This window comes from Chelmon rostratus, chromosome 13 (assembly GCF_017976325.1).
Source record: "Chelmon rostratus isolate fCheRos1 chromosome 13, fCheRos1.pri, whole genome shotgun sequence".
NCBI classification, from domain to species: domain Eukaryota; kingdom Metazoa; phylum Chordata; class Actinopteri; order Chaetodontiformes; family Chaetodontidae; genus Chelmon; species Chelmon rostratus.
This window is the reverse complement of record NC_055670.1, coordinates 1,826,569-1,896,541: the sequence shown is the minus strand read 5'-3', so window position 1 is coordinate 1,896,541 and position 69,973 is coordinate 1,826,569. Positions and strand designations below refer to the sequence as shown.

Here is a 69,973-nt window from a genome sequence, read left to right as displayed (position 1 = left end):
AATAGGAGCTGCAACAGGGACAGCAAATAACTAGATACTGACAACTTAATGTGACTCATCATGTACATGGTGTATTGTGGATAGTTATGCAGCGTACAGAAGACTGTTGGTGAGAAGACAGTGACACGGCTAATCTTATCTACTGATAAAAATGAGACTGTTTGAAGTTTCAGATTGCAACATAGAGGATGGAATGAATGCTTTGCTGTCCAGCAAACAAGCTCAATCACTGTCACCGACCACACAATTACATATGTGCATGTTCTAAGACATTAGTGATGGCTGGGTAAGGTCTGACAGTTAAACAGAAGTTCAGTGAAGTTTATGCTGTCTGCCAACAAGCGTGGCCACATCAAACACACAGAGTTTGACATGCTGAAAAAAGAGGACATCACAACAGGCTGAATGACTTCATGCAGAGGAATTTCTAACACAACCATGACTAAATTGTTGAGCGAGACACAAAAATGGGGCCAACAATGAGTCATCTTACAGAAGAAGTGATACTTTCGCATTTGCACGGATGCACGAAAGTGAATGTAATCACACGTAAAACTTTTCCTGTCGATGTCTTCTTCTGGGATCAAAACAGCACACTGAAATAATCCATTGTAGCTTCTAAAGTCACTTTCTGTCCCCTAAAGCTCTTCTTTTGTCGTCATGTAGGAAGCCTCATCAGCGCAACAACAGTCCACAACTCCAAGAGGCCAATGCAATGGGGTAAGGTGTTTTTTGGCCTTCAGTATGTCAGAAATTATTTAAGGGTGTAATTGAATTTATCATGTATTGGAGTTGAGACAAAAGTGTTTGATCTCCTTGTTTCCATGATGTCTGGCTTTTCAGCCTTCATTTTTTTTCCCTACAACTGTCCAATACGCTCAAAGTTTAATGCTGAGTGACGGTAACACATGCTACACTATGTTTATCAAAGATTATATTTTCAAGTATGCCGACGAAATAGTTTAAACTAAATATTTAAGCATTGAATTCCTGCATACTTCTAATTCTAAAGATGCATAATGAATACAGCAGTTAATAACTGCTGAAAACTTAAACTGTGTGTTAAAACGCATTTGAAAAGTTAAAGAAAACATCACAAGCTTGTTTTCCTGTGTTCACTGTTTAAATAGACTTTCTTTGGGAGTCAGTGCGATGTAAAACTCTTTACATCAACTCTTTCACTTATCCTTTTTCTGATGTACATTTATTAATGGTATTTTGAGTCTTTCCTTTATTCATAGTTCTTTATTTACCTGAACTTAGTGTATGAGTAAGTTGGCAGGAAGAGGCTTCGAGTGGTTCACCTGAAAAGGGTTCACTGGCTCCTCCTCTTTAGGTCACAGGCAAAACAAAACAGATATGGGACTTTCGTCAGCTGTGTTGAGGAGGCAGACCTTCTTCCAGGATACAAACTCCATTAAACCAAAATTTCAGACTACAGATGGTTAACGTTAGGCTTCAGGCCAGGTAAAGAGTCATGTCTGCCAGCTCAACTGAAGTAAGTGGCATTTGTACAAGAGGAAGTGCTGTAAACTTTTACTGAAGCTTTCAAATGTCTGCCCACATTCGCACTAAACGGATCATACGTAATAGGTTTATAATAGAGACTCCATTAAGCTGTTTTGGATGCAGGCTCTACAACATAATTCATGAAAGCCCGATGACACGGTGAAGCACAAACTGCTCTTACAGTCACCCACACTTCCTCCTCTGTAGGGGAAGCGGAGACGACAGCGGGCCGGGGAGGCTGAGCCGCAGACTGTCCCGCCTGGGCAGCAGGCATCAGTCCAGGGACCCTCCAAGACCCCCAGCTCAGCCGGAAAGACCCCCTGCTCCGCCCGACAGACCTGTTCCACAAGGTGTGTGCTCACTGGCTCTCTGTGGCTTCAAGTTCCCATCTGATACAAGAAAGACAAGAAATTTGCATCTATTGATGTCCATGCAACCACAGATCAAATGAATATAAACAATTGCAATATGTGAGACACTAAACATGTGAAATTAATTAAGTACATTTAGTCCTGTACTTAAGTACAATTTTGAAATACAGTTTTTTTTTGTTTCATGCAACTTTATATTTCTACTCCAATACATATAATTATAGTACGTTTCATTCCACTACATATATTTGAAATCTATTATTAGTTGTTACTTTTCAAATTCCATTTTTAATATAGTAGATCATAATAATGATGATGAAAGTAATAATATACTTAGCAGATTTTTTTGCAAATACTTCTAATCTTTCTATGACTTGACAAGAACAGAATAGCAGGGCCATAGCTGTATCAACTCGAGGAATAAGCAGCCATAGGTTTCAGTAGCTTAGCAGTTCCATGTACTTTAATATTTCCTCATCTCTAAATATCTATTCTCCATTTGGATTTCATAGATGACAGGCCTTCTCCACCAGCTGCAGCTCCAGCTCCGGCTCCTCTCCCCCCACCCATGGAAATGCCTCCTAAATGCCCAGACAAAGCCATCAAGCCCAAACTCCCTCCTCGGCCGCTGTCTAAGGTGTTCAGTAGCGCTGAACATGGAGCAGCTGTATTGCAGGTATATTTGTGACTTATTAACACTAAACTAAACTGAGGGTCATGAACTCATTTTGGGCTACAAATATAGAAGAAAAGAAAGTTCTTCTAAAAGAGCTGAGAAAGTCATTCTACATTTTTTAAATCAATTTCTGCAATAAGGTGTAATGTAAGGTGCTCCATCACCCTCATCCTCAGTGTTCAGGAGCTGCACACCGGCCCTCTGGCCTGGAGTAAACTGAAGGCACTTCATGTAGGTTTTTACACCTACATTTTCGTACCACAGCTACCTCACTGTGGTTTCTTTTTTTCTGAAATTAAGAATTCCAAAGAGGGAGAGTTGTACAGGGTCTCATGCAGAGCTGATATACTGTATCATAATGTTAGAAATGTTACGGTAATAAATAATATCAGCTGCCTACCTAACTCCGCTATCACGATATAGAAAGTATGTGATGTATGAAATCCTGGCTGTCTGAAGCTGCCATTGGTCCACTTCAGGTCCCAGGTGGAACTGCTCACCAATGGCATCGACTGCTTATTTCACTCCTGATACTTCATGTCTTGTAGCATATAAAAAACATTCCAGCATGTTAACAAGGTTAAAACTTGATTTTTATTGGTATGGGTAACAGAGCGAAGAGGCAGTGAAGAGTCTAGTAGAGGCCTCCAGTCTCCAGCATTATTATGATACTGATTTACTGATGTAAAAATGCAACATACCAAATTATTCTTGACAGACATTGTTTTTTATGCAGGGATTTGATACTTTTCGAGCTGATGAGACTCTCTGTGATGTTGTCTTGGTTCCTGGGGACAGCGAGGAAACTTTCCCAGTCCACAGAGTCATCATGGCTTCATCCAGTGACTATTTCAAGGCAATGTTCACCGGTGAGTTGTTCTGTTTTTGGGGGGCTGAAAGCAGACAATAAAGAAAAATTAAGTTAATAACATGACGAAATACACTCAGTGACAAGTGCATTAGTATGTAAGGCAGCCTTACAGAACAGCAGCACAATATGTAGTTCACAGATATAATTTTAATCATTTTCACCATCTTAGTTAAGTGTGTCAATATGCTAACATTTGCTTATCAGCACCAAACACAAATTACAGCTGAGGGGAGTGTATCTTTGTTCCCAGGGTCCAGTGTTTCCCAGTTCTAACACACATTAATCCTCATATTATGTTTGGGTCAAATAACCATGAATGGCTGTACAACATTTCATGGAATTCCCTCTTGAAGTTATTGAGATATTTTAGTCTGGACTGAAGTAGAGGACCGACTGGCAGACAGACAAAGCCATCCCTAGACCCACGTCATTCAAGTGGTTAATGGAAAAAACACAGCATAAGATCCAATATGGTAACAAGTCCAAAGCCATGCCAGTGGCCCTGTGGGGTTATGAACTTTGGTACTTTTAGATCCTCATTACCAGTGATGCAAAAAGTTTGTCAAGAAGTTGCTACTGTCAAAGTTTTATGTGACCATTTTAGCACTCTCACACTCAGCTTGTCAGAAATAGTCAAAGAAAGAGGAAGGACTTCTTGGCATTCTTTCTCCCTTCTGCTTTAAAGATATTTGCATTGACACCAATATTAACTACAGCACTTTTATTATCTTTGCATTGTATGAGCAGCCATGCTTTGTAGTGTCAGCTATGTCTTTGTATCTTGCTGACTGTGCACTTTGGCATAATGCCTGCACAACACAAATCCACTGAAATGATGCCAGATCACTCACTCACCTTGTCTTTGTCTCTTTGTCCTTGTTCAGGAGGCATGAGGGAGCAGGAGATGAGAGAGATCAAGCTGCATGGGGTCACTAAGTTGGGTTTAAAGAACATTATAGACTTCATTTACACATCCAAAGTCAGGCTCGACATGGGTAATCTCCAGGATACACTGGAGGCTGCAAACTTCTTGCAAGTCATGCCTGTCCTGAGGTTCTGTAATCAGCTGCTGAGCAGTGAGGTGAGAAGCTTTTGTTTCAGCGTAATGTCACACTCTTATCATGCTGCATCAGTTCATTAGTGGAAGGTTTTTATATTCAGCTACACTGGAGGTCTGGCTCATTAAGGTGCCAGATCCCTCTGAGTGCTTCACTGTCCTTTAATGCCCTCTCTCTTGGGCATTTATGAGTGACCTACAGTATGTATGTGATTGCTAATTGCTGCAGCTGCAAAATAGGGAAAAGTAGTGCAGGACGAAACAGATCATTATTTTATTGATCTAATTCATCTGCCTTTCTGTGATTTTCTACGATGCAGATCACCATTGATAACTGTGTGGAGGTGGAGCGCATCGCCACAGACTTGCTTCTGGAGGATGTTCTGCAGAATATAGGTGACTGCAATGAAACTGATCTGAGAGCACAGTAACAGAAGTACAACCTGTCTTCAATCTGTATAAATACATAGATGAGGTGGAAGGTGGGAATAGCATAGAGTTTCAGTATTGCAACTGTTCAACTCTTCAGATCCTCAGCAATCCCTAAAACGAGTCAACCCATTCATCACTGCATTATTTATCTAACTTTAGTCTTATAACAATATACAGTAAGAAGACTAAAAATTTGTGCATCAAACATCATTTTGGTTCAAGAACAGAAATAAAGTGGAAGGTCATAACTATCAATGTGGTCCTCTTTGTTGTAACCTAGGTGAGTTTGTGAGCCAGAACCTCTCAGCGCTGGTAGAGTGTGGCCGCTACCTCCAGCTCTCTGAAACCAGCATGGCCAACGCTCTGGCCAGCAACTCCCTCGAGGGCTTCTCCGAGCTGGAGCTCTACCACATCGCTAGAGGATGGCTGGACCACGACCACCCCAGTCGCCGATCCTCTGTCTATGCCTTGATGCGCCATATTCGCTTCCCATTGATGAGCCCCAGTGAACTCATTCAGATCTCCCAGGATGATGAAGAGGGAGGAGACTCCATGATGCGCTCTGAGACGGCCTGCGTGAACCTGCTGCTGGAGGCCAGCAACTACCAGATGATGCCTTTCATGCAGCCAGCTTTGCAAACTGAGCGGACACAAATCCGCTCAGAAGCCACCCACATCCTGGCACTGGGCGGTGTGATGCGACAGCAACTGGTGGTGAGCCGCGAGCTGCGGCTGTATGACGAAAAGTCTGGCTACTGGAGGGCCCTGAAGCCCATGGATGTGCCACGTTACCAGCATGGTGTGGCTCTTCTAGGCGGCTTCCTCTTTATTGTTGGAGGTCAGAGAACCAAGCTGTCAATTCAAACTGCATCTTTATTAAACATGGGAATTTAATCAGTGACAAGCATATTTACGGCAAACCAAGGACCCTAATGATCAGCCTTGAACCATGGAAACTGCAGGATAGGGGCCTAACAGAAGCAAAATCACAATCTTGAAAATTCTAGTGCACAAAAACAACACATTTTTAATTTATAAGTAAAGTTAAAGTGGAGGTGAAGTCACGATACATTATGCATCAAGTATGACAGAGAAAACTTCTTCAAAAATTAGAAGCATAAATTAATACTCTCCTGAAAATACATATGATTTACTAACAGGTTTTAATATCATTTGCCACTCTAAAACTGCTTCTTGTTGACTTCTCAGGCCAGAGCACTTATGACACCAAGGGTAAGACAGCCATAGACAGCGCCTACCGCTATGACCCGCGCTTTGACAGGTGGCTTCAGATTGCTTCACTCAACGAGAAGAGGACGTTCTTCCACCTGAGCGCTCTCAAGGGGAAACTGTTTGCAGTTGGAGGAAGGAATGCCTCAGGAGAGATAGGTGAGCTGCAACAAACGCTTGTTCTTCTCCTTTACTACTGAGCTGAGCAACTGAGAATTCATTTTCATCATCGTTTAATTTATCAGTGCAGTCCTGTTTCTGGCCACCCGCTGAATGTAATTCCACTATACACTTTCTTATAGCTCTGTGTTTGGTCTCTACCGACTCCTGAGAGAAATGTGTTGCCTCTGTAAAACAGACTTATCCTTAAATAAAATACACCCCAAAACATCTCTCCAAATATCACTTTGACAGACACGGTGGAGTGCTACAACCTGAGGAAAAATGAATGGACATTTGTGACCAGTATGGTGGAGCCTCACTATGGACATGCTGGAACAGTTCATGGGGACCTCGTGTACATTTCAGGTAAAGCAACACCGTTCAACACAAAGTCAATGTTTGTCTTTATTCTCTGCAAGTGTTTTGATAGAGAACATGAAGCAAATTGTTTTGCCTTGCATTAACCATGCAGGTTCATTTGATTGATTTGAATTTGAGGGCATTGTTTTGGGGAGAAAAACATCCACAGGCTACAAGTTGTAGGTGGGTGATTTCCACATCTTGACCCAGGAAACCACACACTGAACTTCTGACCAAGGGAAAAAGTATTGCTAACAACATAAAACCCTTTTATAACATCTCCTTAATGTGTTATATTAAGAGGATATTGAGCTGAGGAACGTAGGACCCAAGGAACCCGAGTCTGTGCAGACTGAATTTACAGCCAGTGTACTGGCAGCACAGACTTAAGCTTCAGCAAGCAAGCAATGTATGCACAGTGTGCATCTGTGTGGCATGTGCTGCTGTCTGTGTGTTTTTGGCGACAGCTCAAACTGAGTCTGATCTCGGTCTCACTCTTCGGTCTCTCCTTTTTCTTCTCATCTTTGTCATGTTTGAAGTTGATTTTCCTAAATGCTCAGGATCAGTGCATGTGTTTCACTAAAGCAGTCACATTTTCAACTCAATCTTTCATCGAGAGTGAATTCACAGCTCTTCCCACCTTCCTGCATCTTTCCATTTACGGTGGTCCATTTACTCTCTAACTGCACTGCACCCATTAGCTTCACGTTAACTCTGAACACACCTTTAAATGTCATTGCTGAGTTTTTCCTGGCACAGTGATGAAGTGGAAATAAACGATGAGATAACAATGAGGTAAGGAGAGGAACTGTGTGAATACTTGAACAAAATAAGCTTATTTGCTGGAGCATTTCGGAACTACCCTTATATCTCAGCTGCAAACCTTTTAAGCTAAGCAAGAACCGCGTGTTTAGGGAAAGGTCATGGTCACGGCTGGAGCTTGCTCGAAACCAACACGGACTGTTTATGGGCCACGAGTTTGACACAGTCTCCAGCGTTGACCACACGTACTTTGCACAACTAAGCACAACTAACCTCACTGAGGTTTTTTTTTTTTAACGGCTGTCTAACAATGTCATGCACCTTCTGTGACAGAGGACAGCCACACACACACACATACACACACACACACACACACTCAATCAAAGGAAGCCTACACACAAGTCATTTTAAATGTCTCAACAAATGGCCCGTTGTTTCTCTTGTGAGGACAGTCTTCAATGACACAAGTGGTCACTCAAGGTAAAAAATAAACTAATTCACAAGAGGACATCACTAGCTTTAAAGGTGCCCAGTGGAGTTGAATTCTGCCTATGGTATCAGTGAGGTACAGTTAAAGGTAGAGATCTTGTTATGTTAGCATTCAGTGCTACTCACCAAAATGCATTGTTTGTCTGCTTGAGGTCCTGATAAAACACCTGCAAAGCCGATTCTGAAGAGAAATCTGAAACCTGCATTGCGCATATTCGTGCTTACAAACATCAGTCTTCTTTCACACCTTTTTCCTGGGATAGTGTGAAACCATTGTTGGGAAAGTATGTAGCGTCACCCGTGTGTACGAGTGTGTGCATGTGCATCCTTGTGTGTGCGCATGAGACAAATAAAACTGAGATCCACTCATGGAAAAACTGCTCAGTAGTGATACTATCTAAAACTGACCCCCAGGGATTTTCTACAGCTGACAAAATGTTCCAGTTTGACAAGATGAATTATTGAAAACGCTCGCACGGCTGACCTATTTGAAACCACATCCTGTTTAGCAGCAGACTCTCATGAGCTGCTCTCAGCCTGATCTCAGGCAGGTTTCTTGGCAACCTTGGACAGGAAGTTGTTTCTCACGTTGAGAGCAGAGACACAAGTTTCACATGTAGGACTGAGATGCAGCAAATGTGAAGACCTGTGGTTGAGGCAACAAATTTAAAACCCACCACTCTCAAAAGCTGTGAGTGTGTTAGTAGTATACTTCATGCCAGAATACAGCACATTCTCTACTTGAACACAACATACTGTATTTACAACACACATTAATTTCACCTGGCAGTGTTGAGTTGAAACTCAGGGTCAGTATATAATAAACAAAAAATGCAAAGTTACGTACTAAATAAAAGGTTTAACGTTACAGGAAACTTAATTCTGCATCTGCATCTCAATTCTGCAATTTTCGGCATGTCTGTGTAGGTACGCATGCAATTTATTGTAAACTGTGGACCTCTACTTACTTAAATGCAAACCAGTGAGCATTGAGCTTATCGAACTGTTATGGCTAACATACTTGCACAGGTGGCCGAGACAGCTCAACACAAGCAATCTAGTCAGTCTAGTATCCTGTGTTTGGTCTGCCTAGCCCTGAGAAATATATCTGACTCTCTGTGGGGGCGCCGCATGTTTGACTGCGGAAGTTCACATGTAATTTGTGTGGGCTACTGGAAACTGCTGCCCACTTTTTACATAAAGCAACACCAGAATAAAAAACAATGAGCTAAAGGTGGGTAAAAACTGCACAGAGCAGTAAAACAGACAGCAATAGAGCTATGAAAGTTGATGAGTACCAGTCTTTTATGTGAAGGAGGCTTCTAAAATTACCATGGTGGAGTGGATAGGTGTTGTGTCCTTGGATGCCAAAACATGAAAGAGCAGGAGCAAATGCGTTGGAAGTGAAATGAACAGGAAAAAATAAATAAAAAGACATGAGATACTGATTCTGCAGACCCTGAAGTCCTGAGAGATTTTTTTTCTCTTTTTTTTTTGTTATCTTGTGCACACAAGTGATTATCTTTTTTACAAGACCCGTATCTTGTGCGCTGGCAGCCTTCTGCATATCTGAGTCACTGAATTCAAAGCTAACATAAAACATGTTGCTTAAGGAATCCTTTGATTTATTTAATGCACTTTGCTTTCACATCCACAGTCGTATACTCAGTCTACATGCTTGTAAAGCAATGCTTGGAGGGGCTTCAAAGTGTGTGATAGATAATAGATGTGACTTCAAATGTAGCAAAGTTATAGTTCAGTCCTCACACTTGGTTAAGAGTTAAGTTCATGATTTAAAATACTTAAAACTGAAGACTGCAAAGAACCTATAAGGCAAAAGCCCTTGGTCCAAAATCTTCCATTTGTACCAAAAGAGACTTTTCAAATTACCTATGTGAAAGAATAAATGAATAAATAAATAGGTGACAACTAGGCCTACGTAGATGGTTGGAAGTCAGTGTGAAAACTTGATCAGCAGTACAAAAGAAACACAATATGACTTGTAGTTATTTGCTGAACACAATAAAAATACTGTCTGGTCCTGTAAGCCCAGGAAGTTCTTCTGGTGTTATGAGCTCTTCTATGTAGGGCTGACTCAAAACTATTTTCCATGACAGCTTCACTTTCTTAGTATTGGGTATTCTCTGTTAAGGCTAGAAATAACACAGTGAGTTATCATTTCAACTGTTTTATCATTTTTTGCATTTGGGATGGCTTCAGAGGTTTGTTTAGATTGACTTGGTTTTATGATTATTATCTATAATAATTACTGTCATAATTATGTAGAAAGAACAAGGTCTTCACTATCAGAAAATACAGTATATTTCACTGAATTATGTGATTTCTTGATATATACAGAACATTTCTGGACTGTTCAACCTTTCCCTGTCCTGAGCAACTTCCTGTTCCTCTGTACAATAATGACCACGACGACCTTGTCCTTGACCTTTACAAAGAATGAGCAAAAGCATTTACTATTTAGGATGGTACTTTGGGAAAGGTGGGAGTGAAAAAAAGCTGAGTAAGAGATAAGTTCACTATTAACAGAGGATGTAAAGAAAGATCTATAGATGACATCGCCTTTAGAGCGTGAAAGGAAATGTGTTGGTCATGTCTGTTTTCAGTATCCGGCCACAGGAAAGCATCTGACCTCAACATCAAAGCTCTCCTGCAGACACTTGTATTCACTCAGCAATGTTCTTCTTGGGTGCACAGTCTCATTATTTTGAGATGAGGTATTACTGATGCATTCATACTGGGTCAAATCAGATGCACTGCTGCATACAGTGATATTTTCCTCATGCACATTGTACCCAACGTACGGAGACCACAACAAATTATTGTGACCAGCTGTTTCCATACATTAAAGCAACACTTTGCAAGAATTAGTATTTTTTGCTACAGTTTCAGAGTGCAATTCACTTTGACACAGTTGACTGTCCAGGGCTTTTAGCTGGGTCATATTTTAAAAAGAATAATAATAATAAAATAATTTCTGATGTCCTCTGACTGCTCTGCCTCAACTTCCAATGATTTATCGACTTTCCTGATGGACAGCTAGCTTTGCTTGTCGCTCAAGTAATGCTAACTGTAGCTCCCATTATCTAGTTAGCTCCGCGCCCCACTGCCCTCCAGCATTCCGAACCGGGTCCACCTCGCCCCCCACACTAGCGGTGTAAACACCAACAAACAGTGCTCCGAGCTCCCAGTTTAGCCAATGTCAGCGAATAAACTCGCTAGCTGTTCAGCCAACTGAGCTAACTAGCCAACAGCAGGTACAGTTAGCAGCAAGTAGCAGTTAGGAATACTTTAGCAGCCGTACAAGTTGTCTGTCCATCAGTTGCGTTCTTGTACAGTAATCAGTCAGTCACAGACACCAGAAACACTCTTCTAATGGCATTTTTCCAACCTAATTCTTGTCTCATTTGTGATCTAATAAATGCTACACTCATCAAATTCAGTGTGGTACGATAGCTGTCATATTTTGTGAGCATGGAGAAAACGATAAGTGTGATAACACCGAGCTAGCTTCTTCTTAGCTGAATTAGCTGAGCAGTAGCTGGTGGTGTGTAGTGTGTGTGAAAATGTTACACACAATATCGTACCCAGTCCAACCAAGTTACACAAAAAGAAGCTGCTCATTTAAGGTACAATAGTTGCATAATGTTCCTTTAACCCCTTGACGCCTGAATTTATTTAGAATTATTAATTAATTCCTAAATTAAGAGGAGTTTGTTAATTTTTCTGTAGCACATACAATAGATATAAATGTAGGTATGATGCAAATTAGCGACAACAGGCGTTAATGCTTGCATTTAAGCATGCAAATTCACGACAATCAGCATTAAGGGGTTAACAGGCTGGAGCCCTGAATATCTACCAGATTTTCCTGCTGTTTATGTTCATTTACTTGTATGTGGTAGGCTAAGTGTAAATATTTACCATCATTCTATATCTAAAAACCTAATGACTAATAGGTATTTGGGCGTGTTCTGTGAATCACAACTCTTTTCTATACATAATGTAACTGTCAGTGTCTGCATATTGTGCACATTATTTATCGGTAATTGCTGAATACATGGATCATGTATAGGTTGAGGATGAATCAGGATGTTTCAGTCATGAGTTGTTGGGGTTTTCTTAATAAAAATATAATAGTACTTTAGGGGTAGGGTTTAATAAGTTTACAATTCTTCCTACTCCCTCTCGCTCATGTAATCTGAGATCAGCATGAACTAAAGAAGGTGACATTTTTTTTCTTCTTTATTTTTATTACTATCACTTTTTGTCTGTTTGCTCTGTCTTTCTTCTAGATAAAACACATTTTAGTGCCAGTAGAATCGTTTAAAGCGTTTGTTTGGTTCTGTTTCGTCACACAGGCGGCATCACCCGGGACACGTTCCAGAAGGAGCTCTGGTGCTACGACCCCGTCACTGACACATGGAGTCGACGAGCCGACATGACGGAGCTCCGCGGCCTGCACTGCATGTGCACCGCAGGAGACAGACTCTACGTGATGGGCGGGAATCACTTCCGAGGCTGTAGCGACTATGACGACGTCTTGGGCTGCGAATACTACAGCCCCGAGACGGACCAATGGACGGTGGTGGCGCCGATGCCACGGGGCCAGAGCGATGTTGGCGTGACGGTGTTTAACGGGCAGATCTACGTGGTGGGAGGGTACTCCTGGAACAGCAGGTGCATGGTTGACATTGTGCAGCGGTATGATCCGGAGCGGGACATGTGGGACAGAGTGTTCAACGTGCTGGAGCCCCTGGGGGGGATTCGCGCCTGTACGATGACAGTTCATCTGCCGGAGGGGTCCGTGGATGAGGCCCAGATACAGGAGTGTCCACTGCCCACAGCTAAGAGCTGTTAGTGCACCACCAATGCGGGGTTTCCGACTTTTGCCGCTGTCAGACCAGAACTGCCGAGGTTAAATTTGCCTGCATGTTGTGGCAGAAGGCAAAACAGGAAATCGTGTGGGTTGAAAACACCAGCTGCAGGTGCAAGCTTTGTTAGCCAGCTAGCATTAGCATTCAACAGTTTGAAGATTCTACACTTTACTGTCATTAGCGCCATTTCCTGTCCCTGCATTTACTGTCAGCCATGTAACATCCCCCCAGCTCTGCTGCGGGTGTGCTCTCACTCTCCAGTCTCTGAATGTAAAAGGAAGCATTCAAAACGTCCTTAAAAAGAAGTCAAACCCACCCTCCCCCTCAAACTGGCTGGACTTTGATTCATTGGACATCGAGTGGCGCTGTTTCACAGGTCGCAGTTCAATCAAATGAGGCAAACAAGTCAGGATCAATTACACAGAAGGCAAATTCATGTCTTCACTGAAATAAATGAAATGTGAGTGAACTTTGGTGTAAATTCACTTTTACACAAATGGAAAACTTTTCATTATTCTCTTCTAATCTCATTAATATACAAAAATATTGATTTGATCCTGCAGTATTGAGCACGATTGAGCGCTGTCTTTGTAACATACATACTTCCTAACCTCTTAGCTTGCAGCGGTGTGCCACAGAACTGTCGTCTACGATGACGCACAAGCAGAGAGGAATAAACCGAACTCTGTGTCTCATAATGATCGATGACGGAATATATCAAAAGCCACAGCTTTTTAATTTTGTTAATGACGGGGCACAAAGTGATATGGGTGACTGTGGCTAACACAAAAAGTCACATTTTCACAAAAACAAGTGACACAACTGAGTGAACTGACCATTTAGAGCACAGAGCCAACAGAAGTAAATGAGGACAAACAGCAAGAAGCCTCTGGATTTAATTGCTGTACCTTGTAGCTCAGCTGATTACTGTCACAGTGGGAAAAAGACATGTTTGGTTTGTTTTGTATATTTACATTGATATGCAGTGTTTTAAGATGAAAATAAAGTCATGCTCTTCACGGTACTTTAAGAATCACATTCTTCACTGTCCTACAAGCATATGAACACACACATGAACCCTCTTTGGTGCATCTGATGCAAGTGAATGACGATGAAACTTGGGACTTCATCCTTCACCTCTAGATAAGACAGACACAGCAGTGATATCAACTGCTGTGCCAAGGACTACAAATACAGGAAGCAGACATGAGTGTGTGATACAATAAATACTACCGAAATAACAAAATCAGTGCTTTAGAAAGAGTCTACTTCAGCAGTACAAATTAAAAGACTGTACTATACAAAAGAATGTAAGACGTGGCCTCATTACATTGTCAGCTGTTGTGCCTACTTCATTTAGTTGAAGCAAATCTACACTGAAGAGTACGTCGATGTGGCTCAACATCGAGACACTGAATGTTTTAGGCTCCTGCTTCAAAACTGGAGTTTGGGGAAACACAGCTCAAATTTTATTCTGAATGTTTCTGAATATGATATGCTGGTTAGAAACAAAAGGTCACCGGTAAAAACCTGCAACACTCAGAGTCTCCACCACATGGCCACATGACCCAGTGGTCAAGGTGACAGATCTCACCTTGAAATGTCGAATCTTGTTTTATTTTGCTGATCTAGCCTTGTACCTTCCCCAGGACTGCAGAGTGTTCACTTTAATTAATGTACTAGACTACATATCTCATCTACTCATATTCCCTTTTAAGGGAACCCTATAAAACTGTTTCTGCATTTCTAAACAAAGCATTAAAGAAGGGTCTGATGTTGCAGAGTCACATCACAGCATTTCAAAGCCAATATCTCCTTTTGTCTTCTGCACAATGTGCAGGCTGAAGCCACGGGAGACGATCAGCTTCAAATGGAAGAAAAACATTACATAGCAGCCAACTGGAGCCGAAGCTGCACAAAAAAATGTTTCTGTAGCAACCTAGAAGCAAACATGCATGAGTTTAAAAGGCTGCAGGCATGTCACATGAAAAACCCAACAACCACACCTTCCTGAGGAGATCAGTTCATCAGCAGTGGTGGAGGAAACATTCATTAATAATCATGTTTTTTTGTGTAAAGTCTTAATCTGCTAAGTAGTTTCATCTACAGCAATATCTATAACAAGGAATATATCATATACTGATCATGTGTTCTATGTATAAAATAAATATATATGATAAATGTAGTGTAGTAATGTAACGCAGTAGTATTAGCACAGGTAACTTAAATTTGTACTTCAGTGTTGTACAGCACTTGAGCTGCTGATATGCTGCTTTTTGCTTCAGTAAATCAGATGACAGCAATACATGTAGTGTTGATGATATAGAAGTTCTGTGGCAGAGATTACCCAAGTACATTTACTCTGGTGCTGCTGTTAAGTACAGTACTGAGATACTCACACTTCACTCCATTACCCCTGTAAAGCCCTTAGATGTACCTTGACCTGGATGAATGAGGGTCTTCACAGACATTTCACCCATTTCCATTTTTTTTCTACTGCATGCTACATATGATCAGTTCATATCACTGATATACACAGTTCAGCATACACACACTCTACTCTGCTGCTCAGTCTACTATTTCAATCATTCATTTCATAAAGGTGGAGGCTCTTCAGAAAGGACCCATCAGTTCTCAGCTGCTGTCATGTTTGTCTCTGCTCACATGCTCCGCCCCTGTAACAGACTGCTGTTTTCATTCGAGTAAAATAATACATCTTCCAACAGCGACTGTCCTTGGCACATAACACATTCCAGCCCATATTTTGTCTAGCCAGAGAAAGCATCACATTCTGCCCTGAAGTAGCAGAGTCCATCCCCTTTTTTCACACAGCCTTGGAGCAAATAATTATTTATTTCAAGTTAAGTTTCCGGGTTTACAAAAAGTGGAGTGGCTGACGCTGAGAGGGCAGAGGTGCTGTTGTTCTCCTACAGACAACTGTCACAAAACGTCCTCGAACAAAAGTTCTTCCACTTTCAGCTTTTTCTTTTTCCAGGCACTTAAAGCGTTCACTGGAAAAGATTTTTTGTCTTCATACCGAGAGAGAGTTAACCTGTGATGTCTCTGAGAGGTGATGTGTGTGTGGTGACGGGAGCCTGTGGATTCCTGGGCACGAGGCTGGTCAGGCTGCTGCTGGAGGAAGAGAAAATGGCTGAGATTCGACTGATGGACAAACACATAGAGCCCAAAGTTTTACACAGTCTGGAGGGTAAGCAAAATTTAAGAATAAGAGAGAAGAAATACTGCAGCCTTTGCTATATTGGTGTGATAATCAAGCCTTATATTAACTGATGAGAGCTGATTATTGATTAACTGTGTGTCAGACTGCAGAGGCGACACAAAGCTGGGTGTTTTTGAGGGGGACATCAGAGACGGTGATTTCCTGAGAAAAACCTGTCGAGGTGCATCAACTGTCTTCCACATCGCATCCATCATTGACGTTAATGATTCTGTGGAGTACAGTGAGATATATGGGGTCAACGTCAAAGGTAAGGCAGTCGCTTTAACCCACTGAAACCTCGACCAGGCGTCTTCACACTTTCACACTCTCATAGACTGAGTTATTTGACTGAAGAACTGATCTATCATTATGCATTCAGGGAAATGTTATATACAGTCAGTAGATGCAGATGTACATAAAGAACCCGTTTGATTGGTTGCATGTCAACTAACTCTCAGGGCTCATGCTTCTCCTGACATTTCAAAATGTTTCCATGAATTACTTTAACGGACACTTCAGCTGCAGGCGAGGTGCAGAGTGGATGGCCACACCCAGAGACACTCAACATGCACAGACAAACAAACAGAGAGAGACAGAGACACTAACACTGGAAGAGGAGGAGGAGGAGGAGTGTGCTACCAAGTGAGATTAATGGGTTAGTGAGGCATGTTGATCTTAAAGCCAGAGCGTCAGGAGGGTGGCTCTCTTCTAACATGGCACAACTAACCGGGTTCAGAGTTTCAGCCTTCCACTTATTCTTTTCCTGACAATATTCTCTATGAGCCATATATATTCTCAGCTGGGAGAATATGTTATATATGCCAACATGCTGAGCTGTACATTAGTAACATTGCTGGACGAAGCTACCACTGTGATAATCACGGTCATGATACCCATCATCTCTGACTGGGGTTTTAGGTTTTGTCGAGGCAGCTCATGCAAAGAAAGCCTGTCTGTGTCCAACTAGCTTCGTAGTACACACTCCAGGAAAGGAAAAAAAGGGGAAATACAAGGAAAAGGCCTGGTTCTCTGTTGCAGTCCAATAAAGTCCAAAGCAAAGAGGAAAAGTCTCAATTATGAGTTTGCCTTCTTTATAATCTGTTGACTGTCTTGTTGGTGTGGCACCAGGAGAAAGGTTTGCCCTCCTGTGAGACAAGATAAACAGTGATTAAGATTTCTTTTAGCTTGTATTAACTATGAAGAGTGGCTTTGCTTTGCAGGAACACAGCTGCTTCTGGAGGCGTGTATTCAGGAGAACGTGGTGTCCTTCATCTACACCAGCACCATTGAGGTAATGGGGCCAAACTCCCAGGCTGAGCCCATATTTAACGGCAGCGAGGACACCGTGTACGACTGTACTCTGAAGTTTAACTACAGCAAGACCAAAAGGGAGGCAGAGCAGAGGACCCTGCAGGCCCACGGCGAGGTGCTCCCAAATGGAGGTCGACTGGCCACCTGCGCCCTCAGACCCATGTACATGTATGGGGAGGGCTGTCGCTTCCTGCTGGGCCACATGGGTGACGGCATACGAAACAAGGATGTTCTGTTTCGCATGTCTCTACCAGAGGCCCAAGTGAACCCAGTGTATGTGGGCAATGTGGCTGTGGCCCACCTCCAAGCAGCCCGCAGCCTCAAAGATCCACAAAAAAGAAATGCTATTGGAGGAAAGTTTTATTTCATTTCTGATGACACGCCACATGTGAGTTATTCCGACTTCAACCACGTCATGATGTCGCCTCTGGGCTTCAGCATTCAAGAGAGACTCCCGCTGCCCCTCCGCCTCCTCTACGCGTTCTGTTTCTTATTGGAGGCTCTGTGCATGATGCTCCGACCTTTCATACGCATCGTCCCGCCACTGAACCGGCAGCTTCTCACCATGTTGAACACGCCATTTAGCTTCTCCTATCAGAAGGCTAAGAGGGACCTCGGATATGTCCCCAGATACAGCTGGGAGGAAGCACGCAAGCACACCATTGAATGGCTCGCCTCGCAGTTGCCGAAGGAAAGGGAGAGAATAAGCGCTAAGTAATACATGAAAAGTTGTTACTACGTCAAAACTGCAATATAAATGATTTTTCACTTAAAAGTATCAATAAGTATGATTCAGCATTATGTCCGTTTGTGACCTTGTGTTTTTATGTTTTCCTGTGGCGACAAACAAAAAAAAAGTTTGGTATTAGTACATGTGAGGCACGACGAGCCATTCAAAAACATGGTGATGATCACAGCTGATGTTTCTTTAAAGGCACTCTTTGTGGATCTTTTTGTTTGTGTTTGTGTTTGTTTATCTGATATTACCACTAGATGTCACCAAAGTCACAGATTCCCACGCACTGATGATAAGTTGCATTGAGCGTTTGTTTTATATAGACAGTAACCTCAGCCTCAGGAGAGTTGATTTCAGGTAGACAGTACAGGAAGCAGCTCCTCTCGCGATACACCAAAAGCTTAAAAACAAAGTTCAGATCTGACAGCTTTGACTCATGAGTGTTGTTCCTGTACTGTACGGCGGCATGTTGTGGCTATTATTAAAGTTTATTGGGGAAAAACTCTTTTGCTTGTACATTTTCATTCATACCATGTTTTTACAGGGCACTTATCAACTTCATTGTCCCCGAAGGAAATTTCGCCTTGCATCAACTTGCTTTGATGTATCAAGCAAGCAGACTTTTGGAATGGTAAGCTTCCAATACTGTAGTTAGTAGAGAGTCAAAGTTGTCATTAATAGCCAAAGCTGCTGAGCCACTGAGCTCTTAAATATAATTAAGCTCTAAATCACTATGTGGTAACACAAAATGACTGCCAGCTGCCAACTTGACCCAGTTTCCTTCAAAAGGATTACATTTCTTTGTTTAATCACCAAACTAGAGGCAAGATCCAGTCAAACCTGCTGTGTATTCAAAACTAATTACACAAGTATTTGAAAATCCAGAATGATCATTAAATAATGGACAGTGAACTGATTTATTTGGTTAAAACAATGAAATTCCAATGAGTTTTTTATTTTGTTTTTGTTGTTTGCATATTTACAAAGAGCATGGGTTACGTAAGACAGCATTCATGGTGGAACATTCAATCAGATAGTGATTGATTTCCATCAGACACAACAGGGTGACCCCTCCTCATTTTCTGTGACACTCTCATTCTCTCTCTCAAAGACACACACACAGCACACGCACACAAACACACACACACGCACACACACACACAGCACACGCACACACGCACACACACACACACAGCACATGCACACACACAGCACATGCACACACACACACACACACACACACACATTCATGCGCACCCACACACAGACCAGCGGGCAGCCAGGCCAGAGTCCAGCATTTTAAACAAACAGCCATTGAATACCAATGAGGTCATGGATTCACCGCCAGGCAAAGAGCTTTAACCACTTGCCAGATCAGTGCAAACCCAGTGTAGGGAGAAGAAAAAAAAACACCCACTCACAAATGTGATGACTGAATGAAAGGACAGGGGAAGGTTTGTTGTGAATCCGTTCAGGCTTAAAGTGGAGCTTTACAAGGAAAGAAACATAGCAAACTCTGCTAGGATCATCGGAAACACTTGTTTTGGGAATCTTTTGGACTGTCTTTTGTGGATTCCAGCCTTGCTTAATGACTACTGTTTGCCAGTTAAAGGCTGGGTAGTCGTTCCAGAGTCACATTAGCGCACAGAGCTGGGATTTTCTCAAGCCAAAAGCTCCATCCACCAATCTGGGTCTAAACAGAGCAGCTGAGCACAGTTAAGCACCAACTAAAGCTCCTCGACAGCTACTCTGCCCATTCACCTCTGTGTTACTACAGAAATGCCTTGGGAACACAGAACGGTCCTGCTCTGTGCTTTGACAGTCTGCATCACATCTCTGGTGGTGGGTAAGTGGCCTGCTCATGAAGGAGGTTTTTTTTTCTTCTGTATCACTTTTTCCAAACATATGTGCTTGAGTGAAACTGAAAAAAAAGGAAATGAGCTTCGTTATGAACCTGTGTAAAACTTTCAGTACACTATGATACTGTGATTACTCAACACTGCATGAGCCCTGGAGCACAGCACAGAACTCAAATGTCCAAACAAATCAACTCACCATAAATCTGGCATGATTTTGAAATGCATGAAGGGAAGACTTCTGTCTGTCAGCTGCACAATAAGTGCATTAAGTGCTTTATGTGCCTTCACTGAACGCAAAAGCTGAATACAAATGTTAATGTTGCATCATATAAATGTACTGAAATCACCTGCTCTAAAAAAATAGTTTTTCTAATTTGAAACCCTAAGATTGTTTTTGTATTTGAAAAGATTATTTGTAATCATCATTAAGGTCAAACAATGATGTGTTTTCAAGAACAAATGTCAGTGTTACAAATGAGAACACTAGCTCTTGTTTCCTCCCAGAAAACATCATTTGATCACAGTCAGTCATGCACCTGGCATTATTTCATTTGACATATTATGTATATTATTAGTGATAGGAGGAAGAGCTTTCCGATCATCTGAATTCAGCATGTGTGAGTTCGCATGACATCATTTCCCTCTCATGGACCAGGTGTGGAGGAAAGGCGGACAGATGATGAGTGTGCTGATGTAAACAACACCACCTGGCTGGAGTACCGGCAGCAGAGAGACAAGCTGCAGGTGCAGTACCTGCTGCTGACCAGGAGAAACGAGGACTGTGCTCACATGTTCACCCAGGAGTCTCTCACTGCAACACAGCGTCCCTCGTACTTCGACATGTCCCGCCCGACCAAGGTCATCATCCACGGGTACAGGTGAGGAGACCCTCAAAGGCTCTGAAAACCTCTGACTGTGTGTAATGGCGTCTTTCTCAACCCTCTGATAAAGTTACAGCAGTTCCGGTGATGTCTGTCAACACATTTGATTGTGCTCTGTCTCCATACTGGGGCTCGGGTGGAAAACATGAAGTTGCGTTCTCACATTAGCCAATCAGGATTTAGCGACATTTGTATGATGCCTAGCCCATATGTACATGGGTATTTCTTAAAATACAGGCAGGCAGCAATATAACCCTGACCCTGAAGCCATGTTGGCCAATCAGAAACCTGAAAAAAGCTATTACCAGAATGCTACCTGCAGCTACAGACACAATCCTTTTATGGCAAAGGCATGACCTGCCATGGCCACAGTAAACAAAGGAGAAAGGGCACACATACTGACGTCAAACACAGGACATAACGGAGCACACTGTCTTCACAAGCTAAAATCTTCTTTCCCTGCCTACACGTCAACAGCTTTCACCTCCAGCCTGCAAGGAGGTTTCCAAAAGCTCTCTTTTCACTGACATAAAACTGTGTTTGTGTGTGGATAAAAGGCCAAAACCCATAGGAAATGCTAGGTTTTAAAAAGATTTGTGTACGTGTGGCATGGCATGACTAGGCATGACAGCTGGTGCGTTGTTTGGTCACCGTCAGTCAAATCCGAGTAAACCACACCCACTCAGCCCTGATGAATCAGGACAGCTCAGTCTGTGTGTGTTTAACTCTTGATAGATAATACTATAGATAAAGATGTTTCATTCTCCCACCTTTAAATATTTTATGTTATAGAGAAATACTTAAGATTTGAAACCAGGTTTTAAAACACACTATGTAAACCCAGGCCTAAACTAGGCTTGCAGTCATTTTTGGAAAGCCCCCACAAAGTGAAAGCACTTTTCTTCTAATTACAGCTTTAGCTGTAGCTTTAAAGGACAGAGAGGCACAATTCTTCTAGAAGAAAAAGGAACATAAGCTCAGTATCAGCAGAACCGATGAGCTTGTGGTGAACTACAATGACTCAAAAATAGATGCTGCTGCAAACAAGCTAAAAATTGTGCCATAATAAAGGTGGATACTTCATACACATCTTCACCCAGCAGCACAGAAGATCTGTACAATCAGTTTCAACATTAGTGTCACCAATTCAGTATCTGACCAGAAGTGAAATATGGTCACTTCTGTTCCTGAGTTATGGTGCTGAATAATGGCCAGAAAAGGGTTTCTGCAGAACATGATGACGTCACAGTGAAGTTGACCTTTGACCTTTTGGATATGATTTATCATCACTTATATTCACGTCATATTGTCCTGTTAGACAATTATGTGACATTTTGTCATAATTAGCGTGCCAATTCTTGAGTTGTGACCAAAAATGTTTTGTTAGGTCACAGTGGCCTTTGACCTTTGACCACTAAATTCTAATCAGTTCACCCCGCAGGCCAAGTGGACATTTGTGGCAAATTAGAAGAAACTCCCTCAAAGTGTTCTTGAGATATCATGTGAGAATGGGGCACATGGAAAACTGGAAAAAAAAAATGTTTCCGCCCACGGCAGTCTGGCGAATGGGGGCATACACAGAATGTGATCGTTTGCTCTGACATATGCTCAAGTGAAAACAGTACAAAGACAATATATTTGACCTCATCAACTACATTGATTTTTCTAAATGTTGTTATTATTGTTATTATTATTATTATTCTATAACACATTTTAAACAAGTTAGGACAGGAGCAACAAAAGGTTCCACAGGTAAACAGGTTGATTGGTAACAGGTGATAGTATCATGATTGGCTATGAAAGCGAGGATGGAGCGAGGCTGTTTAAAGGATGTTACTACATGAGCTCAGGAACACTTTGTTCAACTGTTGTCAGTAAACACAGCTTGTTTGCAAATGATTGCATTTGGTTTTTGTTTAGGATTTACACAGAATCCCAAATTATTTGGAATCTGGATTTTAATAATGAAATTAAGAAAATAAGTTAAAGAAGGTGGATAATGTGCAGATCCATCCCCAGTCAGGTGCAGGACCAAAAGGAGAGACAGTAGAAACTTTAAACAGGAGAAAATATCCATGGATGTGAATCCCAACCTTTTTCTTTTGTTCCACAACTGCACATGTTCAGCCCCTTCATGGGCATCCTGAGGCCCCCGGAAGGTAAAGCAATTTAAATTGGAGGTTTTGTTTTCCATTTGTTTGCTAAATATAATTGATGGTGACTGTTGTTCTATATCCTAACTCCTCTCTTTCATCCCTCGCTTCGATCCACCATCCCAACCCCACCCTACTCACTCCACCCCTCAGGGCAATGGGCAGTAAGCCGTCCTGGGTGATGGAGCTGGCCCGAGCCCTGCTCAGGGTGCAGGATGTGAACGTGCTGGTGGTGGACTGGGTCTACGGTGCCTCCTTCGCCTACAACCTGGTGGTGGAGAATTACAAGGAGGTGGCTGTGCAGATCTCTGTCCTCATCAACCAGCTGCAGGTGAGAGAGACACTGTACAGATGGTGACCAAACATTCAGCATTTCCTTTTAGTTTCAGAATTTGTGGCAGTGATATAATTTCTTCTGCAGATGCTTGTGGTATATAATAATGTTCAAATATAACTGATGAAGGAACAATTAAACAGTCAAACTTTTATTTAAACAAGTCATTAGGGACACGGGGCGCAGCCCCGAGTCACTTATTACTATCCCGCGCGTTTCTTCTTATTAGGGACACGGGGCACGCTCCGAGGCACTGGCTCCTGCAGCTCTGCTGCAGGAGCCAGTGTTTGGTCACCATCTGGCAAATTATATATCAAAATGTGCGTATTGTTCGGGATCGGTGTGCTATTACTTTTCTCAAATTTATAAATTTCCCATAAGAAATGAATGGGGGAGTTCCTCAAATTTCAGCCTTTTTCAATTGTCCACTGCTTCGCCATACTTTCTCCTAGAGACTTCATTCAAACTTTAAAACGTAGATAATTTCGTCGGCTCAAAATTAATACATTTTTTGATATCTCTTACGGTTTTCGAGCTATGACCATCTGAAGACCATCAAGTTTCTCACAAAAATGCTCAGAATCTCTCCCTCTACAGTGGGTGATGTCATAAGTTAGAGTGAGACAGCCGGTGAAAAATCGCCTGAAATGTGTTTCTAAAATTGCTGTAAAATCCAAACGGTGAATAGGAGACACATAATTTTGGGATCTTTTGTAGACAAACTTGTCCTCTTTCGTGTGATGCCCTCGAAAAAGCCGAGAGACTTACTGAATTTAAATAGTGAGGCTTTTTGTGCAGCCATCTCCCTCCTGCTCTCCCATTAAGTCCCATGTTAAAATTCAGAGCTGTTTTGTGAGCAAAGCAGAAATGCCTCCTGTCTTTAGATCGCCATAAAACGAAAAGTTGTTGTCTCAGGAATAAAACGAGGAGATGGTCGGACTCAGGAAGGTCTCGGGAGTCCGATGATCTATAGTACACTCTGATACGAGGCACGGTTCTCTCACCAGAGGATTTAGTTCAGGAGGTTCGCCGAACCCAAATCTCACTGCATACAATACAAACTCCTGTTCTCTGAGTCGCACAGTCTTTTTAAGTCGACCATTTTGTCATTTTTCTAAAGAATATCTGGACATAAAACACACGTACATCTGGCCCAGACTTGTCCGCATCTCACAGTGTAATCGTTTTTTTGATAGCAGCTACGGTTTTGACACAATCGCAAGTTGTTCGGAAGAAACCGACAGCGAAAAAGCCGCTTTTCAGTTAACAGGTGTAACTGTCATTAACTGTCATTTACACACACACCGGTCAATAACCCACGCACACACATCTGCAGGACAACAAGCCTGAGAATGATTATCTTAACGAGCTCAGTCAAAACAAGGGCATTGTTTGAAAACAATCTCCGTCCAACAAGCAGTTAAACTCAGCTTCACAAAGCTCTTTGCCAAAGAGGTTGAGACAGTAGTCACACAAATGCACACACAAAAAGGGCTAACCAACAGCTAAAAAGTGATTAAAAACAGCACGTCAAAACTGAACAGGAACAGGTAAACAGTGGGAGAGGTAGAGAGGTAATTATCAGCAGGTGGGGCAGAAGTTACACAGGCACACACGCACACACACACACACACACACATTCAGACACATATATACTATACACATCTCCATGTAGGAGCTGGTTGGGCTGCTTGTGTAGTTCAAGCAGACACACACACACAAACAGACGAAGACACACACATAAGCAGTCACACACAATGACAGATACATAAACACACATACACAGACAAATGCATAATGAAAACCCCATCCCCCTGCCCCCTTGTTAACACCGTTAGCTCTATTAGCTCTGTTAGCACAGTTAGCTCTGTTAGCATTAGCGCCGTTAGCTCTATTCGCGCCGTTAGCTGTTAGCTCCGTTAGTGTTAGCTCCGTTAGTGTTAGCTCTGTTAGCTCTGTTAGCATTAACTCCATTCATGTTTATTGATTCAGTTCATTAATTCATGTTAACAGAGACATGAAGCAGAGGAGAGAAGCAGACACAGACAGCTGAGGTGATCAACAGAGACAGACAAGGAGAAAGCCACAGAAACACAGCTGAGAGCAATTCATTAATCAGGGACTGACTGCCTCTGATATCTGCCGTTTTCTCACATTGCAGCCTTTTTCAATTGTCCGCTGCTTCGCCATAGTTTCTCCTAGAGACTTCATTCAAACTTTAAAACGTAGATAATTTTGTCGGCTCCAAATGACCCTCGGCACATTTTGATATCTCTTACGGTTTTTGAGTTATGACCATCGAAGGCCGACGTAAGACGCGAACAACTGCGATAAATTTCCCATAAGAAATGAATGGGGAAATTTCCTCAAATTTCAGCCTTTTTCAATTGTCCGCTGCTCGGCCATACTTTGTCCTAGAGACTTCATTCAAACTTTAAAACGTAGATAATTTTGTCGGCTCGAACACACCCCATGTCCCTTTCAAAATTTCCCAGGGGGAATTTTCTAGTTAGATTTATTTTTAAGACACTTGTGAACAAAAAAATATAAAGACATATATGAGTATCAAGTCAGATAACAACACAATTTATACACACACTACAAAAAACACTACAGGTGGTATTTAGAATGAGTACTTGAAAGAGAATAAATGAAAGAGCAACAGCAAATTAAATAGATAATTAAGTAATTTGTTAAATAACTTACATTAATGGGTAATTATGAGGAATAGAAACACTCATCCTTCTTATTCTTTCAAGAGATTTTGTTTTTGTTGTTTTAAATGAAGTTTTCTGGTTACCAAAGCCAAACACCTTCAATTAGAATAAGTTATTTTAGACAGTACAAACCTGTTTCTAAAAAAGCTGTGTTGAGTGTAAACAGAAAGAGAATGTGATGGTTTACTAAACATTTAAACCCCACATTTAACTGAAAATAGCACAAAGACAACATATCAAATGTTCAAACACAGTTCTGTAGTGGACGTCACTGCATGGGCTCAGGAACACTTCCAAAAACCATCGTCTGTGAACACAGTTCATCGCTGCAGCCACAAATGCAAGCTGAAGCTCCACCAAGCAAAGAGGAAACCAGATCCAGGTCCTGCCTTCTCTGATCCAGAGCTCATTTAAGATGGACTCTGGCAAACTGGAAAACTGTCCTGTGGTCTGACGAGTCAAAATTTGCAGCTAAAGAGGAGAGGGACCATCCGGCTTGTTATCAACGCACAGATCAAAAGCCAGCATCTGGGACGGTGTGGGGGTGCATTAGTGCACATGGGTAACCTGCATGTGTGTGAAGGCACATTAATGCTGAACTATATGTACAGGGTTTGCTGCAAGTAGACAACGTCTTTTTCAGGGAAGGCCTTGCTTATTTCAGAAAGACGATGCTAAACCACATTCTGCACGTAGTCCAACAGCAGGGCTCCAGAGTAAAAGAGTCCAGGTGCTAAAGCGACCTGCCTGCTGTCCTGACTTGTCACCCGTTGAAAATGGGCATGAGCATTTTGAAAAAATACGACAAAGGAGCCCCTGAACTGTTGAGCAGCAGAAATCATACATCAAATTCTAAACAAGGACATCATTTTCGAAAACAATGAAATTTCTCAGTTTCAACTTTCTTTGTCTTTGTAATATTTTGAGATGTTTTGCAAATCGTCACATTATTTTTCTATTTACATTTTACAGAGTCTGTTTTTTTTTTGTTTTTTTTTTAATCAGGGTTGTATAGGGATTAATAGATTCTTATTAATAGGCCAATTGCTACTGAGAAATATAGCTCTTTCAATACAACAAAGACCCAGCTCGAATGAACTCACAGTTCCCACAGTTTAGCTGAAACGGTTTCAGGTGAAACGACTAAGCCTCTGACTGTCTCGTCCAACAGACACATGGATGCAAACTGGACTCCTTCCACTTCATCGGGGTCAGTCTCGGGGCACATGTCGCCGGTTTTGTTGGGACTCTTTTCGAGGGGAAGATAGGAAGAATCACGGGTGAGTCTGGACCACCTCCATGCGACATTAAAGTGCATCGGGAAAGTGAAGCTGAAATGAAGATGCTGCACTGTTATCAGACCTCTGCTTGGAAAATGTTTGAAGAAAAAAAGGGTTTAGACGCCAGAATTCAAAGTTTTATAACACCAAAAATATATAAAATAAAATTAATATCACTAGAAAAATAAAAGGCTGCTGGCTGCCGTTATTGTGCTGCTACGTCTGCTGAAACAGGGAGAACAACAACAGGGCAGACAGTGAAGGCCTCCACAGCTCTGGAGCCTCACACAGAGCCTGAATGTGCTCCAGTGTGACCTTGGAAGATTAGCTGGGCTCTTCAAAGGACAACAGCACTTTGATAAGAGCCACTCTGGAGCTGTGTGGAGAGGCACAGTCCTCTCGTCGCCTGAACACACCACCCTGCACAATACGCCACTGTTCACTGTTTATATCGGGTCTTTTTGTCTGAGTGGGGAGGCTGGTGCAAGTTTGAATGTTAAGTTTAGTTCAGAGGAGCCACAGCTGCTGACTGGAATCTGGTTATTGACTAAATGAAACAAAAAATCCTTCATATATCAAATAAATGGTTATAAGAAATATTTCCTGCTGCAAAAAACATCAGTCAGTGTGATTTAAATCAAGATGACCAAATGATGCGATTTCCATGCCATCTTTTTATTTCCACACATCTGGTTTACCTGTCAAATCGAGTTTTCCTTGTGCTTGTGCTGTCATCCAGGCCTTGACCCTGCTGGACCCATGTTTAAAGGAGCTGATACCTTTGACCGGCTGGACCCCTCTGACGCTCAGTTTGTCGATGCCATCCACACAGACTCCGACTGTGAGACAGCTTGAACTTACCATAAAGCCTTAAAATGATCCTGATTCTTCCCACTTCCACCAAAATACTAGAGGCCGAGATCACATAGTGTCTACTGTTGTGGTGGACAATAGAGGGCTTGAACTGCATGTTTTCCTCTGGGTCAACACTGCAACAGGAGAAATATACAAAGAAAAGCAATGCATTAAAAAAGTCAAAGTAAATGCCTCAGGCATAAAAAGAGAAAGTGATAACCAGTCCGGACTGATCGCCAGAGCTAACAGCAAATTAAAATGAGACTGTAACATTTGAACAAATTAGACAGAAACCCCCTCTATAAAATGACAAGTTCAGTTAATAAGCAGCAACACACTGAGTGGATTTGTAGCTTCTCAGGGCTAATGTTAGCAGACACTGACTCAGATTAGGCATTCAAGATCATGTCAGCTTGTGTTGTGGTTGCACTACGCTTTAGCATGTCACATTAAACATTTCAGTGGTTTTTGTGACAAATGGAAGACAAGAATCAAGCTCAGCAACAGACGTGTTGGTTGTTTCCTGCTTGCGGTCCTGCTCCTCTCACTCATAATGACCATGTCTGCAAAGCAGCCGACTCAAGAAAATCCGTCAAATTTAAAGAAAATCCTGTATGCAATTATACTAAATTGTGGCCCCTGTTGGGCAAAAGTTAGCTGGTCCTGCTTTAATCAGTGTGTGCTTCCACCAGCCAGATGCTACACAATTATTCTGCACCACTGCAGAGAGATGAGGGCCTACTGTGTTTGAGGGAGTGTAGCTGGAGAGGAGGACTGTAATGCTGGATGAACATACAGCACTAGTTTAAAGATGTGTACTTTACTGTGCAAACTACTGTTTTCTTTTCCGTTCAGCACTGGAGTTGTGTTTACAGTGCAGAGTAAAAATGCTGACAGCGCTAACGAGGTCTTCTTCTGCATCAGATTTTGGCATTTCCATCCCTGTGGGTCATGTGGACTTCTTCCTGAACGGAGGGAAGGATCAGACCGGGTGTGCCCGCTCCAGGTTTGCCTCAAGTAAGCTGAGCAGTGACTGAAAGCTGAAAGGTGGGGCTGACGGCGACAGAGCAGCATTCAGCTGGTTTTAAATGTGAAGCATAGCTAAAGCTACTCGCTCTTTCCTTCGAGAAGTTCTGAATAAAAGTGAAATGCTGACGAACAGACTGAGCCCAGCTGTTCAGTGTGTGGACAGATCTGTAAACTGTCATTTTGAAAATCATAGACTCCAGACATCTGGCTCCCTCAGTGCTTCTGTGTGTTGTCAGTTCTTGTTTACTTTCCAGTGTATGGCTATGTGATATGTGACCACATGAGGGCGCTGCATGTATACATGAGCGCGCTGAACGGCTCGTGCCCGCTGGTGGGGATCCCGTGCTTCAGCTATGAGAACTTCCTGAAGGGACGCTGTGTGGACTGTGACGTCTTCAAGGGGGTATGTCCAACCATAGGTAAGAAGACACCTGCAGTTCACCTTCAGCCGCTGTGTGCTCATGAAGTTCTGCTTCATTTTAAAGCATTAAATCTGTGAGGAAATGTTCTGGACAGTAGAGTGAAGTGGTTCACTGGTTCTACCACAAAACTACTGACCTTAAAGTACAAGTGACTACCAGCAGGTCTGCTACTACGATGGTACTACTATACTATACGTACTCTGCGTAACTATGATGCTGCTGCTGCTGCTGTTGCTATGCAGCATCACTGCCCCTGCTGCACTCATTATAATAATACTGCTTTTCAAATTACCATTGCTGCTACTGCTTCTGTTTCTCTTACTGCTAATGCACCTCCTACAACTAGTATCACTAATAATAAAGTATATCAACCACGATTGGTTACAGTAGTAATGGAAAGTACAAGTAGTACAGTAGTACTACATTTATCTGACATCTGGAGTTCAGGGTCACTTCAGAGGTGATTTTACAAAGTACATGAGCATTGTATAAAATTCACTGTTGCAGATTAAATTACCCATGAGTTAATAAGATTTTTTTTTTTTTTTTTTTGATTTCCGAAACCACAATTAGAGACAGTAACCATACTTAGGTACATTCTGAAGAAAAAGGAGGACGAAAGAGGAAAAACACTGTAAATACATTTTTTATAAAGGCTGAAGACGGGCTGGGAGACTGCTTTCAAACAGTGATCTAAATAAATCACTTCCTACATGCAGAGTACAATGTTAGTCAGTGTTAATATTGCAGACAGTGGTAGTAGCTGTAGTAGAACTAAAGGACCAGCTTTCTGATTTTGATTGAAGGAATCAACATAATATACAGTAAAAGAGTCATAACAGATTCAATCCAATCGCTTAATCGCTACCCAGCGTCCTTCATAATCACAGATGGAAGACAGAGACACAAGAAAAGTACAGTAGCAATAATGGATGTTTGCATTACGATGGGCAGGGACAGACAGCAAGAGTACCAATAAAAGAGAGAGACTATAAACTGGGCATCTTGTTTGGTTCTCTGGTAAGTCTCAGTGTCACCAGCAGACGTCATGCAGCAGGCCTGCTCTCGTCACATGACAGCTTTTGGCAGCTTCTTATCGTTTCAACCCCTGGTACTCGAGCGCGTGCTGATACAGTGACACAGCTAATGCACATGGAGCCCTTTGATCTGTAACGTACGTACAATATGACCCTCACTCACTTGGTGTGTGTTTGTGTGTGTGTGTTTTCAGGTTTATCAGAAAACAGTGGCATAGCCGTATCTCCAATCCCCAAAGAGCAGAAGCTATTCCTCCTCACGTCTTCTTCGCCACCTTTCTGCAGTGAGTGTTGGGATGTGTGTGTTTGTGAGCGAGAGCGAGCGAGCTTGTCAGATCAGTGCCTGGATTGAGGCTGATGAGAATGTAATTTGTGTTATTTGCAGGTATTTGTTCAGGAAGTATTGGACACATTAACATTTTGACCTGATGGTGGCAGCTGCAAGCCAAAACCCACATACAGCAACCCGTCACAATCACATTTCCAACAAGAAAACACATCTGCCAACTTTAGGTCAACATAAACAACAGTTAGTTTTCTTCTAAATTGCTTCTAAATTGTTGCGGTGTGTTTGTGGCCAGCACATACCTGCAGGTTTCTAACCCTGCTGTTTGGTTGCTGCTGGCTGAAGTCAACTGCTGCTGCAGCAGATGACTGTCTGGTATTGAGTGCAAAAAAAAAAAAGTAAACTGAACAACAAAGCAAGTTGTGATGTTTCTTGCATGGACAGCAGGTCAAACAAGCTATGCAGCTGCCATTGGTTGTTCTGTAGCCTTGGCATAATAAGCCCTTGGACGGATGTGTTTGATTTATCGTTTCTGTACTTTCCACCGCGCACTTTATTGATGGAATTTGAACAGGTAAGGACAAATGATAAATGATTCCAGCGAAATTACAAACATATTTGTGGTTGGCTGACACATTACCAGTATATTTGTTTGTGGTCTTCATACCTCATTTCACAAAGAAAAAAAAAAATGAGTGTAAAATGTCAGAATAACAGGCTTTATCTGAGAGACGCAGAAGCTGAGAATGTGGTGGTTAAAATGAGGAGAACGACACCCAGGGAGGATGACTCAGGAGAACAGTGAATGCTGACATTGGATAGCCAGGTTACACCCCATGCCGTGACGTGAAGGATCTGGGCCTCATGGCATCCCGTAGTGTCAATATTGCTATATTACAATTGTATTATATCGCAATATTACAATTCAGTGGGCTGAGAGAAAGATGACTCCATGTGGTAATTCAAGGGATGTGCAGCTGTTCAAAGAAAGACTTCTGAACATGAACCCAAGTAGTCAGGAGTCCATTTGAGTCCAACATATTCTATGGACAAGAACAACAAGCCTTTCACAGACTTGCATGAAACATGAACATCTGAATAAGATAATGGTGAAAAGGAGAAAGATCACAGTATTGGCTGATCAGTCAGTCAGTGTTGGGCACAAATCAACACTAATTGTGTTTCTGAAGACTAGTGTTGATGGAGAAATGGAGGCTGGATGGATGGCTTTCCATTGGACCCGGTTCAGCTGGATATTCTGTGTGCTGCTCATATGAAGGAACAGCTTGTGGGGGAATAAAAGTCTCCCAGGCCTCCATCAACGTCCTGAAAAGTCTTGTACTAATGACAGATGTTGGACTGAACTGGAGAACTTGACATGACATGACATCATGATAATGTACTCAGGACAACCTACAGTTGATGCCAGCCGACCAGAGGAAGTGATGGAAGTCAAGGGAGAGCAGTGAAGAGCTGACAGGACTCCCATCACTGACTGCTCAGTTCATATATATGAAAGAGAGAATATGAAAGTACTTGACAACCACAGCAAGCAGAGCACAGACAGGGACCACAACAATGCTCGGTTTAGAGATGAGGTGACATCTGGGTGAAGAAGAGGCCCACCTTGGGTTCAGTGAATACAAGGCAACAGGAGGCTGAAGCATTCCTAACGAGATAAGGAAGCTGCTCATGGCGGTGGACTCACTGTCTACAAGCAATGCTGAGTGTGAGTGGGAGTTCAGCACAATGAACAACATGGTGACTGAGTACAGGAGCAAACTGACAACAAGAAGAGCAGCAAATATCCTCTTCATCAGCTCTGTGGGGCCAGCATGGATCCACTGCCTTCGATGAAGACTTGGCTGGGCAACGGAGGAAGTGGCGTGATTCGCCATTACTCAGAAGAGCAGAGCTGCTTCAGGCCTCAGTGGAAAGTGTTTCAAGTGTTTTGCTTCACTGGAAAAAATGCTGAGAAATGATTTTCCCTTTTAATGCACACATTGTAAGAGACAATTTCCCCCTCATCATCTCTTCTTTCATGTATGTACTCAATGTTCTGAGAATTTAAAGACAGGCACATATAAACTGGTCAACTCTCGTCAATGAATTTTGTTGTAATTTTCCTCTAATTTACAACAAAATAAATTGTTTTGATGTTGACTTTGAAAGATCCGCTAACATCGCGAATTATTCCGTGGCACTTACAGCCTGTAAATAAACCATTTGCTACACATGATGTCAAGTGTTTCTGATTTCTTTCTTGATTGAGCGTGTGTGTTCAGGGACGCATGAAGGAACAGCCTAAAGGGATGAAGGTTGGGGTAAAGCACCGGGTAAAGCACCGGCAAGAATTTCAATCTACTTTCACCCCTGCTGACCTTTTATTTATAGCAGTGGCAAGGTCAGTGTGTCCTCCACAGCAAAGTGGCTTACTTTGCTGTAAGGCCACCGTAGCTCTCCCACTGGTCCAAGCTGAGCCAGCGTTTTTTCCAGTTAGTTTGCTCTCTACTTTGAATTTACATTCAAGTTCAAGTGTACAGGAAGCTTCATCTGGATGAAGGAACAAGACAAGGAACAAGGAAAAGCTTAAACTGCTGATTACTAAACTACAATTTAAATCTGGAAATGTTTTCTTCATGTTGAATTGTTCATACAAAAAGAGTTTTTGTATATCTGCGTCGCAGGTGGATGTAGGTTGGGACTAAACACTTGATTCCCTCTGTGTTGTTGTTCCTGCTCAGCTCACCACATCCTGCTGGAGCTGGAGGTTTCCCCTCTGGATAAGAGTGCTGAGGTGGAGGTGACACTGAGGACTGAGAACGTGGGGAAAGAGAAGAGGCTCAGGCTGTAGGTACCACACCTCTGACAGCACAGTCTGACCACTTTTCCAGGAGTGTAGCACAGCTCAGGACAGTGACAGGGCTCTCTGTGGAACAGTTTTCTGTTAAGCTATATGCAAAGATGTCAGAATGAACATTATTAACTGCTTTGGCACATTTCATTTTGTTTCAAAATTTAGAAAAAATGCAGCTGAAACAATGAATCGGTTATATCAACAGAAAATTCACTGGTCAAACATTGATTGGCTCTAGCTTGTTAGTTGTGAGACTGTTTGACTGTTGGTCAAATACAACAAAGCAGCAGTTTGAGGCATTTATAGACCTAAATTTATAGCATTTATAGATTGCAGTCCTACAAAATGCATCCTCTGACACAAACGCTGATTTTAGAAATGTCTGCAGGAAACATCTTTGATCATACACTTATTTGCCAGGTTTTGCCATTAAAACTAATACAGCCTAATACAGCAGTCCTGCAACAAATCCTACAGTGATGTTTTGTTTTTGTTGTTTTTTTATTTGAACCAGGTGTTGATTCAGCCTCGTGATCGTTTTGGAGGATGTAGTTTGTGCTGCTGTTGAGCTGTATTGCATTACACAGAGATGTGCCTCTGTTATTTTACATTTTTATTACTTTATATATACATGATATTAGATTTGTGTCACTAAAACGTCTCTCTGCATAATGTAATCCAATTCAATACAATAAAATACCATGAAGTGAAAAACAATGCTCCAGGTTTTATAAGTCCACAATCATTATTAGGTGTTTTTGCACTTTTAGCAAAATCTGAACTCTCACATCAAACCAGAAGTTTCAGTAGAGCAACATTCAGTGTGAGAGAATTCCTGCAGACTCCGTTTAGTCAGCACCGTACAGCATCCTCATCCCACAACTTGTACTGTAACGTCTTTTTTCCGCCCAGAAAAGCTGAGCGGACAGCTTCTTTTTTAAGAGAAGAGGTACTGTATGTTTCACTGTAAAAGCCGGGCCAGGTGCAGGAGACTGCAGCACAGATACTGAGAGAGCAAGTGTGCTGCACAGGTGCACTTCAGTTCAGGAGGACTCTTATTACTCTTTTCATTTTTACTCTATTGCAAGATTGAATAAATGACATCAAATTGATGTCATTTATTCAATTAAAAAAGAAAAATGTAACAGTGCTTTGAGTTTACGTTGCACCTTGTCGATTCAAAGAGAGCGAGGGCAGGAGATGCAGCCATCGTGCTGTTGTACTTCTATTCAGTCTAAGTCATAAACACAGAGCAATGACTGTCCTCTGTGATGAATGCTGATTACCTGAAAGTGTCCGTGCAGGCTTGTGTGGTTATGACAACATTATTAACATGCAGGCCGTGTGTATGTGTGTGTGTCTCAGTCAGACAGATATGACAGTGTACAGGACGGTGCTGGCTCACCCTGTGGCTCTGTGTGAGATCCACTCCATCGAGCTGAAGAACACCGGATCTCGGTTCTACCGACAGGGAGACGTCCACGTCAAGTCCGTCTGCGTCTCCGAGTTCCCCTCTCTCAGGTACAGCACTGGCGCGACTGTCTGAACACACATACTGTCCTGTTCGAGCTCCTCCTGGTGGGTGTTATTCTTCTGTATTCTGGAAACTTGTAAATGCCTTATGGGCCTGTTTCTGCTGAGCTGCCACATAAAAAGATGAACTGTCCAAACAGGAGATGAGACACAGTTTGTCAGTTTGCTGCTTGTCTGCAGTGCTGACTGAAACACAGGTGCTATGGAAAAATGATTAGAGGGACATGCCACAAAAAACTGTTCTGCATATCAAACACTCATCGCCTGGAGGGCTAAGAGGTGGCACTCAGTTTGGAGTTGCTCTTCCGTGGAGCATGGCAGGATTCACAACAGGTATCATTGAACCTGACAGGCAAAACGGTTCTGAAAATGTCCACAGATCTCTCCTCCAGCTTAACTGCTCTTTCCTGTGCACCTCCTGCATATGCTCAGTAAGTTCCAACGACACATTTGGCAAGTACGTAAAAAGACAGCATCTATTTGCTGCTCCTGCAGTAATTAGCTATTATGCCATGACTAGCAAACTGAAACGAACAAAGTGCAAGAATTACAAACATCTAATTATGCTAACAACAAAAGAGGATTGAAGTTGGAGTGCATACAAAGGATATGTTACATTTAAGCTCTGACCAAACGAGTTCACACAATGCTGATTAAGCCTATCAACACTGGGCAAATCTGTTATTTCACAGAAAACCAGAGTTTTTCAATCTGGTGTCTGTGGTGACGTCCCGCATTGGTAGTGATACACCAGCAATGATTGGTTTTCCAGAACTGAAGGGCGGAGCAACCGTAGTGACGGAGTAGGCTGAAGCAACTAGCAGCATGGTGAAGTCTATGGCATCATTAGCATAGTGTTTGTGTAATTACTCTCACCACCAGAGGGGGGAGCTAAAGGTTCTACACTGCAGGTTTAATCAGCCAGGTCATCAGTATAGGTATTGTTGTGATATTAAGTTATGGCAAATATAGTGCACTGCAGTATGTCAGCCAATAAGTAAGAGGAAATGGCACAACAGAAATGTTCAGGTCATTTAGAAGCAGTGTCACTATTTTCTGCCTGAGGTGACAGCTGAAAGACGAGAGATGACAGGACATGACACCAAAATATGGTCTAAAATGTTTTAGACAATGAGGGAATCCTAGTGAGTGACATGACACCACATGCTGGCAACGTCCCTAATTGAATTCCAGCAGGGACCTTTGTCAAAAGACATCCTCTCTCTCCTCCTGTGTTTCCTGTCTGCTCCTGTTGTCTTTTATGAATATAAAAAGGCTAAAACAGCAAAAATAATCATCTTGAGTGTGTTTCTGTTTCAGGCGAGAGAAGCCGCTGTGTGTGAACAACATCAACATCAGACGAGGAGCTCCGTGGTCACATGACTTTGTGCAGGTGTGTGGCATCTTCTGAACAAAGAGATCTACTCAAAGGACAGCGGAAAAAGCCACCTGGAGGTCGCCCACGGCTACCGGCACAACGTCACTTTCACACTTTCACACTTTCACCACCTTGTTTCATGTTAAGAAAAATGATCAGAGACTTAAATCTTCATGCGTGGAGCCAAAGAACCACATTTTATTCTGGAGAGGACACTAATATTCTACGCATTATCCGGCCATTCTTTATTATTTAGCTCAGTTATTTGGCTAATCCGCTGATCTTCCAGCATCACGACTGTGGTAAAAAGAACAGATCTAGAGCATCTTTAGCATTTTTTCGTCGTGTGTTTGCCTCCTCGCTCCGCCTGCCTCTGAGAACTGCTCACAGAGCCAAAGCTCTGCTGTAGTCTGCTTTAAGGATGCTTCACGTTCTCATGTGTTTTCTGACATGTTCTTTTAGTGCTGCTGAATGCAGCCTGCCTTTAAAGGACAAGCAATAAACTGAACTAGGCTTTGATGTTTGAAGGTTGAATAATTATTAATTACTAATTTGTGTGTTTGATACATAAATGGAAACAGTGAATACAATCTTAGACTCAAAACTGCTGCTCATCCAAAACAAATTGAAAAAAGAAAAAATGCATTGAAAAAAGAATCTTTTGTATATAACTCCATACTGAATGATTAGTTCAAGAGGAGATTTCCTCGCCTGCTAATGTATAAATAATTTGAGGACAAACAGGGTGCTATAAGCTCAGTGTTGGTGGTCTTGTGACAGATACGACAGGAAGTAGACAGTCAAAGAAAACAAACTACATTTTCACTGCAAACAAAGAGCTTTATGGAGAAATGTTGGCCCCATGAGAATACTTCTTAAAAACACTTTTTCATTTTAGTCCCATTTCTCTATTCTGGAAGTCAATAACAGACATTGCAATTCACAGTATACATGTGTGTATTAAATACTGAATTAGTTACAAAAAATTAAAAAACATGGTCTACAGGCATCCAATATATCACCAAAGAAGAAGTAAGAGGTTGTCCTCCAGATGAGTTCGGTGTCATGCTGTGAAAATCAGTACAAGTTCACCTCTTAGACGGCATACATTTCTTACACTGAAGCAAGTCGTGGTGCATTCAGATCAATAATAACAGTAATAAACATGCCCAACAAAAAAAAGAGAGTGAAATGGAGAAAATCTACACTGCCAAGTTGCAGGTTTTGTACCTAAATTGTTCATCTGGTCTGGAAAGTTCTCAAGAAAATGCAAAAAACTAAATATTTGAAAGGATTATGAATAAATATGATTTGAAGAAGGTGTTGTAGCTCTTATTGATTTATATGATGTGATGCTTTTTAATTGATCGCTGTTCAAATTTGTCAAAATTATGAAGATCCAGAAAATGTGTAGTGCCCTTACTGAGATAAAAGACTAGTCTTTGTAATGCTGAGTATAAGTGATGTGTGAGCAGAAAGCATCAAAAGTTAAATTTAACATTAAACCATGTGACGTCGAGTCCAAATCAAACAATCATAACATCAAATATAAGTGAGATGAAAACCAAATCCGTCTGTTTCAGTATCACAGAATCCATTTTTATAACATAGAGTAACTGTTCAGACATTTACTGTGCTGGTAATAACAAGGTGAAGGCTGTCCCTCTGTCCTCAGTGTTCTAGTACCATAAGATGATGGTGTAATTATGGTTTCAGTTAGAGCCTGACTGATTGTAGACAGTTTATTAAATGTTGGCTACAGTATCTGTAAACTGAGGTGAGAACAGGGCAGACAGCGAGGGTGAGACAACGTCGTAACAAGTGACATGTGACACATTCATACCGCTTTACTGTAAATAATGTAGTGTTTCCAGGAGAGACTGTCCTCACAGTTTGGGAGTGTCGGTGGGAGCCAGCGGCGCTCTGCCCCTCTGGAATCGTGGCGGTAGGTTCTCCTCGCCGTCACCTCCTGCAGAGTCAACGCAGACGCTTCAGTTAGGAAAGTCGCCATCACACAGCAAAGATCAGAGTGTTTCCCACACACACCCTGATAACCTGGAAACATTTAGTGCTGCTGTGTCTGGTCAAACCACAGCGGATGTGCAACAATGTAGCACATGAATGTGTCTCTGTGCTTGTGGTTACAGCTTCAGCTCTGTTTCTCTGTCAAACATTCACCTGAAGGCCCTGACTCGATGTTTCCACAGGGGGCCAACGGCCAGGACAAAAATAAGTTAGAGGCCCCAGTTGAGACCTCCAACCCACATTTTAGTTTAGTTATAATTTCATAATTTCATTCAGAATAGTTGCAATGTAAGCAGAATTTTAAAAGTATTACCAATAGAGACAGAGGAGTCTTTCTACCACGCAGGTGTTAATTGCTGTCACTTCCCAATCACTGCTGTGTTTGCATGCAAGGAGTCAGAAAGCACACACCAAATATCAGCTCTGCACATGTGCTCACATCATGAATGTGTTCTGCGTGAGTGTGAGTGTTGAATGTGCAAATGGCAGCCTGTGCTCTTTAACTTCAACTAATGCCTAAGCCAGGCAGCTGCCAAACAGATTTTAGATTGTTGAATTCTTTTGTGCAGAACTTCGCTGTAGCCGTTGACGGTTTGCAGGTCATCACACAAATGGAAGCAGACATTCGGTCTGAGTCACACCTACTGAGGCCCACCGTCGCAACTCTCAGGGGTAGATCTGACCTACTGCTTTACAGCCGCCCTGCAACCCGAACCCGACACTGACCACGCTATCCAGCTATGAAATGCGATCCACGGCCCGTGATTGGCCGAGGGCTGCTTTTTGGGATGGTAAGGGGGCAGAGGGGTTGTGAGGGGAGACGAACAGATGAGCCGACAGACTGGATTATTAGCATGGCACTGAATCTTTTGGACAGCCCCTACATTTCCAAGCTCTAATCCTGATCAAACAGGAACACAGCTGCTCACCGACCTCACCGCTGTCTGCTCTCACTAGCTACGCTATCGAACTCCAGCTCACCACACACACACACACACACACACACACACACACAGGAGCTGATCAGCTGTTGAAACAAGGTTGAGCTCACTCTGTGCTCATTTGCTGTTAAACTGTTTCACCGAGCAGACTTGTTTCATCTGAGTGAACAAATATAACTCTGCTACTGTACCAAAGATGACTGTATGCTTGTGAGTGGCAGAGCCAAAGCAAACACTAATGCAAAGCAGCTGGCTGGGGAGGCATTTTAATCTTACAGTATGGTTTGAAAATAGAATGATGATCCAGAGCAGACCAGCAGCGCAGAATTCTGCCCACCATTTAATGTCAGTCCATATCAAAATAATCAAATAAGTGCCAGAACACAATACAACTGTATTAATCTGAGAACATCAGCACAGAGGTTGCTCCTCACAGCTGAGGGTATGCTGCTAGGGCTGGGCAATAATTCAGTGTTATTGGATACTGATCACATGATGTCATCATTTCACAAAATTTCCAAGCAAACTGTAACGATCAAAATGAGTTCTGCAGGTTTTACAGTGCCGAACATCAATTTGACCTTTCAGAAAACAGTCTCATCACAACACAGCCTTATGTAATATGATCACATGATCCTCGTCAGCAGATGGAGTTCGCTCTGTTGTCATGGAATTGCAGATGTTCACATTTCTTTTTTTTTTTTTAACCACATTCGCTGCTGATGGAGATCACGTGATACAGTCAGGTTTCAGAACAAGCCCAGAAATGTGTTGAGACTGTTTTCAACCACTGTCTCCAAGGTCCAGAATGAACCTTGAACATCATCAACTTGCCCTTTTTTGATGTGTGATCATGTATACATTTGTCCAGTGGTGGAAGAAGTCCTGCATATTTTTACTTCAGTAAAAGTGGTAATATACCATTAAAAAATACTCCATTAAAAGTAAAAGTGAATTAAACTGAACTGAATTAAAAACTTAACTTTACTGAAGTAAAGGTGTGTAAGTCTTAGCAGCAAAATGTACTTAAACATTTCAGAAGTAGAAGTGGAATACTTTCCAAGTGTTATAATATTTTATTTCTTATTGCAGAGTGTGTGTTTGCACCTGGGTGAGAATAGTCACATGCGGCTAACCAGCCATTTACAGCCATCACCAGGTGACGTATTATAAAGAGCGACAGTCTGCACAGGGAGGAGGTCGAGGTGGATGAAGGACTGCGCTTAAAGTCAGTGCCGACTTTTTAGATAACTTATTAGTTTCAGTTTTCAGTTGCAGTTTGGTCTAAGCAACAAAATGATGTGGTTAGTTTTAGGTAAGGTGGATTTCATGCTAAAGATCTTAATATCTTGATGCATATGTGCTGGGTAGTTTAAAAAACTCATCGTGTGTTTTAGGATGATATGTTGTACTGTATGTATGATCTAAATCTGCAAGGTAGCTAGTGGCTGTAAAAAGTACATTAAATCCTCAGATGTAGCAGAAGTACTCGGAAGAAGCAAAATGGAATGACCTCAAAAATGTACTGAGTACTGTATTTGAATAGAAATGTACTTTCCACCACTGCATTTGTCATGCTGTCTCGGCATGTATAAAAAACATTCATATTACTGCTCTGATGCTTTCAGCCATGTGGCCCAGCCCGATGCTGTGGCTGACTATAAAACCGGGTTAGTAAGGATTGTGCACTGCAAGCCAACCATGCTCACACACCACCCCCACGGCACTGCCCGCCCAGGTGAGGTACTTACATGTAGCTTAAGTGGTGACCCAGTGTGTTAGCTCCAGCACCCTTCCCCTCTACCTCAAATAATCCCTCTCACTGCCATAATCCATTAAGGAGCCCGCCACATCAGCAAAGTCCTCCAGAACCAGGCTGATGGAGTCCTCACCAGAGGGCAGCTCCGGGTCTGACGCCCAGGGGTGCGGATAGCGGTCATGCTGAGGGGCCTGGGGTTCATCCAGGGTGGTCCTCCTTGGTCCTTGCAGGTGGGGCTGAGACTGGGCTGGATCTGACTTCTGGTAGGCCGGCGCTGGGTCTTCGCCCTGCTGTTGCTCTTTGGTGGTGCCGCTGTCACTGCCGCTGCCGCCCTCGCTGCCCTGCGAGGAGGGGGCCAGTACATGGTAGAGGCTGGGAAGGCGGATGTCCAGCAGCACGCCACTCTTAATGTAGAGCTTGTTGTTGAGGTTGTAGAGCTTCTCGGCGATGTCGTAGCCCAACATGACGGAGAAGACACGGGCGATGTAGCGATCCTTTGATATTAGCAGATAGAGGCGCCGCCGACGCCATGAGATGTAGCGGGAGTCTTCCTCTGCTGTCAGGGTCACCTGTGAAATATGAATGAAGCACTTGAATATCAGCCACTGTGTTTAAATGCATATTAACAGGTGGCAAACGTTTTCCCTCCTGATGAGCAGCTGGCACCTTGCTTGGTAGCCATCAGTGTTTGAATGTGTGTGTGAAAGCACTGATTTGTGTTGTAAAGTAGTTGGACTGGTTGTCAGACTTGAAGACTGTAATATAAATGCAGTCCATTTACCTTCCATTTACTATTACTTCCAGATGTTTTACAGGTCATGTAAACAGTATATTCAGCTTGGATTTTCCAAACTAGGCCTTATTCTGAATGTAGCCTTTTATAATGTTGTTGCACTGACCTTTTCAAGTACGTCCTCACATTAATCAGGCCATGCCTGACTGCGTGGAAAGGTAAATGAATGAATTTTTCTATTTAGAACAAGCAAACATGCCAAACATTCCCTACTTCCTGCTTCTCATGTGTGAGGATTTGATGCTTTTTTGAAATTTATGACAGTAATATGAATATTCTCAGGTTTCAGACTGTCAAAGGAAATTCTAAGACATTTTTCACTATTTTCTATAGTCAAAGTGCTGAATCAGCTAATCCACAAAACAAATGGCAGATTGATCGATGCTGGAAATAGTCATTAGATGCAGCTCTACTTCTATTTGTGCACCCCCACTAATCCAATACCCAGTACACCCTTCCTGTTTGCAACCCTGCCAGGCCTTGAGGCAAACACTGAGTGTCCACCATGACCTCCAGGCCTTGTGTTGGCTTTAACTGAACTAATCTAAAGCAACAGGATATGTGAAAGACAAGAGGAAAACTGCTTTCCCCTGTTCAGCTTATCATTCAGATGCTGACTCCGACAGAAAGCAACAAAAGACAACTTGATATCCACCAAATCCTTCAATGGCAGCACTTCATGTTAATTTAACGTTTCACTGCCACTCTTCCACTTATTGAAGTTACTTTGTTAAATGAGCTGCATGTGGGATCCCATACCTGGAACTTTCCCTCCTCGTTTGGCCTGAGAGACTCCCACTCAGGAGAGTCGAGGAACTGGTGGCGGTGGATATAATGCAGGAACTGGCCCTCCAGAGACACGTTGATCCTAAAAGAGAACGAGCGAGAGTAAGATACAAGTTTAGAAAGAGAGGCAGGGATTAAGACGTGATAATGAGAGCTGGAGGTCACTTTGCCAGCGCCAGTCCAAGACTGTGAAAGTAAATATTAGCATGAATATTAGCTATGGGCAGGCTGAACAGTTCCATAAACAGTACATTCATAAAGCATCTTTGAGATGAACTGGAATTCCCTCTGTCACACAGAAATCATAGCTGAAGACACCAGGACATTCCTCCTGCAGGTGGAAGCCTTATTTCAAAAAGAATAACTTCCGCAGAGTGAGATAATCCAGCACACTAAACATTAAACCTTTATTGGATTATAGCGAAAGTCTGCTTTAACCTCAGTTCAGTGTGAGTGGAGTGTTATCACGTCAGTGCTGCAAACCATCTGCTTCATGTCAATCACCTGACGTCTACGGAGAGAAGTGGAAGTCTGCTCCAGGAAACCATTCTTAAAAAGCTAAACTCTTCCAGACTTTACTGTCTCATGCAAGTCTTTATGTGTCTTTTTTCTGTGGGACAGCAGCTTATTGTAAGGTAGGACTGACACTTACAACAAGGACATTTAATTCACAGTCTAACTACACTTTCTATAAACTGAAACATACGTATATAGACATGTAATCTAAATAACACCGGTATTCTGTACTAAGATAAATACTTATTAGAGTGTTTGTTCACTATATACAGTTTAAAACTACTAGAAGTCTATATTTGGATTCTTCATAACAATGGGTGTTAATTAATTAATTAATTTGCTGTGTATTGTAGTATTAATTACCCTGAACGCACACTGCCATGGGCAGGGATTTCCACTGCAGAGCCCCGTGCTAAAAGTGTCACTGCACTGCTGCTACTTTCTGACATATCCACTATACGACCAAAAGTATGTGGACACCTCTGACCCTTGCTCTTACTTTTCTGGTTTAGGCCCCATAGTTCCACTTAAGGGAATATTAATGCTCCAGCATATGATGATATTTTAGACAACAGTGTGCTTCCAACTCTGTGGAAACATTTCAAGTTTCAACATGACAGTAAACCCGTGCACCAAGCCAGGCCCATAAAGAAATTGTTTTATGGTTTTGGTGTGGAAGAGCTCAGTCGACCTGCACGGAGCCCTGACCTCAACCCCGTTCAGTGCCTTTGGGATGAACTTAAACGTCGACTGCGAGCCAGGCCCTGCTGCCCGACAACAGCGGTGCACCTCACTAATGCTCTTGTGCTGAAAGCGAGCAAATCCCTGCATCCACATTCAACATCTGGTGGGAAGTCCTCCCAGCAGAATGCCGGCTGTTACGGCAGCAGATTAACAGCCACCGTTTTGGAATGAGATGTCCTAACAATCACGTGTCTGCATGTCCACATACTTTTGGCCATGCAGTGTAGTCACACCAAACAGAAGACTGTTGATTAATGGCTATGTCTTAAGTAACATGTTTAGTAGAAACACACTATAAAGTTGTGATGATTACATAACAGTAAAAAAAGATGAACAATAACATAAAATGACAAATAGCCAACAAGCCACCACTCTAGAACTGTGGGGGGAAATCAAGCTTTTTGTTTCTTTGTTTCTTTGCAAATTTGGCTCATACACTAAGCTGTCATCAGCGTGGCCAACACTTAATTTAAGGTAAGAGGAGCAGTCAGCGTCCACTCCTGTCCCAAGTACAGAGATATCATCTAACCAGCTGGCAGCGTGCGGGGGGACAGCACACTGGTGAGTCACGGACAAAAATACTCTGTTTACAACATTTCTCTTGTGTAGGCTCCAGCACTGTGAAATCAAATGCAGCTCTACTTTGAGAATGTTTGGATGAAGAGGATACGTTTCCTGTGCCGGTTACACGCTGCCAGCAGCATGATGGAGACAGAAATAGGGATCCAGCTCTGCGACAGAAGATTTCTTTAAAATAGTGGGTGAGCTTTTCTATCACTACGAGAAGAATTTAAACCAATAAATACTCCAGCATGCTGGTGCTACAAATGAGTGAGCGTCTCCTGTTTTAGTCTCACATTCAGAAACAATAAAACCTGCAACAACATACGATTAGCTGTGTTCAGAAAAGGAAATGCCATATATTACAAATGGCAAGGTGAGAAAAAGCTACCTTTAACCTTCTTGGTCACAAGCCTCAGAAAAGGTGCACCCAGACACAGCGCAGTGACTGCTGCAAGACGCAATGATGGTAGTGGAAAGGACAGTTCTGACGTATGGGTGCTTTGGTTGACTCTTTCCATTTTCTGCTACTTCATACTTCAACTCCACCACATTTCAGAGGGAAATAATATATTATTTTAGGTCTTCACTTACAAAACATAACTTACACATACTTACTTACTCTTACACATTTATAATAATCCTATAATATAATGTAAAACGCTCTAAAAGCAGCCACTCTGCAAAATGAATAATTAACAATTAAGAGCACCTTAACACCTGCAGAAACAGAAGTTTTTGCTGACCTCCGGTGGTTTAACTTGGCACCTTGATGCAGTGATGTCACAGTGCACAGGGTGTGTACACCGCTGGTGTGGTACTTTGCAGGTATGATCAACAGTTTTCATATTAGCTGCTCACAGTGATGAACCCACAGATAATTATCACCTGACCCTGCAGTTCCCCGAAGCTTTACGGAGCACTGTCACATCTTTCAGCTCATTGTTTTGGTCTGACTGTTCTGACACTACCTACTCAGCACTGAACGGGAGACAGACAGCTAGCTGGTGAACACAGCGTGGCATTTGCAGTTGAAGAGCCAGATGTTATCTCAGGAGTTGGTAGAGACCAAAAAAGAAAGAAAAGAGCTAAAATATTTGATTTCATTCATTGAGTGGCCATAAAGATGACTGCAAATAGAAGCTAATGTTGTTGTGTGTCTGCTGGATGCATAAATAAGAAACATTCACCCTGTCAACTTATAAAAAGTGATCATAGTGTATGTGAGATGTTGTACTGTTTTCTGTCTTCCAAATGGGAAAAGATCAGTTTTTGCAGGTTTAAGAAAAGTTTTTCATTTTTGTTTTTAGTATTTTTACATTATGGTATTTTCTACTTTTACTCGAGTGTGCAGATTGCATTCTGTGCAGACTGTGGTGGTGGTTTGCATTATGTAGCACAGGTGTGTAGATGTACACACACACACACAAGCACACACTCCCCACCTCCCAGACAGCAGAAAGGACAGCTGGTCGATGGGCGTCTTGCCCTCCACAGCGTACGTCTCTCCTGCCTTCAGCTCCACCACCTTGTTCTCAAAGGCGCCTGTGATCTCCTTGAACACCTGGACGGGCACGCCCAGCGGCAGGTAGACCGCCTGGTAGAGGCTGGTCAGCTCCTCACTGCGTATGCCCTCCTGGTGCAGCCGGTAAAGAAGGTGGCTGATCTGAGCCAAGCAGACTAGCAGCAGGAGCAGGTTCCATGTGAAGACGTCCAGGCCGCACATGGTCAGCCAGCCCCACAGGGTCAGGCAGACAAAAGCCGGGGTCAGGAAGCCAAAGATGAAGAGGCACCCGTAGGCCCCGCTGCCTCCCATGTAGCCCAGGAACAGGAAGGTGTTGCCCAAATGGTAGATGGCCCCCTCTGTGTTGTTGCTCCAGCCATCGCAGAGAGGGGCAAAGAACAAGCTGTCCAGCAGAGTCGAGTTGTCTGTGCTCATGTTCAAAACGCTTCAAATGACAAACTGACAATGACAAGTTCTGTTTGAATAAAAACTCGATCAAAAATAAACAGCTAATACTGACCAAAAATGTCAGGAGCAAATGTTTGTTCCCTTGGCGTGGTTCCCTTTTTCAGTGTGAAGAAGTTCTCATGGCTCTGTTTGTTATAGAAACACAGCTGGAATGGGCTTCTTCTCTCATTATGTGTCCCTTCCTCTCTCCTCTGGCTTCTCCCACCGTCTTTCCCTTCGGACTCTTGCTGCCGTGTCTCTTGCTGTGCTGTTCAGTCTCTCTCTCACCCACGGCCTGCACTGTGGAGCCAACAGCTGGAAGAGAAGGGATGGCGGGGAGGGAGGGCGTTGATAGAGCCCGAGAAGGATAACCATGTTTGGAATTGAAACCCAAGGAGGAAAGAGTGGTGGACAGAAAGCAGGCCTGCTACTTAACATAACAGAAAGAGAGAGAGGCAGGAAACGGGAGGGAGGAGAGGGTCTATAACAAATATCTGAGACACTGAGCCTCACTGTCACACACAACTGAAAAAGAAAGTTCGAGAGCCACAACACAGTTTTTCCTTCACCCAAACTTTACAGGTCCAGCTCACTCTCAGGAGAACAGCTCAGCTGGTGCTTATTTAGACACTGAAATAAGTAGGATGACAGCGCAGGTCAGATTTCAGGTATAAACACCCACCACCACCGCCTCACATATCCAACTGTCCCCTCAGCCTGGAGGGCTCATCGCTCACAGGGACAAGTCCATCTCAGTCCATGAGAAATGTCTCTCAGCTTTATTTTTCCTTTTTTAAATTGAGCAAGACAATGTAATAGAATTAACAGTGTGAAAATAAAATAAAGACAAATATTAAAATTATGGGCCATGCCAGAAGCCATAACTGTATTTACAAAATTAAAGACAGTGTTTTTCCTGTAACAATTGAAGGTGGCAGACTACAGAATATTCAAGAGGAAAAGAGACTGTATGAGCAGCATGTTACACAACTGAAAACTCAAGAAGAAAGATGGGTTTTCATTCAGTCTCAACTTTGGTTTTTCTTTCAGGTTACAATCACACCTGCTGTTACCAGTTTTGTGTACAACTGTCTAAAAATCTGTGAATTTGTGTCTTTTTTGGAGGATCTTTGCAGAATCACTTAACGTGCACTTACGGATCTGATAAACTGGAGGTGTCTTGTAAACACATGCTGACAGGAAATTTGTATGCACAACACAATATCACCAGAAGTAATGGAAAACACAGGATAGCATGAAATTGGAACTTGTCAGATGTGAATGACAACTGGAATTTGTAAATTCTGCCTCATTATGGAGAGAAACTATTTGCACCACTGCATACATCCACTTTGCTGCCAGGTGTTCACATTAGGCCTGTCTTGTATGTTGCAAATCTTATGTGATGCCAAAGTGGACACCGTGAGAAATATTTACGAAATGCACAGCAACATTAGGCAAAGCTGACACTTTGCTGACTTAATCTTGACTTTCATTGAGTCTGCTGCAGAATTGCTGTAGGTTAGCATTTCTAGCGACTTTCATGGATGTGTCAAACTGGACGTCCACTGCCAGGCACACTTCAGTACGAGTGACACACTACAGGGGAAGAATGCAGATATGCCAAGTATTGACTTTGCAGGGACAGGAGTTATTTTTAAGCCTAAGTGCATACCAGGGACAGCAACTGTGGCGAGCAACCATTCAGAGAGAATGGACCTGTAACAGAACCAAGATGAACACATGACTGCTTCTTTCTAAAGAAATGTACCAAATATGACAGAGTTATTGCATAGGACTTTTATTCAATTTCAGACAGCATTTTAGATATTCACATATTTCTCAAATTCTGAAGACTTTAAAAACGACCACATCATTTCCCCTCCAGCAGAGGTATAAATAAGAGGGAGAGAAGGGAATGTCCAGGATTGCCTTCCACTTGCACAGAAACACTGCAGAAGAGGAAAACACACAATGAGCAGTTCATATTAAGTGAATTGTGACAGCAATGTATTAAAGCATACAGTTGATTACTCAAGTTTGATGCAAAATTGTAACATCAATTGAACAAAAAGACCCAAAATCAGATCATAGGCTGAGGACTGGTTTTCTATTCAGTAAACAGAAACACGCTTTGTGATTTCTCCCAGTACCACACTGTCAAATATAACCTTAGTATGTTCATATTTCCTCCAGCCCACTGCCTGAAGATTTCTCCTTTACAAGAGCAAGTGGATATCAAGGCAATGCCAGACAGCAAGGCCATTTGAACTGCTGAAATATGAACTGAGCCACAAGGCTTCAGGCATGTTTGATGTGTAGTCATGTAAGTGCAGAAGGCACTTGGCTCCACCCCCTGCTCACCACACACACCTCCCATCTCTGCTCCTCGTTACACTGTGTTCTCAGACCACACTGCAGTTACTGCACAACAATGGATGAAATCAGCGATAGCCAAGAGACACAATTGACCCAGCGAGAGGAAACTATGGAGGCTATGAACGACCTGGCGAATACAAATACCTCCCCAACTGCAAATATCTGGGGCTGGGCATTTACATAAGTCAGAGAAAGGGCAGGTGCTCATTTACACAACAGTGACTCAATTCAAGTTAGCCTGCGGTTGTCAGAATATATTTAGCACTGGTCCATCAACTCAGTGTGTCTGAGTTAAAAAGGGCCAGTGTTTGCATTTTTAGGTAACCAAATAGACAAAGTTTAGAGCCCACACCAGAACCTCACAAAAAAAAAAAATTTAATTCAGTTTTAATTTACAAACCCCTTCACCTGCTGTGAGTGTCAAAGGGCAAATTGGACAAATCTTTTCAGTAGCCATTTGGCCTGATGTGACTTCCATTAAACTGAAGGTCGGATTGTTTCTAAAGCAAAATGCCTAATATCACAGTATAAGAGGATGTGGTCAGGGGCAGCAACAAAGCATTTTACCTAAAAGAGAATACATTTTAGTTTCAGTACACCAAATATTTAGAATATTGGCCACTTTACCAGTCTGTCACACAGCCCTCTCTTTAGGCACTATATTTTCTACAGCAGTAGATTGCTTAACATCCAGTCCTGTTCAGGTTCTCCATACTGGGGGAATGCTGACAAGTATGCACTGTAGATAATATAGCAACTATGGGTAAGTCTCATACAATCCCACTTCAACCACAAAAAAACTCCCTTTGAAAGGACCTGCAGAAACCCTGGTTCAGCTTGTTCAACAGAACCACTGTAACAGCTGAGGGACACAAACAACCTTGCACAAGGAAATCAGTTTGCCAGTATCAGACAAGTTAATGGGAGACTAAATTTCAAATTACTAGTTTAAGTGTGTGTGTGCGCCTGTGATGAGTTGATACTTACCACACAAAAAAGAGAGTAGTTAAATCTTGAATCCAAGTGCCCTCATGCAATCTTTATGTGCATCAATTAGGTCTGTGCAGCTTTCCTCTCCCTTTTCAATGATGCTGGTGGAGACAAAAAAGCATCCATAAATATTTTCCCTTGCAACAAGTGAAGTGTTTCAGTCTCCCTGGGCAGGTACATACCAAGCATCCCTGACTTTCTTCGTCTCTGGACATGCACAGCAAGGCTTCAGTGGCTTCTTTTGCTCGGGGGCCTCAGTCACAGCAGCAGACTCCATACCGGCAGCAGACACAGTGGACATCTTCTGGCTGAGGATTAATGGAGATGATTTCATTCACAAGCCGGATGCAACACTTAAGGCAGGCATGTCAAACTGATTCCATAAGGGGCTGTGTGGCTGCAGGTTTTTGTTCCAACCAAGGAGGAGCACACCAGGCTGGAGTGAATTAATCAGCTGACTCAGTCTTCAGCTGATAACTAAGTGATCCCTGGATGTAGATTGGTTGGCCTGCTGTGCTCCTCCTTGGTTGGAACAAAAACCTGCAGCCACACGGCCCTTTATGGAATCAGTTTGACATGCCTGACTTAAGGTGTATCCTTCAGATATTTTGTCGGTCCCCCACCCCTCACCTAAAGAAAAGCCCTCATCCATTCACAGATGTTTTCAATTATCTCACTGGATCAGCCCACTTCTCAGGGAGTGGGTGGGGGGGGGGGGCTGAACACACAGGTGTAAAAATTAATGAAGCCATGTAGTTGCTTAAGTTTCAGGGTCCTGGTGTTGTGCATACTGGCTCAGTGTCTGCTTGCTGGAACACCTGAATAACCCAGAGCCATCATTGATGATATAAGCAAAACCTTTCTACAATGTCAAGTGGAAATGTCTGCTGTGAAAAAGCCCTATTAAAATATATATAGAAGAAAACAAAACTAGAGTCGACAGCATTGAAAACCTTGTGTAACAAAATCAAGATAGTAAAGTTAAAACAATCAGGCACGGCAGCAATTAACTACAATCACAATCACCTGTACGAATGTTCTGAGTAACTTCTTAATCGGCCTGTTTGTGCCCAACTGGACTCATTGTTATTGCTGAAACGTTTAGTTTGACACAACTTAAAGTATGTTAAATCATTTATTTGGCAGATATGCCAAATATTCTCTGGTTCAAGCTTCCATTTAAAGTCATTGTAGGGCTGAAATTATGTTTCCCATCTATATATGTGCATATTACCTCGACTACGTGAGTCATGCAGTGACAGAAGTGGGCTAAACTGATGTAACATTGGTTAAAATGAACGCATCAACTGGTCGGCACACCACAGGTCACCAGTTTTGAAATACGCGTGTTTGTCTGGTTCAAGCATCGGAACAAACCTGAACCGAGCCACGGTGTGTTTGGTTGAGTTGCGGCTAACAAGCTTTAACGAACAGTTTGGAGGCGTTGCATAACGCTCACGGCAGCAAGTTAGCTAACGTTAACGATGGCTAACTGACGACGCTGGCGACACACAAACCTACCGTTAGCTGTGTAATGGCGGATGAATGGCACGATCACATTAACAAAAAACTTAACTACATGCTGTAACACATGCTGACTAAGCAGCAGCTAAGCTAAGTTACATAACTTACATGTTTGGAGGCTGTCGGCGCGGGCTTGTGCACTTTTCACCTTCAAAACGAAAGCAGCATGAGAAGCGTAAGTTCACGTGCTCTTTTTATACAAACTCACGTGATTACAAGCGTCAGCGGAGACTTCTGGGATATGTAGTATTTTGTATCAAAGGTAGTTTTGAAGCATGCTAACGACTAACACGACGCACCAGAGCATCTGTGAATGTACAGTAAGCATCATAAAAAAGTAACCTTATTTTGCGTTAGTGGTGGTAAGTTATGCATACAGTAACAAGGTTTTTGAACAAAAGCTTGACATTACCAGTAATTACCACAAAAGAGTTGCAGTGAAACTAATAACTGGAGACAAAATAAAGTTTAAAGACACAATTAAAAAAAAATGTATTGATCAATCTTTATAAATCACAGGTAGTGAAGTATGTCAAAATAAAAATTTGGCTTTGTTTGTTTGTTTATTTTTGGCTGACAGCTTTTTTAAGTCAACTAACGTGTTTCGTTTGCATCAGTTGATTTATATAAAGTACAGGCATCTGTTCAAGGGCTGCCTTCAGCTCCTTCCCAGCCAGTACACACACACACACACACACACAGTCACAAATTTTTCCTGACCTATAAAAAATTTATACAATGAAAATTCATCATTCAGCTGCTCAAAAATGATGAAGTCGCTGCTACTGCACCATAATATAAACCTTTTTTAACCTGCCAGATGAACTGGGACTGAATGCCACTCTCCTCCCTGCAGGCCTCCAGCAGAATTTGCAGGTATAGTTATACCTGCACTGAATACCTATGGTGCTATAGTTCACGGTTATCTTGCATGCTAACATTTCACACAAAAACATATGATAGACATATACAATATAATACACTGTTTGTTTGAAATTTAACCAAAAGTTCTCAACCTTTTTGCCTTGTGACTTTTGACAAAAACGCTGTGTCTGATGTCCACACTATACATTTACATTATGTTTCAGAAGTCTATTCAAATTGTAAGCAGTTCCACCAAAGAGACCTTTCTTCCCTCAAACTTCTCATGTGGCTTCTTTTCAAAAACTGTTTGAGGCCTCAATTATTATTAATTATCCAATATTTCACTAAGAAAATCAAATATTAGAGAACAGCCCAGAAAATAAATAAACATTCTTGGAGCAGAATTTTTCCTTCTTTCCTCTCCTACCCAATTAATCATTGCACAATTCCTTACGCTTATCCCAAACCCTTGGTTGGGAAACACTGGACTAAACTACCTGCACTGTCAATAAAGTTAAACTAGCTCCACCTCACCACTGATGCCCCAGTATTAACAATCTAATGATGACGAAAATAAAAATGCATCAGTTATAGGAGACATTTTTCTACAAAATTAGTACTTTTACTTTTGATATTTTACGTACTTATATGTTTTGTTGTTAATACTAATGTGCTTTTGCTTAAGTAGGGATTTGGATAAACTTTATTTGTAATGAAGTATTTCTACACTGTGGTATTGGTATTTTTACTCGATTGATCTGACTACTTCTTCCACCACAGGTTAGACATTAAAGTTCAGAGTGTTGAATAAAGAAAGACATGTTAGACTCACTATTTCAGGTTATTTTCACCATATTTGGTGTGCTCTGGGGAAAGTATTAACAAAAATCTGAAGTGCCATTTTAATTAGCTCATTAACTTCTGTCTTAGTCGCTGGAAAAGTGCTATAAATATGATCTTGTGTCAGTATTTCATAATCGCAGCAATAGGGCTGCAATCTAATCAAAACTGAGTACATATTTTCAGTGGTGATTAATATGTTCATTACGTTTTCAGATTAATTCAGTTTACAACAATTTAAAACAGAGAAAAGCAAAGCTGGAAGCTGGAACCAGGCAATGTTTTACATTTTAGCTTGATAAATAACTTTTAACTTTTCTAATCAATTAATTGACTAATTGAGCACTATGCTGTTATGTGTCCCTGTAAGATGTCAAAAATGTGCACACATACAAGTACTTTTACTTAACTAGTACTTAAATACCTAACTGATGATTAAAAACTGAAGAACACAGTTGAAACTGGACATCAGCCACCACACAGGATGACTGCTGTTTTTCTACACTATCAGCTGCTTCGGCAGACATCATATCCTGTGCTGTGAAATATAGCTGCTGGTGGGTAGCATATATGCGGCGGTGGCATGGGAGTTCTGTGTTATGAAAAATTTTCATTTTCTCTCCTACAATACTGAAGGTATGTGTTTGTTTTCACGTGTCCACTGGGCCGACAGTGCGTCAGCGCAGCAAAGCAGTGCGTAAGCAGAAACACTGAGTCACTTATTCTAGTTTGAGGGCCAGCTGTGTGCTAGATAAATGAGCAAGTAAGCACATTGTTCATTTGCTCAGTACTGTGTGATAGATATGCACCTCTGTTTGAACCACACTTTGCTGCAGTCTTTGCTGCGCTGTTCACTGCATTAGAATCCATATAGTTTGGCACTTTGAAGAAATGCATGCAAAATTTACAAGTGGCATTGTAATCACCTTTAATCCCCTCTCAGTTGAAGGAGGAGAGGTGTAGAGCCACAGTGCTGACCGTCTGCCACCTCCTGTGTCTGTGTGAACAGAGCCTACAGCAGCGTCGAGGAAAGAAGACGTGTAAGCACTCTGTCTTTCTTTGATCAGCATTTGCTACACAGTGAATGAGTATTCTCCCATCAGTCCCATGCGCTGCGTATTCCAATAAACCTTGTTGGAACACACAACTTGTCATATACCAACACACAAGGCAATGGAAGGCAGTGCTCCAGAAAAAAAAACAAACTTTTATTGGATGGCACTGTAGCATCGTCCGCCAATAAACTGCAAATGTGTTCTGAAACAACCAGGGCAAAAGACCCATCCACAACAACACAGATACATCTGTTATTTTGCTGAATAGCAAATGTCAGTCTGAGAGCTCCCTAAGAGCGTTGTCTTCTTTCTCCATGTTTCCTGTACCAATAACACGGGAAAAGATTTTAAAGGAAAAAAACAGAAATCTCATGAACGCCCCTCACATTAGTAAACACATCTCACGCACTAAGCAGTGAGTAATTCACTTTACCCACTGGCATGACCCCTCAGTTAATCCCACCGTGCTGCTGCAGCCTGTGATATCGTTTCTGTTTTTTTAGTTTTCATACTTTGCTGCAATCCTACCATCCTTAAAAGAAAATGTAAAAACATGCAGCTGGATACAATCTTCTGTAATCCTTACAATGAAATATTTCAGATTCTGTGCCGCTTTGTTACTGAAGTGAAAAACAAAGAACACAGGAGCTGGCTCAGAGCTGCGAGCATATGTACAGCATCAGGTAACACAGTACAGTGTTTAATTACATCCCTGCTAGAGATGGCCCAGGCTGAACTTCTCCCTGCACATACTGCCAGATGTCTAGTTCACATGACAATAATTGTGCTCCTCTCCACACACACTCATGCACACACATGCACACCCATGCCATTGTCTTCAGTATTAATGTGAGCTGGACCTTACCCTCTTGACATGACTTGATTCATATGGGGATGAGACACAGATCCTGAATAGTTGATGAGCTGGGAGAAAAAGAAAAGAAGTGGAGGGGTGGGGTGGGGGCAGAAATAGAGAGAGGCAGACGGAGAGGGAGGGAGGGAGGGAGGGAGGAAGGAAGGGAGGGAGCCGAAAGGCGGGTATCCACTCGCCTCGCTCCACACAGCTTCAACAAGCCCTGAGGTTTGGAGCCTTGATGGAAAATTACCTTGTGACCAGGAGGGGAGGTCAGGACTGGTAGAGTCAGACCGCCCTTGTCCAGAGCAGAAGAAGCAGCAGCGGCCGCAGAGGGAGGATGGCCTGTGCCTTCAGCTGATGAGAGGGGAACCAAGTCGGACCATGGAGAAACTAAAAGGTCCCACCGTGGGATGCACCAAAGCCACCTGTGGATGGAGAGCCCTGCTTCTCCCACAGCTGAACAGGCAGTCCCTGTACGTGTACGGCAGTGAGACGGCCGTGGAGAAGGAGTGCATGCGGCAGCTGCAGAGCGGGGTCTTTGTCATCCACCCGTTTAGCCTCATGAGGTATTTAGTATATTTGATAGATTCAGGCCAGTCCTGCACCGAGACCCCACCTCCACTTTTAGTCTGATTGTTTCTTTAAAAGTTGTGTAGTTTCTCTAAGTTGTTGAAGGTGATAATTTGCTTCATTTTGCTCTGGAGATTAGTAAAGCATTTATTTTTCTCCATGTTAGAGCTGAACCAATTAGTGGATTAACTGATTAGTTCATTCATCCAAAAAAAAAATCGTCTGCAGCTATATATCTTGATAATTGATCAAAAAATATCAAACATTTTCTTGCTCCATTGTTTCAACATATTTGCTGTTTTTCTTTGTCTTTTTATGCAGTAAACATAATATTTTTAGCTTTTGTAGTGTTATGGAGGGAAAACAAGCAAGTTGATTGCATCATTGAGTGATAGGGAATCCTGTTGGGCAGGTTTCAGTATTTTCTAACATTTTATAGACTAAGCAATTAATCGATAAAGTGATTGACAGATTAATCAATAATGAATGTAATCGTTAGTTGCAGCCTCTTGCCTATTGAATTACTAATTAGCATGAAGCATTAGTCAACAATGCAAGAATTGATTAGGATTTGTGTTGCACCTGTGAAAGCATGTTGGACTGTCCTTTACAAATGTGAGAACAAAAAGAGATTCATGTGGTATAATTAGTATCCAATGTAAAGAGTCTGCAAACATTAAAGCGAAAGAAGTGACCTCTAATATTGTTAAGCTCATGATGGAGGATTAGAAGGAAAAAGCATGTGGATCAAATGTCATCTTTAAGGAACATACTTTCACAGCCGGCTGGTTTCGCATTATCCCTGCAGTGTTGCTGTTAATAGTTTGTAAGGTGATCAGATGGAGTGAAATCAGAGAGGGAATGAAACAATTGAGATCAGAGAGCAGAGTTATTTGAGCCTGGCAATCGAACCCCGGCTGAGAAGATGCGCAGTTACAGTATCGGAGTATTTAGTGTGCATAAATCAGCTTGCCTTACTGGCTGCAGCACGGCTGTCTAACGAGTCCTCAGGGCGAATGAACTGAGACTTTCCACCACAAACCTACACAGAAAGCAAGATCCAAGACTCACTCAAACGTCACATGTGCTCACATATGTTTTGTGCTCCTGTAGGAGTTACTACATCATGTGCATGATGGCCATCACATTTCTGAACCTGATTGGGATTCCCATGGAGATAGCGTTTCTGGACGGAAACAGCGGACTGGCGTGGGAAGGATTTAACGTGTTTTCAGACACGCTGTTCCTGATAGATGTGGCTCTCAATTTCCGAATGGGCATCATAACAGAGGACGGCGAGGTGAGAGTGGCTGCACTCTATTTTCAGACACAATCTGGAAGACCATAATCCCTGCGCACACACGCACATACAATCCATCTCTGCCCCATCTGTAATCTACGCAATACACGAAAGGCTAGATTAACAAACCTCCCTCCCCCAGCTCCTGGACATGGGCAAAATTGGCACCTGCTGTTTGATTTTATAACAGGGATTATGATGTATTGGATGAATGAGAGGTATAACATTTCCAATTACATATTATGCAGACTATATCCTGTTTGTTTTCATCTGCTCATGCTTTGGGACTTCAATCTTGCCAATCAGAATTGGCCCATCTGTGGTGTCACTCCTGTTCACGGTGTTTACTCTGGACCGCACAAACATCTGGTTTTTGAATTCATTCTCAGTTGGTTTCTGCCTGTGAAATATTCATGTATGTGCTTCGGCAACAGTTCAACGAAGCTGTCAAATGAATGTTGATTTTCTTTGAACACACTGTTAATCTCATCCGACACCACTGTCTCCCTTAATTTTGGACAAACTCCCAAAATACTGCCTCTGTTCGAGTGTTAGATTCGTGGCACGTGCTGCACAGCATCTTCATCCATCTGCTCAATCTGCTGCTCTGTTCTTTTTCACAGGAAGCTATTCTGGATATCAAGCGGATCCGAGTCAGTTACCTGAGGACATGGTTCATACCGGACGTTATAGCTGCTTTCCCGATCGGATACATACTTCTGTTTGCGGTAATAATGAACAGACTGTTGAAGAGCAAACTGCAAACAACGTGCTGCAGCATTTGTCAGTTCACAAAACAGCTATGCACTCAGGTTTACATTATTTGTTCATGGCTTATAATTAGAAACGTATGTAGCACTCAGGGCAGTAAGACGGTGTTTTACTTCCAATAACTACTGAGGAAAAGACGATAAAATAAACCCATGCAATTATCTGAAAAGGTGAATTCAGTGATAATAGGATTAGAATCAGGTATTATAATAAATTAAACAAGAAACATACTGTTGATGACTGAGCATCTGTGTTTAATTATCCCAGGATTTACAGTACCATAACGATGACAATCCCTCCAAGACCAACAAGATGATGAGGATCCTGATGTTTGTGCGGATCCTCAGCTTAATCAGACTGGCTCGAGTGTCCAGACTGGTCAGGTTCTTCAACGAGGTGGAGAAGGTAAGTTCAAGCACCAGGCAGTCTTCAAACCCTTCCCCTACCTACTGATACCTTACCAGACCTGGCTCTGGTGACAAATCTGACTTTGAATGCTTACAATGTCATTTGTAAAACAAGAGCTGAAACATTGCTCCACGATCAGCAATGCATTTCTATTATTTTGTGATTTTGAACTGATTTTGCCTTTTTTTTATTACACATAGACAAACATTTGGCTAAAACAACAGTCTGTAAAAAAATGAAGGGATAGGATACTTTAAACGCACGTTGGTGATGTCCATGTTAATCTCATAATGAAACACGATATATCCGGGAACAAATCTTAATATTGAATAATGTATGTTGTTTGGGATATGTGTGGAACTCAGAACCTTTAATTGGCCACTAGTGGCTGAAGTAAATGATTTCTGGTGTATGTTGGGTGTAGTGGTGGTTACTGGATGTTCTGTTTACTCTGTTGCTAAAGTAATTCTCTTTGTCCCTTGTGGGACATAAGGCCACAGTGAGTTCCCTGCAGCGTTCCCTGTCCTTGGCCTCCCCGAAGTCAAACTGTTGGCTTGTCTGCAGTCTGTAAACAGCTGCTGTTTCATGCCCAATCTGACTTTGTTGTAGTGATCTTCATGTTCCCAGATCTCTGCAAACACTTTTAATGAACGTGATGTTATTGTAACTGATAGAAATGGTGACCAAAACTATAAAAATAAGATCAGAATGATGCTTTAATGTGCCAAACTTGCTACTTTTTACAACAACTTCGAGTCAAAAAAAATAATCTGCTCAGATTCAATCACCATGCCTGTTAACATTGTTGCATTGTGTTAAGGTTTTCTCTACTCCCAGCAGGAATGTAATTTCTTAAATTCCAGTGAGAAATCATGTTAACTTGCTGTCCTGAGATACTTTAATGTCGTTGATGTACCAGTGTATCAGCAAGTGAGTGAATATAATGTTTATATAAAGTATCTTGCAGTGGATATGGCTGATCCTAGACCAGGCTGAAATCCAGTATGCTGCTGTAATATGGCACACATCTCAACCAAGCTACCAGGACGTCCTGCAGTGTGTATGATTTTCTGACCAGCTGCCCTGAAGTCACAGTTTTCTTGCCATCTCTTCTTGACAGGTGTCAAACGCAAACTTGGAGGTGGTGCGCCTGTTCTTCCGCATCTTGTCTCTGTTCATGATGATTTTCCTGCTGTGTCACTGGAACGGCTGCATCCAGTACTTTGTCCCCATGCTGGAGGAGTTCCCCACTGATTGTTGGGTCCGGAAAGAAAACCTGATGGTGAAGCTAATAAATCCATTCTTCAAGCTAAAATGCTAAATATTTAGTTGTATTTGTTGTGAACTCCAGATCTACAAAAATCGTCACTAATGATGAAACATTTCTTCCAGAACGCCACAGTGATCGTGAAGTACTCTTGGGGAGTTTTCCGAGCTCTCTCCCAGATGATTGCACTTTCTTATGGCTCCATGGACGCACCAACAAGTAAGAGTTATAGGTTTTCTTTATCCACCACTAAAACAAGCACAGGTGTATTACATTCTCTCTCAGGTATGAATACCTACCATTTCCCACTAAACGAGCTGGTGTGTCTGTGTCTTGTTCTCCAGATTATGTGGAAATGTGGATCGTCATGGTCAGCATGGTGTCCGGGTGTCTGATGTACACCGTCCTCGTGGCCAACGCTACGACCATGATCGCTAACATCGACCCAGCGGCCAAGGAGTACAAGAGCAAGGTCGTTATCCTTCATCAGGAAATACAGCTCAGTGCTAAACAAGTTACCATACTCAGTGGAATAGATATACATAATGAGTTGACATCAAGCTCTATATTACTTGAGCATATTTAGGTTGCATTAATCTAATCATGGGAGAGAAATGTATACTTTTCTTGAGATATTTATTTGCCTGATTTCTTATTAATATATTTCATCACATAATTTATTTATTTCACTGCATACTTATTAAAATAATTATGTCCCATTGAGTCTTTGGTAAGGAAGGAAAGCAGGTGTCAAAAAGTCCAACACAGTTGCTGCTAAAATGCTCAATAATTTTGTTACGTATCTTGATCCTAATTATCAAACATAATTTTTACCCTTGTTACAGCAGGCAGCACTCACTGTCACTGTACCTGCAGACAGACATGAAGCAGCAGTGAATGTGTTTCTTTCCACTGTATCACACATCTCTCTGGAGATTTGAGATATCACTTGAGAGTATGGATGCTGGAAAATGGAGAGTGTTTTGGTGACGGCACATAAAGTTATGAGGTAATGACCCTTTAACCCCTGTAGCTCGCCTGCAGCCACTGAGAACAGCAGGTGTGCATTTATTCATTTGAGTGTGAGACATTTTGTGCCTGTTGAGGATTTTTTTTTATAACACGGCCTGTCCTCTACCACAGGACAAATTCCACATCATGAACATTACTGAATGTTTCTGATCCTGGAAACACTGTAACTCTCCACAGATGAGCCGCTTGGAGCACTACATGGCCTTCATGAAGCTCCCACCAGAGCTGCAGCTTCGCATCAGCAACTACTACCAGGCTCGCTATGGAGGGAAGTGGTTTCATGAGAAGGACGTCATGGACACAGTGTCCTCCGCGCTCAAAGAGGTACAGCTGGTTCTTCAGCAGTACTCAGATGTTCTGCTTGGAAATTAATGGTGTGAAGTTATTGCTCCTTTGGGTCTGTTTGAGACAATATATTTTCTAATCATCTTATATTTTGTCTTTCTAGTCTCACATTTGTAACATGATATTTTTATTTATTTTTCAGCAAATCCTGATGGTGATGTGCAGCCGCTTATTAAGGAACGTGCCAATGTTTCAGAACAGAGACGAAAACTTTATCAACGCCGTCCTCCTCAAACTGGAGTACGAGGTTTTCCTGGAGGGAGATACCATCATCCGACAGAACGTCCCCGGTGACCGCATGTTCTTCATTGACCACGGTCAGGTCCTTCTGGAGACGGATTCCTACGAGAGGGAACTGTGTGATGGAGACTTTTTTGGAGGTGAGTTGGATTCACTTATTAGTTTATATCTGTAACATAATTCAGGAGGAGGAGAAGGAAATGAAAGAACACGAGGGAATTTCACAAATGATTCACTTATGATAAAGTAAGATGCTTGTCAGACTTGTCTCAGACTTGTCTCACAAGGCTTGGTTTGGAAAGTTAACTGTTCAGATACTAAGAAAACCAAGATGAAATAAAAAAAAAAAAACTCTGTAACATCTGTATTACCTAAAGCCAAAGTACAGTAAGTACACAACAATGCTGTTTAAGTATTACATAATGTAAGACAAGAAGTGACAGAAGCTAATTTGTCTTTATATTTTGAGATTTCATTGTGTGGTTGAACACATTTAGGTGAATTATGCATTAGGGACACTTTTATAAAGCAGTTTCACAATAATATTTTGAACTATCAAATATTTGTCACAGGTAAATTCTCTGGGATCAGATCACTGGAGGTTTAAGCATGAATTTGACCACAAAAAAAGTCCTGACCTAAGGTCCTCTGTCTGGCTCTCTCATGGTCTTCATCAGCAGATTGAGTTTCATCCCTGCAGAGTTTTGTTAAATTAATATGCAGTACTGGAGAGTGTTGACCTCTGTAATGAGCTAAGGGAAAAGACTTTAAAAGGGTCAGTCCACTCAAATTACAAAAAGCATATTTTCTCTCCAGAAATAGTGTCCCTGCAATCCACAGAATTTGCTGTCAGTTTTCATAGAGACTCTTTGTTGGTAGAAAATAGTCCAGTTACATCTGTCCAAAAGCCCTGCAAAATAGCTGTATTGCAATTAGTAATCCAAGTTGCAAAATCATTTTTGTTGAATCAATTGCAGAGAGGTGTTGACAAAGGTTGCATTTTCCAGGGCTAGCAGATTGGAGAGCTGCTGTCTCTCTTATGGAAGTCATTCACTGGAAAATCTGTCAATTTTCTGTCTCATGAAAACAGTTTAACTCTGGACAATCCACAGTCGTCACTGTGAAGGATTTTCACTAGAGCTTTTGACAAGAGAAGGAGCAGCTATGAAAACACTGACAGCTTGTTTGGGGGATTGTTATTATTCCAGTAGCAGGGGTACTAGTGTTTCTAGGAAAAGATTTTGCTGTTGTTATTTTTGGTGCTGTGAGAACCACACACTAGATTCATTCCCCACCACTGCATTGGAAAAAGGGGGAAAACTTACCTAAAGTATCTGCATGGCTGGATACCCCCAGAGGTAGTATTGATATGAGTATTATTAACACAGTTAATCACTGTTTGCATATAAGAAATGTTTTTACAAGAGGGTTGAGCAGGTCAAGACAGGTTAATTGGTTCACATCAAATGTATTTTGGTTGAGTGATAACATTAGTAGCACTGCTGGGAAATGGAAATAAGTGATTCACACTCACATACTGGACACATCTGCAAGCTTCTGCGGGGGCTGTCTAAACAAACTGAATGAATCTATCTTTTCCAATTTGGAGGATTTATTTAATTCTCAGGCTTTAAGTGGGAACAGGTCCTAATCTTTTTGGCGGCAAACCTCAGCAGCGTTTAGGGTTAAGCCCGCTTCCCGAAACAACTCGGCTGAGTCTGGTTATTTAATTTAGGATTAATTGTCAGATCTCATCCCCGTCATTAGGGTTTACTCGCTCATTAACCACGCTTTTGTGGTTCCCTCTGTGTGTACAACAGAGACTTGCATGCTGACCAAAGGCAAACATCTGGCCACAGTGAAGGCACTGACCGACTGCCAGTGCTTCTCTCTGTCCTGGGACGACTTTCAAGAGACGCTGGAGGGTTTCCCAGATGTCAAGAAGGACTTAGAAAAAATGGTTGAGCTCAACTCTGATGGTGGACTTGTGTAAAAACGAGAATGGACTTTTTCACTGTATGGAAAGGACACAGGACATATGGATATTTCCCGGACATTTTATATAGCGATGTGATGGACAGTAAGACTGTGGCTGATTCCTCATGTGGATACGAGTTGCACACTTATCCATTGATGAGATGGACAGTTTTCAAGTATTGACTATTTTCATTCTGACTGGGAATTATTCTGTCTTCTGATCCAGCAATTATCAGCAATAAACCATAACAATTAAAACGAGTCAAACGTTTGATCGCTGCTTCCTTGTTGATGTTGCGTTTTAGCGCTGATGTTTAAACAGCTCAGTGACAAAACAAGAAAGATGCAGCAAGCCTGAAAGGGAAATTCTGGTTTCATACTACTTGGGCTTTATGTTTGTTGTTTCGTTTTGGCCATCATTCCTATCGATTAAAAGAACACTGTACTCACCAGGTTCATTGCTGAGATCAGGGAACAAAGCAACAAACCCGATGTGAGCTTAACTTGTTTAAACAAAAGGCAAACTGAAAAAATTATTATCCCACTTTAAACCAACCTCTGGTTCAGCTTTGATCTACAGTACTAGCATAGCTTTTCTGTGCAATGAAGGGTTGTCACCACCTGCCTGGTTGTCTAACTTCTTGTGTTTCATCCTGGTTTGCTGTTAAATCCCCCTGTTCCCAGATCTCAGCAATCACTGTACTACACTGCCGTGATAGCAGCTGTATGAGGCACAGCGGCAGTTTGAGCTAAATGCTCATATCACCATGCTAGCATGCTCACGACATGTTGATTTTTTAGCAGATACAATGTTTACCGTGTTTATCATCTCAGTTTAAAGTGTTAGCATACTATGGGCTTATGGGAATGTCAGGCTTTGCAGGTATTTAGTCATAAACCAAAGAATTGGACAAAGTGACATTTTGACCTCATAATGGCCCTTGATTAAAAAATGAGAGGATCACCAAAGTCTGGGGACCATGAATTCATCCATAGTTGACATTGCAATCTGGACCAAAGTGGAGGGCCGACTGTCTGACCAGCTGACATTACCATTCCTGCAGCCATGTCACTAACTGCTCCATTGATGGCTTAGGTAAGACCCAAGTTGTAATAAACCGGAACTTTGCTTTAAAGAAAGGTAATAAACTCATGTATGTAATTTTTCTTTTCTTCTAAAATGGCATTTATTTGGAAGTCATATTACACAAGACATGTTAATGCCACTGTGAAAGCAACAAAAATAAAACCAATGATATATGATATGATATGATTATGAAACAGCTGTGTGAGAACAGCAGCTTGTTTCCTCTCCCTTCCTCTTTCATCCAAACACACACACAGTGCCTGAGGCCAACCGGTGTTTGTACTCGTAGAGGTAGTAGGAGGCTGGAGGGAAGTTGCACTTCATCTCCATCCTGCCCGGCACCACGTGGACAGCCACGCCGGATCCCAGGCCCTCCTGCAGCTTCTTCAGCATGCGTGAGGCCAGGTAACGCCTCGCCCTGCCCGGGTCTTCCTCGATGGAGGCATACACCTCGGGCGGCGGGTTCGGGATCTTCCACTCCAGGTCCACGATGAGCTGGTGGATGCGGCTCTTGTCCAATGAAGTGGGTGTGTCACGGTAGCACGCCACCACATGGGGAACTGGTGCTTCAGACGCCACAGAAAGGAGATTGTTGGGCTGCTGTTCTGCCGGCACGTCTTTCTTTTCTTCCTGTGTCTCGTCCTTCTCATCCTCCATGGGTCCCGTAGCAGGGTGGAGCATCACTGCCCAGCGCAGCCAATCATAGTTCTTCTCCAGGGTCTTCAGGATGCTAGCCGCCGCCTCCTCAGGGGGCGCGCGGCTCTCTACGGCCTCGTGGAGCTGCTGCCGTACATCCACCTCTGCCTGCTCAAGGAAGTACCCTAAGCAGCGGCCTCCTGTGTTCTTCATCTTCCTGTAGAGGGCACCCATGCGGTCAGACCAGGTCTTCATCAGCAGAGCCTGGTCTCTGCCTGTCAGAGAAGCCTGCGTGAAGAGGCACAGCAGACCAGTGCCCAGGACAAAGTTTACCTGTTGAGAGCAAGAGCAAAAGAGGAGAGCATGAGCTTTCAAACTGTGGTCAGCAATAGTTTAGAACATGTCTGTACCTGATTGGTTGTTTTATCACACAAATGCTGTTCAAATAGTGCATAACATTAACACTGTGCTTCGCAACATTCAGCTGTCTCTGAACAGAAAATGTGCTGACTGCTGTTCATGAAACAGTTTGGATTTCGGGTATTGGTAAGTCCTCAACACCAGAAAATAATTCTGACTGCTGTTTTGCATCTTAAGACTAATTTCAGTTGAGTTAACCAGGGTAGTTTATATCATCATGCCTCGCACAGCTTTAATGAGTTATTTATGACACTGTATCGTCTTTAGCGGTACACCAACCCATCTGGGATTTTTGCTGACTATACTGAACATAAAAGTGTTTCCAAGTCTCGTCGTTGCAGCAGAACAGAGGCCAGTCATTTGGCTCATTGTCTTTAACTGAAGTCAGTGAGACTGTCCAAGCTCCTCTCTCGCCTCAAAATAAACCACGCATATGTCATAAAGTCTTTGGAAAGAGGGATATGCAAGGTGATCCAAGGTGGTGCACAGAGCCTCTCACCGCCTGCAGATCTTAAGGTGATGTTATACAAGTTTTCAGATATGTAAATGAATGAGTGCAGTTATTTCACTTTTTTAATAAAATCATATTGTATGTGGATTTTGTCTGATTTACATCGTAAGACATTGCACATGTTCTCGTGTCAGCAGGAGCAGGACACAAACTTATCACCTACAACATGTTTATACATGATAAGTTCTTCAAGGTTAAAGAAACATAGCTGTGGTTTGTGTAACAAAATCTGGACACATGACTTACAGCGGTGACTTTGATTCCTGGATAGGGTTAAGTGGGTTATTGTGCTTCTCTCACAGTAAAACCTACTGCTGTGCACAAGGTTTCTCAGCCCATTACACAGACTGAAGTCACTTTGGTTCTATCAAATTGTTTATTGCTTAATTTCTCTATGACTAACTATGACTACACAGTGAGGGCACATTTGGCAATTCTTTGCTTCAGTGACAGCACTGGACTTTTATATTACACATTGCATTTATGCAGATCAGGTTGTAGCGCGAACAAGTCCTTGAACGGAGCATTACACAAACAAATCACTCGTCCAGCAACAATTTCAAGCAGAAATGACTTCAGCATTAAGGCTAATCCACTAAGGCTGGCTCCCTCACACCCTAAAGCCCCTTGATAAGTAAACTCTGGACTGATTTGAGTTTCTAGGATGAAAACCCTGTCCGTCCTTCAATGGACAAGCATTCTGCACATTCTTTGCACTGCCTCTTACTGCCCTTGTAAGAGGTAAATACTGGTCCAGCCTAGGTCCCGTCCGCAAATATGTTTAACATGATCACTTTTATATCATGAACAAGCCTGGGACTGCTGCAGTGTCTGTTTTCCTCTCACACTGGATGGTCATTATGTGTTTCTTGCTCAAGGGCGCTAGGACAGATGGACAAACGGACACATGACTTTTCATATGAAGCAGTAACAATTGTCATTTATTTTTTTATTTAATTTTTTTTTTTACATGAGAAACAGGAGAGGCAGTTTTTGTTTGAGCCTATCCAGAGAGGTAAATTTGTGCACTCACACTGGCTTTTGTGGGTCTTCAACTTGTGGCATTTTAGTGACACCACAGTTATGTAATGCTGTTTCTCACAGAGTCCAGTATTCAGGCTTTGAAATTCCTGTTTTAATTTTAAGTTTAAAGCCATCACAGCACTCTGTTGTTGTTGTTTGTTCCCACAACCACAGTGTAGGCAAAAGGGAATTTGCCAACTCAGCTCATAAGAAAGACAGCAGAAGGTCACAGCTCTGCTGAATTAAATATTCAGTATATTTTTGTAGCAAGAGGGTAGATGCAGCATGCTTCATTCCCCACGGGACCTTGATTTTTTTTCTGTCAAATATATCTTTTTGGTCTGGAAACTGAATATTTAATCCTGTACAGCTGTGCTTGTCCATGTCGCTTGTCTTAGAAATTTCTCCACAGGGAGATTGCAGTATACTTGCATTATTTTTATGAAATACGAAATAGCCTCTTAATTCTTAGATCTGATGTAATGAACAATACATTTTCATGACAGATCAGCTGCACTTCCAGAGCTGCTTGTGTGACTGTTCTTTGTCATTTTTCTTCCTCTGAGTTTGTGTGTGTGTGTCCTCTGAGGTGTGCTTGTCCCTGTATAATGACTAGTATAATGACAGGACATTAAACTTTAAGGACCCCTGTAGGGAGATGAGTTGAACACAGAGACCTCTCCCCCCACCCGTCCACCTTGCGCCCTGCACCCTCACAAACCTTGACGCAGAACTCCCTCAGCTCCCAGCGTTTGGGCTTCCGGCTCAGTATGAGCTCCTCCAGCAGCGTGGGCTGGTCGGTCAGTGCCGACACTCCCATCATACGGTTGTAGAGTGCTGTCAGCTGCCTCTCCAGCCGGTAGTCCTGCACGTACTGCAGGAACACCTCCGTCTCCTTCTTGGTGAAGTCTGACTGGGCCCTCACCTGAAACATGCAGGGGTGAGAGAATTTTCGCTTTAAAATAAAGGGGTCAAGGGGGCACAGATTCAGAGCAGCACATCTGTAAATAAGTAAAAATGTAATATTTAAGACTCAGTAATAAGGCATTAATAAACTGTACATTATTAAGCTGTGCATCTCTTTGTTTTGCATCTCTATGCAGTCATTTTACATCTGTTTGTGGGAGATTTCTGTCTTCTTGTGGTTGTTTGCATCTCCCTGTGGTTATGTTGTGTATCTTCGTGGTCGTTTCATATCTCTTTGTGCCCGTTTTGCATCTCTCTGTAATGTTTTTGCATCTCTGGTCACTATCTCTTTGCAATTGAGCTGTGTCTCTTTGTGGTCATTTTGCATCTCTTTGTGATCTTTTTGGGTCTCGTTGGGGTCAATTTGTATCTCTTTACAATTGTTTTGTGTATCTTAGTGGTCATTTTGCATCTCTTTGTAGTCATTTTGTGCCTCTTTGTGGTTGTTTTGCACCTATTTGTGTGGTTGCACCATCCACAGCATCTGAATTCTAACTTTTCTCTGTTTTTTCAAGTTTTACTCATACTATACTCACCATTGATGCTCTGCTCAAAGTAGGTGTTGGTGTGTAATACACACTTAATAATATTATAATATTTAATTAATGCTGCACTAGAATAAATCAAAGTGTTATATAAGTTTGTATTTATGTCCTGACCTATTTCGCTATTCAGTTGTGAAATTTAATCTTGTATCAAACAACAGAAGTCATGGCCTATTAGGATAAGGCTCCATGGGACAGCTTCTGCTCCACCTTTTTTCTGAATTTCAGCTTGTTTGCACTTACATTTAGACATTTTTTGCTGTCACTGTCTAAGTCCCTAAGTTTCTTTCATATTCTCACTCCAGAAACAGCCTGAACTGAAACTTACACTGGTTACTCTTTACTTCAGTCCATTTATACTAAACAGGAGTCAGTTCCTTCACTTAAACATTAAACTTTAATTCATGCAGGAAGTTGTTTTTTTTTTTTTTCAAATTCAAAATGTATCAGATGAAATTGCTGCTGTATTTGGCCCATTTTAGATATTTGAACAAATAAACAGTGAATTAAAGGACATCAATTCCTATTAACATTTTGAAATTATTACGCAGAAAATAAAAAGCACAAGCCTGTTAATACTAAGTCTGGCAGAACTAAACAAAAGCTTTAATCATACATCTGGTCACATATCGACTCTTACATAATATGCTTAGCATGATGGGGTCAGTCACAGGTATTCATCAGTTGAGGAAAATTGGCAGTGCTTGTTGCTCTTCAAGGACAGCTCCACCTCAAGAGCCCTTGACCATGTTTATGAAACAACTGAAGCTAACATCTATAGCCAGCAGCAGGTCGTAGATCACTGTTCAGCTTTAAGTCTCCTACTGCTACCAAATCCTTCACCCCTTGTTTCTTATCCAACTTTATAGGAAAGTAAGAAAGATGATCTTACAGTTTTAAATTTGGGCTCATTGTTTATGAAGATGATATACCTCCAGACAAGAAGTTGGCTCTAATAAACATACTGTAACTGCGCTTGAGCGACCCAGGGACAGTTTCCTCACCGCTGTGCCCAGCTGGTAGTAGATCACTGCCAGGTCGTCCTCCAGCTGGTGGACCTCCTGGTTGTCCAGCAGTCCGTGACCCGATTCTCCCAGCTCCTTATCAATGTGGTCCAGGTTCTTCTTGGCCACCTCAGTTTCCTCTGCTGTGGCGCTGCCGCCCAGATAGGAGCATATCCCCTGGACCAGGACCCTGAGCCCCACACACACACAGACACACACGATTAACTTAATAAAAATCTTTCACAAGTAGTAAATTAAACAGACGTAACTTATATTGTTAGAAGATAATCAGATGCATTGGTACACTCTGGCATATGTTTGACATGCTCAAAGGGAAACCTCACCTCACAGTTTGCATGTAGCCCACTGGCTCCAAAACCTTTCCAAACATCGCCATGGCTCCAGAGCTGTGTTCTGTGTTCAGTTAACCCCACACTCTTGATAACTGGTGGAAGAAGGTTTTGCCATTATTTAGAAATGATTGAACTTTGTGTTAATCTCATCACTGTTCTGTGGACACTTGCTGAGTCCTTTTGCAACTCACCTTGGTCGTTCGGTGTGCCTGTTTGTACTGACCTTCACAGT

The 69,973-nt window shown here is 42.2% G+C and overlaps 6 protein-coding genes across 8 annotated transcripts in view; 4 read left to right on the top strand and 2 right to left on the bottom strand.

Moving 5' to 3' along the window:
• si:rp71-68n21.9 (kelch-like protein 9) overlaps nucleotides 1-13,838 on the top strand; it is a 15,008-nt gene extending 1,170 nt beyond the window's left edge. Inside the window, exons 2-11 of the mRNA XM_041950721.1 lie at nucleotides 667-720; nucleotides 1,717-1,859; nucleotides 2,393-2,556; nucleotides 3,293-3,425; nucleotides 4,312-4,508; nucleotides 4,805-4,880; nucleotides 5,197-5,754; nucleotides 6,126-6,305; nucleotides 6,561-6,674; nucleotides 12,299-13,838. Coding sequence (XP_041806655.1) covers nucleotides 716-720; nucleotides 1,717-1,859; nucleotides 2,393-2,556; nucleotides 3,293-3,425; nucleotides 4,312-4,508; nucleotides 4,805-4,880; nucleotides 5,197-5,754; nucleotides 6,126-6,305; nucleotides 6,561-6,674; nucleotides 12,299-12,798 — 2,070 coding nt within the window. The 5' untranslated portion in view covers nucleotides 667-715 and the 3' untranslated portion in view covers nucleotides 12,799-13,838. The remainder of the gene's footprint in view (nucleotides 1-666; nucleotides 721-1,716; nucleotides 1,860-2,392; nucleotides 2,557-3,292; nucleotides 3,426-4,311; nucleotides 4,509-4,804; nucleotides 4,881-5,196; nucleotides 5,755-6,125; nucleotides 6,306-6,560; nucleotides 6,675-12,298) is intronic.
• Nucleotides 13,839-15,871: 2,033 nt separating this feature from the next.
• Nucleotides 15,872-18,221, top strand: hsd3b1 (hydroxy-delta-5-steroid dehydrogenase, 3 beta- and steroid delta-isomerase 1). Its single transcript, XM_041951043.1, has 3 exons — nucleotides 15,872-16,022; nucleotides 16,138-16,302; nucleotides 17,255-18,221. The coding sequence occupies exons 1-3, from the start codon at nucleotides 15,872-15,874 to the stop codon at nucleotides 18,061-18,063; spliced, it is 1,125 nt and encodes a 374-aa protein (XP_041806977.1). The 3' UTR covers nucleotides 18,064-18,221.
• A 1,584-nt stretch (nucleotides 18,222-19,805) lies between these two features.
• On the top strand, nucleotides 19,806-38,081 carry pla1a (phospholipase A1 member A). The gene is made up of 11 exons (XM_041950549.1): nucleotides 19,806-19,927; nucleotides 20,596-20,818; nucleotides 23,128-23,305; nucleotides 27,197-27,305; nucleotides 28,045-28,146; nucleotides 29,085-29,177; nucleotides 29,444-29,608; nucleotides 30,843-30,932; nucleotides 33,679-33,784; nucleotides 35,157-35,312; nucleotides 36,645-38,081. The coding sequence occupies exons 1-11, from the start codon at nucleotides 19,861-19,863 to the stop codon at nucleotides 36,733-36,735; spliced, it is 1,380 nt and encodes a 459-aa protein (XP_041806483.1). The 5' UTR covers nucleotides 19,806-19,860; the 3' UTR covers nucleotides 36,736-38,081.
• popdc2 (popeye domain containing 2) lies at nucleotides 37,495-47,007 on the bottom strand. Of its 2 annotated transcripts, none has more exons than XM_041950550.1 (4): nucleotides 46,273-47,007; nucleotides 42,980-43,088; nucleotides 41,420-41,996; nucleotides 37,495-38,671 (listed from the first exon to the last, which is right to left on the bottom strand). In XM_041950550.1, exons 1-3 carry the CDS (start codon nucleotides 46,764-46,766, stop codon nucleotides 41,469-41,471), a joined length of 1,131 nt encoding a protein of 376 aa, XP_041806484.1. In that variant the 5' UTR covers nucleotides 46,767-47,007; the 3' UTR covers nucleotides 37,495-38,671; nucleotides 41,420-41,468. The 2 variants fall into 2 exon arrangements, with proteins under 2 accessions (XP_041806484.1, XP_041806485.1); XM_041950551.1 differs by having other exon boundaries at nucleotides 41,561-41,996.
• A 1,556-nt stretch (nucleotides 47,008-48,563) lies between these two features.
• LOC121616238 (cytochrome c oxidase copper chaperone) lies at nucleotides 48,564-51,872 on the bottom strand. Of its 2 annotated transcripts, none has more exons than XM_041950944.1 (4): nucleotides 51,780-51,872; nucleotides 50,330-50,455; nucleotides 50,145-50,248; nucleotides 48,564-48,730 (listed from the first exon to the last, which is right to left on the bottom strand). In XM_041950944.1, the coding sequence occupies exons 2-3, from the start codon at nucleotides 50,446-50,448 to the stop codon at nucleotides 50,164-50,166; spliced, it is 204 nt and encodes a 67-aa protein (XP_041806878.1). In that variant the 5' UTR covers nucleotides 50,449-50,455; nucleotides 51,780-51,872; the 3' UTR covers nucleotides 48,564-48,730; nucleotides 50,145-50,163. The 2 variants fall into 2 exon arrangements, with proteins under 2 accessions (XP_041806878.1, XP_041806879.1); XM_041950945.1 differs by having other exon boundaries at nucleotides 51,669-51,787.
• Nucleotides 51,873-55,667: 3,795 nt separating this feature from the next.
• hcn5 (hyperpolarization activated cyclic nucleotide-gated potassium channel 5) lies at nucleotides 55,668-63,389 on the top strand. The gene is made up of 10 exons (XM_041950976.1): nucleotides 55,668-55,852; nucleotides 56,970-57,156; nucleotides 57,780-57,884; nucleotides 58,195-58,332; nucleotides 59,456-59,617; nucleotides 59,728-59,821; nucleotides 59,947-60,074; nucleotides 60,812-60,958; nucleotides 61,122-61,359; nucleotides 63,040-63,389. Exons 1-10 carry the CDS (start codon nucleotides 55,668-55,670, stop codon nucleotides 63,210-63,212), a joined length of 1,557 nt encoding a protein of 518 aa, XP_041806910.1. The 3' UTR covers nucleotides 63,213-63,389.
• Nucleotides 63,390-69,973: the final 6,584 nt, after the last annotated feature.

Bases quoted from the DNA above. Each gene is read 5' to 3' on its own strand.
- popdc2 (XM_041950550.1), bottom strand. From the start codon at position 46,766: ATGAGCACAGACAACTCGACTCTGCTGGACAGCTTGTTCTTTGCCCCT. The intron at 43,089-46,272 runs GTGGGGAGTGTG...GTTCTCTTTTAG, and splicing joins TCCTTTCTGCTGTCTGGGAG to GATCAACGTGTCTCTGGAGG. The intron at 41,997-42,979 runs GTATGGGATCCC...CATATTTCACAG, and splicing joins ACGAGGAGGGAAAGTTCCAG to GTGACCCTGACAGCAGAGGA.
- pla1a (XM_041950549.1), top strand. From the start codon at position 19,861: ATGCCTTGGGAACACAGAACGGTCCTGCTCTGTGCTTTGACAGTCTGC. The intron at 28,147-29,084 runs GTGAGACAGCTT...CTTCTGCATCAG, and splicing joins CATCCACACAGACTCCGACT to ATTTTGGCATTTCCATCCCT. The intron at 29,178-29,443 runs GTAAGCTGAGCA...TTTACTTTCCAG, and splicing joins CCGCTCCAGGTTTGCCTCAA to TGTATGGCTATGTGATATGT.
- hcn5 (XM_041950976.1), top strand. From the start codon at position 55,668: ATGGAGAAACTAAAAGGTCCCACCGTGGGATGCACCAAAGCCACCTGT. The intron at 59,822-59,946 runs GTAAGAGTTATA...CTTGTTCTCCAG, and splicing joins CTCCATGGACGCACCAACAA to ATTATGTGGAAATGTGGATC. The intron at 60,959-61,121 runs GTACAGCTGGTT...TTTATTTTTCAG, and splicing joins TGTCCTCCGCGCTCAAAGAG to CAAATCCTGATGGTGATGTG.
- LOC121616238 (XM_041950944.1), bottom strand. From the start codon at position 50,448: ATGTCCACTGTGTCTGCTGCCGGTATGGAGTCTGCTGCTGTGACTGAG. The intron at 50,249-50,329 runs GTATGTACCTGC...TGTCTCCACCAG, and splicing joins AAGAAAGTCAGGGATGCTTG to CATCATTGAAAAGGGAGAGG.
- hsd3b1 (XM_041951043.1), top strand. From the start codon at position 15,872: ATGTCTCTGAGAGGTGATGTGTGTGTGGTGACGGGAGCCTGTGGATTC. The intron at 16,023-16,137 runs GTAAGCAAAATT...ACTGTGTGTCAG, and splicing joins AGTTTTACACAGTCTGGAGG to ACTGCAGAGGCGACACAAAG. The intron at 16,303-17,254 runs GTAAGGCAGTCG...TTTGCTTTGCAG, and splicing joins ATATGGGGTCAACGTCAAAG to GAACACAGCTGCTTCTGGAG.